Source organism: Papaver somniferum, unplaced genomic scaffold (assembly GCF_003573695.1).
Source record: "Papaver somniferum cultivar HN1 unplaced genomic scaffold, ASM357369v1 unplaced-scaffold_22, whole genome shotgun sequence".
NCBI lineage: Eukaryota > Viridiplantae > Streptophyta > Magnoliopsida > Ranunculales > Papaveraceae > Papaver > Papaver somniferum.
This window is the reverse complement of record NW_020632152.1, coordinates 1290941-1361965: the sequence shown is the minus strand read 5'-3', so window position 1 is coordinate 1361965 and position 71025 is coordinate 1290941. Positions and strand designations below refer to the sequence as shown.

Genomic DNA, 71025 nt, shown 5'->3' with positions numbered 1-71025 from the left:
TCAAACCTTACTTTCCAGTAATGGCAAGACTAATAAAGACTAGATTGTTTCAATACAAGACGAACCCATTCTGCTACTATTTAGATCTAGATCTGATTGTCAACAACTTCTGTTATGTCTAAGTTTCTTCTTTGTTTTGCAATATCAGTTTCTTATTGTGTTTTGTAACTGAACTGCTAATAGCAATAACTCAGAAGTTTTAGATTTTTAATCACTAGTGGAATGATGTCAGTACCAGTGGGATTGAATATGCTTCTTTCCAAATGATAGAAAATGATGTATTGGAATTTGAGGAAGATGAATGAAAATAAGAAAATAACCATTGTTAGATTCAAATACACACGAGTTTTTCTACAGCAAACTTTTGGATCAACAATCACAAAAAACAAGAGGTGAAATTGCCAGAAAAAAACTATGGAAAGCAGTCCCCCCTCCGGCAATGTTAAAACTTATCGGTACCCACTCCATCTCTGATCACCTCATAAGCCTCTCTGCTTCTCGTTCTCTTCAATCCAGCCGTGAAATGAATCTTCGACGCACCTTCCGTGCATATGTTTGAAACTTTCACCCAAATCATCACCTTTGTTTTGATTCCTTCCACATTGCTTAAGCTTCCCTTCTCTAGATGTCCAGTCACCGTAGTGTTGAACCGCAGGACCGATGAGTCTTTATATCCGACTTCACAAACAGATGGTATGTGCACTGTTAACTTATGTGTATCTTCGTCGAATTCATAGTTGGTTGCATCTTTTGGAAAAATACCAATTGCCATGTCGTATTCTTTTAACAATTCTACCAATGGCTTTTGCATTTTACCTGTAAAGACAAAGTTAAAATTACATGGAATTGCATAATGATGCAGGATTTTGGTCCACAAAAATGAAGATACCGGAACTGGCATATACATTACAAGAAAACAAATGTTGGTACCTTTAACTTTATTAACCAACCATTTAGCTCCTCCTTCTATGCTGTTTTGCATTGACTATTGCAAACCAAAAAAATTATGCATTAATTCATGAAAATTTAACAAGATCAACAATGCAAATCATGGTTTGTTGAAACCGTATCGATGTTCATCCTCGAATGCACCATGATTTTTCATTTTCATTGAGTCAACCATACAAAAGAAATCCAAAAATCCTTGGATGACGTTAAACAATAAAATTGTTGAACAATTCTCCTTGAAGATACAAATTTTGTTGATTCATTGGTGGGTAATGGATATCTATTAGCCTAAACGTATGGGAAATAAATGAAATTGCATATAAGAGATGTGAAGAACTTACAGTAATTTCATTACCAACGGAGCCAAGCTCTTTGCTTGCTTTGTTGCTAAACCATAAGCTTCCAACCTTGCCCATTATTTGATCCATCTCTATTTCCTCTTTCTCTTCTTGACTCTTGTCAATATGGAGGATATATGATCAAAATTAAGGGAGAGTCGGAGAGAAAAGAAAAGAAAAAGCTTTGTAAACAATAATAGAATCTCGTCTTAATGAAAAACAAAGTTTAGGCATTGAAAATTTGGATAGATATTTCCACCCAACATTCTTAGTCGGATGTTTCCCAAAGGACTCGAAATGTTATGTACCTAAAAGAAAATGTCATCTAACATCTAGCTTATTTTTTATCAATTGATATTGTAAAATGGTGTAACTGTGTTGTCTGCTTGCTGAATCTAGGTTTTGTTATTGATCGTTTGATGACTTGATCAATCCTGTAACCGAGTTGACTCGCTGTAACACTTATTTGATGAATATATGAGGCTTTGCCTCTTTTCCTAAAAAGAAAAAAAGAAAAGCTCTTCTTTTCCTAGTTCTAATTTATTTGTGATTTTGCAGTTTTTTTTTATCTTACTTTGATTTTTTTTCCTCCTCCCATTACTATTAGGAAATATTGATGCCTATATAAGAAGGCCTAGCATCCCAGAGAAACTGCATTATTATTTGATTTTCCGGTACAGGCCTGATATAAAGTTCTAGCTCCGTCACTGCGTTACTGCCTCAGATTTGGGTGGAAGTATCCAAACACAAACGTGACTAGCACCTTCGGACCCCACGAAATTCTAAATCAGCGTGCAATAATCAAAACTTATTATAGCCGTAAAAATATCAGATTGTGATCAAACATCCGTCAGATTGATTAACCTTTTACCAACGTAGGTCCCACTCTCCTGTTCTAAACTGAATCTAGTTTTAACTACAGTCTGTCGTTTTCTCCGTTTATAGCAATCACTCCATTCAAAAATCTCTCCATCAGATCTTCTTCATCTTCCCTCACGGAGATCATCAGAGAAAGAAATCATCAATGGCTGCCAGAACCAGACTCAGAAAAGGACCTTTACCTCCTCCACAAGAGGTAAAAAAAAAACACAACTTTGATAATTACTTTTATATCCAACTGTGGATTTTTCAATCTAAACCCTAATTGTTTGATTTGGAATTTTTTTAACAGACAATTGAGAAATTAGAGAAAATTGTGAGTGATGATGGGAATCATTATGGTGCTCAGCAGATGTATAAATCTACTAGTGCAAGGTAATTGCAATCCCCAAGTTATTCAATTTTGATTATTTGATTAAGTAATTTGTGGATGAGGTGAAGTTTTGATTTTGATTGTCATGTGTTATATATATATAGGTATATAGCAGCTGAGAGATTTGATGAAGCTCTAGATATACTTCAATCTGGTGCTGTTGTTCAATTGAAGCATGGACAGGTACTATTACCCCCTTTTTAGAATTTTCTTTATTGGGCAATGAAAACTAAGATTATGAGCGCAATCAAAACTGGCAACTTTCGTTCTTGATTTGGAGTTTATTTAGTTTTTGGGTGTTTCCGGAAGTTGCATTAGTGTGTAATGTAATTGCTATTGTACTTATTGGGCTGTGAATTTAGAATCATTGTGATAATTCAATTTTCGGAAGTTGGTTAGTCTGCCCAATGTTCTCATACTTTCTGGGCTGTGTGTTATGTAATTAGATAGGAAGTTAGATTAGTGTGGCGATGTTGCTACAGTTGTACTTTCTAGGCTGTGATTCGAGAGCTGTTATGTAATTCGACAGGAAGTTAGATTAGTGTGGGCGATGTTGTTACAGTTGTATTTGTTGGGCTGTGAAATTAGAGCTATTATGCTTATTCAAGTTATGTTCTTTAATGACGATTCTTGAGTTGTACGGTTATATTGAATTGGGTATTGGGTTGGATGTTGACAGACTACTTGTGGAGGTGAACTTTCATTGATGCTTGTGGAGACACTTGTTAAAGGGAAATTTCCTTACAATGAAGAAACTCTAGGTAAGGTTTTTTGACTTTTTCTCTTTTGTTTTTCTTATTGTCAACATCAATTGGCTTGTAGGACTAGTAGTCGACTGTCATGGTCTGTGAATAGTTTTAAGCTCATGGTGCAACCAGCTTTGAGCTTCTCATATGAGTGACGTTAAGAGTTTTTGGTTGAGCTGGACACTTACCTTTTACTTCGAGAGCATTTATGCAAGACTAGGAGCAGGAAACATAAATTTTTAACGGATATGTCGTTCTTAAGGTGGAATCTCTCATATAAGTTCATGCTTTGGCATAACATTAACTGTTGCTTAATATATTCTCTTACCTTATGATGCATGTGAATCTTTATTAGGCCGTATTAAGAAGATACATGAGGTGTTTCCCCGGATTCCTTTGCCACAACAATGGGGAGATGATGATGAGGACATGCAAAAGCTTTCTGAGGCCTTAGGGGCAGCAAAAATACGTGTTGATGCTTGTTCATCATTCATGAAAGCTGCAATCAGGTGATGACTATTACTATTTCATCTTTTCCCTTATGTCAGACCTTTTATTACAGTGCTCAGAGATGATACCCGTCTGAAGACCTATTGTGACATGATTTTGATTTTCGATAACATCAGAATTTACTTCTAATTGTTTCTGTGTCTTGTCATAGGTGGTCTGCCGAATTCGGAAGTTTCAAGCATGGATCTCCTGAATTACATTGCATGATAGCTGAATACATAAGTTCCGAGTCTCCTGAACCGGTAAGTTGATAAGGGAAACTTAAGCTCTGCCACAAGTTGTTGTGTCATTGCCACCTCATGATGAATAAAATTTGTAACTTCATTGTAGATAAAGCATCATATGCTCTATTATATTGTTTAGAATTTGAAGAATAAAAGCACATTGAAAGAACTCTTATTCAGGGCACATGTAAAAACAGCATTACTAATATCTTGTTGCTACTGCTACGAAGGACATGACAAGAGTGACGTTTCATTTTGTTCGAGGAAACCAGCCTGAGAAGTTTGCTTTTGCCATTGTTAACTTCATGAGCAAGGTTAGCCCCTTTCAATGTTTTAAAACAGCAAATTTTAGATGCAAATACTTGACTTATCAACGTATTACTTTCCTAAATGTGAATTTACAATTCTGTATCATGTTTCACAGTCTACGTCAACTACACTCTTTCCTTCACAAGCATCTTCCTATTATCTTTAATTTACTTCTGCTTCTTTGATAAATTTAGAAACTTTAAAAAAATATATACTGAGAGTGAATCTTATAATTGATGTATTAATCTTTAATTCTCATCGCTTTGCAGTGCTACCCAGGTGAAGATGATGTGGCTATTGCACGAGCAGTTCTAACGTAAGGGTGCTTAAGGATTCGATCTTACATCTTTTACTATACTATTTTACAGTTCACTTTTCTTTTTTCAAACCTTAAAATCTTAAAATATTTTCTCATAGTCAGTGTCAGAAGGAAAAATCTTAAGATATTTTCTCTTTGTTAGGTATCTGTCTCAGAAGAATCTCAGAGATGCTAACAAGCTCATAGATGAGATAAAAAAGAAAGCGAAGGTGGATGAACTTGAGTTCCCAGACTCAGAATTGGTCAAGTTCATAATTTATCTTTTACAAACGTATGTGTCACTTCTTTCTTGTTTATTGGTTAACTTGCTATTATTAGCCCTTTGTAAACGAAGCATGTTAGTTGCTATATCCTACAGTATATAAATGCATATAGGCATCAGACTGGTTAAACTTGTTATTTGCTTGTCATTAAACTGGCTGTCACAACGTTTGGTTTCTGCTCTGACTTAGTAATACCGTATTGTATGAATCTCGTCTTCTGATAACACACTAAATTCAAGTAGTGTAAATTGGATATGCCACGCAGTATGGGCAGTCATATCATCAAACCAAATTGGTAACCTAGTTGTAATTTGCTCAAAGCATGTGATACTTGGTCAACTATCATATTAAGCTGAACTTCTGAACGGGTAGTGATTCTGATCTGGTAATATTTTTTTTTGTGTGTTTTTGGCAGTTTGGAAAGAGATGCTTTGCCACTATTTAGAATGTTGAGGCAAAATTTTAAGTCGAGTATCGACAGGGAGCCTACGTTTGAGGAGGTGAGTTTTCTTCTTGGTCTCGTATCTCAAGAATCTGTTTGTAATGTTATTCTGCAGTGTTTTCTTCATTGCTTCGTGGTGTGAAATTCTAACTGAAAGCTTTATGTGGTTTAGTTGCTAGATGAGATAGCGGAAAAGTTCTTTGGGGTGCGCCGTAGAAATCCTCTGCAAGGGGGGTTATTTGGCGACATATTTAAGGTGAGCAACCTGTTTGAGTATGAAAATTCATCCAGATTGAAACCATTCTGACTTTTTTTCTTCTTGTTTTATCGTAGATGATGGAAGGTGTTCCAGGTATGTGAAGATCATATTTAATCTCTCTCTTCTTGATCTGATCAAGAAGCATTCGTTGCTAATCCTCTTCAGCTGGAGGAATAACTCTCGATGCTGGTTTCAGTTTTCAACTCCCCAACTCTGAAGGGCCTTTGACCCTGAGTTGAGGTGACGAACTGTAAATCATCCGAAAGTAAGGGTCTGTATAATTGGACTGCTCATTTGCTCATTTTCTTTCTCGAACGAGTTCTATTTAATTTGTAGCCTTTTTCAGCAGAGGGGCTTTTCGTCTCTGAAAACGAACAATCATCCCTTTCTCCATGACCCCCACCATCTTCACTTGTACCACCACCATTACTTATTCCTCTTGGTTGACCCGTATTTAAACTGTATAATCTGTTGTACTATTAGTATTCACTCACATTCTTCATAATAAATCAGGCTCTAAATTTAGCTATGAATTATGTGTAATCAATGATGGTTGTTTAATAATTGCTTTAAGTTATAGCTGCACCATCTTTGTAGATTAAAATGCAAAATAAAAAGCTACTTTTTGGAACCAATTGAAAATGAAATGTAACCTAATGTCTCATCTTTTTCACCCAACCTAACTCAATCAGAAGACTGATGGTTTTAGCTTTCTTTGCCTTTACTTTTCATTACTATGTTTGTACCTCTGTTACTTAGCTTCTAATCTAAGTCGGTCATATTAAGTAGTTTTCCAGTGTCATACCCCACCATCATTGACCCCTTTTACATTAAATTCTTTAATCAGTTGGACGGTGAATATCAATGTCCAACGACCGCGTTTAATCTATCCGGCGTGTTCTGCATTGCCGGCAGTACCCATCTTACCTAATCAACTCCACTCAACCAATTTTTACCTGCAGGCTATGAGCTTGTTTTACTCTAAAAAGTGTGTTCTGTTTTCTTCCATTATAAAAAGCATTTCAAACCTACTTAATAGTAATTCATTGAACCAACTTAAAAAATGCATTTCAAAGTCCAAACCTACTTAATAATTCATTGGAATCTTAAATTCTTAATGTTCGCATCATAAACCTAACGATGTCAAAATATTTGCATATTAAATATTCTAAATCTACCTTCTAAACATTAAAATTTAAACATACACTTTCAACAACAAAAAGCAAAACCTACAAACTGATCACCAATACACGTACTGAACACTGTTCCTCAGTCATATTCGCATGACTTACCGGCCGGTCAGGACAAACTTTGCAATTAGCTGTTAGGTGGTGACAAATAGAGACACAACACCTTGAGGTTCTGCAACTTTTTTCACGTATATTAACGCCAGGACCATCAAACTGGCAAAAAAAAAACCTCCTCTTGTTAGATGCACACAAAATGATGGAGCTGTCCATATTCCTCAACTAAAAAAATAATAATACTGCACTTCTACGCATGACAAAAGTCCACACCTTCTCATATAACGAGGAATATCAGATACAGAGAGAGTGAGGGGAGACAAAATGAAACCGCCCATCTACTCTTCTTCTTCTTTGTTAATTAGAAAAAGTGTTAATGGGAATGGAAGCTTTAGTAAAACTAGAGGTCTTTCACCATATCTATCTTTTGGGTTATTAGGATTTATATTCTTTGCTGTTGTCTTCATTTACGGTCAAGATTTTCGCTCCATCTTTACACTACAACACGATGCAACTGTTACATCCAATTTTCGACATATTCATGATCATCAGCCTCAGCCTGAATATCATCAACAACAATCAGAAAATTCACCACCACCATCTGTAATTCAAACAGGTGAGTTTTAACTTTTTCCTTGCAGATATAATTGGATTCTTCTTGTTGTTGGAATAGTATCTTGCATCGCCTGAATAGTATGAATAAGTCTTGTCAGGGACTAATTCAGAGAGTCTGAAATAGTCTGATTAATGTAGTTCTTTTTTCCTTTTCTTGTTATGGTTTGACTGAATGGGTGTTTGTTTTTTGGGTAGAAAAGGAAGAAGACGACACTAACAGACTCGAAAGCGGAGTGCCGGCGATCGAAACCAAGGTGCTGTTGACTAGTACGGAGATTAAGGATGGTGATGACAATGATGATCATATAGCAGTAGATGTAGGAGAGTGCGATATATTTAGTGGGAAATGGTTATGGGATGAATCGAATCGACCTCTTTATGAAGAATCGGAATGTCCATACATACAACCACAACTAACTTGTCAAGAACATGGCAGGCCTGAAAAAGATTACCAGTTTTGGAGATGGCAACCCCATGGTTGTTCCCTTCCAAGGTTAGCTATAATCCCAATCTCTATAGGCATTCCAAGCAATTTCTTGATTAATGAATTTCATTATAGGAATTAGCTAGTTGTTTTTTGTAAAGTAATTAGATTTATGGTTGTATATTCAGTTTCAATGCAAGTCTAATGTTGGAGAAGCTTAGAGGAAAGAAGATGATGTTTGTCGGAGACTCTCTGAATCGGGGTCAGTACGTTTCTTTCGTATGTCTCATTCACAGATTGATCCCTGACCATGCCAAATCCATGACAACCGTCGACTCCCTCACCGTCTTTAGAGCCGAGGTAACCAAAATCTCAATTTATTAAGACACTGACTTCAAATGTAGTAGTAATACTTGCAATTGTTGAAATTGATGCTAAGGTTCATTAATTGTGTAGGAATACAATGCAACAATTGAATTCTACTGGGCACCATTTCTTCTTGAATCGAACTCGGATAATGCAGTCATCCATAGGGTGACAGATAGAATCGTGCGCAAAGGATCGATTAATAAACATGGTAAATATTGGAAAGGGTCGGATATTTTGGTGTTCAATACATATCTATGGTGGATAGCAGGCTCAAAGTTTAAAATACTGTAAGCAATTGTACCCGAAAACCTTTTGATGAACGCTCTAAATTGTTTTCTGATGCTATGCTATGTACGTATAAATTTTGTTGACAATGGCATGGTCCTTTTTCTCAGTACGCGTGGGTCTTTCAATGATGAGAAGAAAGAAGTAGTTGAGATGGAAACGGAAGATGTGTATCGAATGGCAATGAAGAGTATGTTGAAATGGGCTGAGAAGAATACGGATCTTAAGAAAACAAAGATATTCTTTACAAGCATGTCACCTACTCATGGCAGGTATAGTCAAGTAGAATTGTCATTGCAGGTTAACTTTGTTTCTGAAATGGATGAAATTTAGACGATAAGATAATCTGTAGAATCCACATATTGAATGTTTAGTACTTGACACCTACCATAAAACAAACTTACATGCCTTATATTGCAGGAGTATTGATTGGGGAGGTGACAAAGATGGAAGCTGTTTCAACCAGACGACTCCAATTGAAGATCCATCGTACTGGGGAAATGGATCGCGTAAGAGCATAATGAGAGTAATCGGAGATGTATTTAGTAAAACTAAGGTACCCATTACACTTCTAAACATCACCCAATTGTCAGAGTATAGAAAAGATGCACATACATCAATTTACAAGAAGCAATGGAGTCCATTAACACCGGAGCAATTAGCAAACCCTGTAAGTTACGCCGACTGTACACATTGGTGTTTGCCTGGATTACAAGATACCTGGAATGAGCTTTTATATGCCAAGCTCCTCCATCCTTAGTTAGACCAGTCATGGCTATATGTACCTACATCACGAGTTCCACACGTTTTTTTTTGCACCTTTGATAGGAGGAATTTGCAGAGTTAGCTACCATTTCAGGCTAATAATTCAAGCATTTGTATCAAAAAAAGAGAATTCATACAGTTGTCATTTATAAGAACTGGTTAAGATTTTTTTGGACCTTCTGGTATTTCCTTGAACCATAAATATAAACAAGGTCCAACGATCGAATTCAGGAGCAAAAAAGACGCACACACACACTTTAATACTGATTATAGCTAAGAAGGTTGGTGCATGAAAATCATAAATATTGGATGATTTTACTCGAAAATCATGAACACACACTTTAACACGGATTACTACTTAAACCCAAAAATAAAATAAAAAGACATATTAAACATTAGCAAGTGATCCAATATAAGCAGCTGCTGCTGCATATTTATCAAACTGACTCATCTGATAATCGCAAATTTCTTCGAAACTTTTTATCTTGAGAGCATACGATACAATCTTGCCAGGTAAAAGTATCAACGCCTCAACTCATCTTCATCACCATCTCCTTGCATATGAGCTACCTTTAGTATGCGGTAACCATTTCCATACTGTTTTGCTAATCCGCCTAGGTCCACACGACATATTGGTGTCCACCCACTGTAATCAATTTCCATCTCAAAGACGGCTATGCAATACCTCCACCCTTGTCCTCTAAAATGAGATACATATGACCCACGCACTCTTTAAAATAGTACGGCCTATCGAAGTACTTTTGCATTAATTCACCGCTAAACTGTGACGTTTTTAGTACTTGTTGATCAACATTGAAGTAATATAAAGTAGGGCCGTCAATCCAATTCAAACAGCCATTCCAGGAAACACAGTGGCGGCCAAGGAATTTAAAATCAAGCTTAACACATCCACAGAGTCTCCATGAACCTGTTTTCGAAGAATAGACTGCCTATCTGTTGATGATCATAATCATAATAAAATCTCCAAAGAAATACAATTTCATAGTAGAGTGATTTGTGTGGACTGAAAGCTAAGTAGAATTTCCAAGAAGTCGACTTAATGTTTTCATTATTGAATGGAGGTGGTGGAGGAATCGTTCTGTAACGTCTTGTGGAAGGATTGTAAACATAACGAATTCCGGTTTGACAACCAGAAGGAAGTCCGCACAAAAAAAGACCATTACAAGATTGTTGGATATTTAACCCTCGTCCTATCGGAGGTTGTTCATTCTCTTGGACTAAAAAACTTACGACATTAGTACTGATTTTGGCTGCTTTATCAAATAAAAGCATATCATAAGTTGGGATATGTTTAGATTTTGATCTTGGGATACTGGTAGTTTTCACCATTACCTGCTGCTGAAATCCTCCTCATCTTCGTGTGCATGCTGAAGAAGAGAATGTTGATAATAGAACTCGTACGGGTATAAGGTTTAGGTTTTGATCTTGGACTTCGAGGATAGTGGTAGTTTTCAAAGGTCCGTTCTAGGGTTTGGTTGGAATTAATTTTGTAGAAACTCTTTGTATACTTGCTCCTCCGTCCAAGTTATATAGGCGGAGAACTTCTTAGGTACACATTTCATCTTCCGCCACGTGTCCACAAAGACACACGTGGAGGACATGCGGCTGAGAGCATCAAGATATGATATCACACGTGGACAGCCAAGAGGCGCGCCTCGTCAAGATAGCGTCGCCATCCATCAGATCCAACGGTAGAGGATCGAGGAGATAGAAACACTAGGACACTACGAAGCACTGGAGGATAACCCAAGAGTCACTTTATCCTATCCCCAGAAAGATCTAAGATCTACGGCTGGGGATAGTCAGACTGAAACAGACAAGACAGGGGCAGAGGACAGCTGTCTACCGCGGACAGACATCTCAACTACCCGCATTAAATACCCTCAAACAGCATACGTGTCAGTCAGCCTGTGGAGGAAGCGCAGATAGCACTGCATATTCAAACGGAACACGCAGAGAGAACCGAGAACACGAAGACCTCTGCGTAAGCGGCACAAGACACAAGAGGATAAGGTTATAACGGGCTTCAGAAGTGGACCCCACATAACCACCCTATAAATACCCCTCTCTCCCAAGTGAAGAGGGGGCGAAAAACATTGAGAAGAGAATAGGAGAGAGACAGAGAGATAGAGAAAGTGTAAGTGAAGTTCCTCCTGCTACGCAGGATTATGTTGATCTCAAAGTCATTCGACTATTTCTGTAACCTTCATACATATAATGAAAAACCCAAACCCGCAGACAGAGAATCATATAAGTTAATCGTTTCGTCTATGTTCATGCATTTATACTTTATATGTTCAATTCGATACTTATGGTATATCATGTTCGTACATTTTATACTTCATCCACTATTTATCTTATTGTATGAGCTAAGAACAATGATTGTAGTTGATGAGACGAGGAAGAGTATTAGAACTCTGAGTCAAGGATTCGACATAACCAATCCATTCCCCTCAGGCGCAGCTTATTTACTGTATTGTCATGAGTCTGCGCGCATTATTTGTGAACACTCAGATGACATTGATCTCTCTGGCGCTAGAAACAGGGATTTTCATCCCGGTAAAAGATTTATCTTCTCATGTGACTGGTTTCAGGCTTCGTTTTCTGAAAATAACGATGTATGGAACACTACGGTTTTTTCCGTTCATGATTTCAAAAACCAAAATTATGAACAGATCCGCGTTTATCTAAGTAGATCTGATTTTTCATGTATTTTCTAAATTTTCACATCTTTAGAAACCAAAATTATGAACAGATCCGCGTTTATCTAAGTAGATCTGATTTTTCATGCATTTTCTAAGTTTTCACGTCTTTGAAAATCAAAACTTCGAACAGATCTGCGGTCATCTACATAGATGGGCGCCTTTCGTATCTTCAAGATTTTACACCTTTGAGAACTCAAAACGTTAATAGATATCACGTGGGGCCCATTGTCTTCGTGATTTTTTCTCTCTCTTTCAGGAAAATATTAAAATATGGAGAAAAGCAAAGATGTCGGGAAGGAAAAAGCTTCGTCAAAAGAGATGCCAAGGACAACCCCCGTGGTAACTAGGAGTAAGCAGAGAGGTGAAAAGCTTAAGGAAGCGGATAGGGCGAAGGATAATGCAGAAAGTACGACCCCCATCAATGCCAACATCATCGCAGCAAACGCAGTAAATGCCACGGCAGCCAAAGCAGGAGCTTCAAGAGCTGGCGGATCCAAAGTTGGAGCTCCCAGAGTAACCAATGCTCAACTACAGGAACATCAGGAAGTCGTATCAGAGTCAGGAATACAACAACCCCTCTATGGGATGCCCTTAACCAACGAACAGAACATACCTTTTCCGGCCAAGCAACCGCTTCTAATAGCAGGTAAACCCTCACAACAACCGTCGGGGTCCCAAGGTGCACGCTTAGATCCACCAGAACCAGTAATACAGATCGTGGATGAGGAACAAACCATAGCCGCCGATGAGCAATTGCGGGCAGGAACACCAAATCAAGGGTTAAATCATTCCGCTCAGATGATGGCCGAGCTGACAGAATTAAGGAAGAACCAGAAGACATACGCAAATGCTGTGACGATATTAGCACAAGAGAACCAAACACTCAAGGAAAGAATCATTCATAGCGCAGAGGTAGAAAACCAACGCGACGAAGCTAACTCCAAGGCTGTAGCACCTAATCAAGATAGAAGAATGGTGATCGCAAACAACCCGCTTCCATTGAACCGAAGAGGAGCAAGGAGCAGCCAAAGATCAGATCCTGATTACAATCCCGAGAACTCGGACTACTACGACGGTACCACCCTCCTAAGAGCAAAATCTACCATTCATGAAGAGCACCAGATCGCAATGGAAAATCTGCGTGCTGAGATGATGGCAGAAATCAAGGAGCTAAAGACTAGGCAGGGAGGCGGAAGACTAGAGCAAGTGATGAAGGAAGAAAACACTACCCCGCTGACGCCACACTTGGCCAGGGCTTACATACCGCAGAAGTGTTCGGTTCCTTCTTTCGATTGCTATGACGGATCAACTGATCCTGCGGCTCATCTTCGATACCATAATCGAATGATGGCCCGTTGGGATAACGAAGACTCCATACTGTGCAGATACTTCCCATCAAGTTTAAAAGGGTCCGCGTTGTCATGGTTTGATAACTTGCCATCAAACTCCATCGACTCCTACGACCAACTCACAGAAAAATTTCTAACAACATACATGTACAACAAGGTTGTCAATACCGGCATGGACAAACTATTCTCGCTGGAGATGAAATACATAGAGACCATCAGAGAATATACTAATAGATGGCACAAGATTTTCCAAGCTATTGGAAACGTAGATCCCGTGGTTAGTATCAACTGTTACAAATGGGGGATGGACAGGATGAGTCCTTTGTTTGTTGAGATCCACGGGACCATCCCTACCACCGAATGAGATCTCCGGATAATCATAGAAAAGCATGCAAGGTTAGAAGAAATTCAGCGTGAAAATCCCAGAGCTCATACTCAACGTCCCACACGCACAAATTCCGTGGATCAAGCCAGCGGGTCCAACAGAGGAATCACAGAAGAGCGTCCCAACGCAGAAAGGAAAGAACGAAGGGATGATAGACGAAGAGATGATCGAAAATTTGAAGATCAGGTCTATACCAAGCTGAATACCAGTTATTCGCGCATCCTGAGGGAGATCAAAGGGAAGGAGAACTTCGATTGGCCATGGTCCAAGGGAAAGCATCCTCCTAGATCAGAAAAATCCAAGGAATACTGTGAATACCACTGTTTCAACGGTCATCAAACAGAAAAGTGTAAAAATCTCAAGACAATGATTCAAAAACTAATCGACACAGGAGACCTGAAGAAATATATACAGAAGATTGATAATGAAGATAGAACCAAGAGAGGCAAGCAGGTTCAATTACCAGAATGCAACCACATCCTCAACACGATTTCATGTTCAGAGATTCAAGGACCATACCTAACCGCCCAGATTGGGAAGATATTGAGAAAACAATTCGAAGATTATTGTGAGCTTCATAAGATCGATGGGAAAGAGGTAAACGAGCACGAACAATGGATGGACGCGCCCATGACTTTTGATGCAGACGATGTGGAAGAATCCATGGAAGACCATAATGATCCTCTAGTCCTCACACTCCCAATAGCAGGGTGCAATGTCAAGAAAATTCTCATCGATGGAGGAAGCTCAGTCAACGTCCTGTTCTATGACACATTCAAATGTATGGAACTCAACGACGAGCAACTGTTGTCATCTTACTACACCATCTACGGATTCAACGGCGCAGCTACAAAACCCCTAAGGGACATTGTATTACAAGTAGACGCAGGGCCCATGAAAGTGGACACTCGATTCAGCATCGTAGATGCACCTTCACCTTACAACGCCATCATCGGAAGAAGATGAGTTCACAAGCTCAAGGGAGTAGCGGCGACCTACCATCAATATCTCATATTCCCAACACCCCAGGGAGTCATGGAAATTAAAGGAGACCAAGTAACTGCGCGGGAATGTCAGAACTTACAGAATCAGATCAATAATGAGCGGGAAGAAAAGCACCAGTTCCGAAGACCAAAAATAAGGAGATAACCATAGATACATATCTGGAAGAAATCTCCGGAAAAATCCTTCTGAACGTAAGCACCACTGGCAGCGCAGAAGCAAGCACCTCCGCGACAACAGAAGACGGAGAGCCCACCAAATAGCAATCAAAGAATGTTCCTCTCTTGGGGGAACCAAAACCCACGTTTACACCTGTCGAAACAGCTAAAGGAGTCAACATAGGTACTGAGGGAAGCCCGTAGATTATCAAAATAGGCACGTTGATGGATGAATAAAGACAATCTGCGTTAATCAAACTTCTAAAGGAATACGCGTACATCCTTGCTTGGAAATTGGGGGACATGCCAGGAATTGACCCAAAGTTAGTTCATCAAGAACTTCGAATAAAACCAGGTACCCACCCCCCACCCCCCCTTTTAGGCAGAAGGTGCGCAAAGTAGCTCCAGAATACTATCGAGCAGTTGAAGTGGAACTCCGCAAACTACTGGACGCAGGATTTATCAAAGAAGTTAAGTACCCAACATGGATCTCTAACATGGTCATCGTACCGAAGAAAAATGGCGGAGTAAGGATATGCATCGACTTCACCAACCTCAATAAGGCTTGCCCTAAAGATAGCTATCCACTGCCAAGCATTGACCAACTTGTCGAGGAAGTTGAAGGATACGAAGAAATGTCATCCATGGATGAATACTCTGGATACAATCAATTATTCTTAGCAGAAGAAGATCAGCAACATACAACATTCTATACACCATACGGCCTCTATTGCTATGTAAGAATGCCCTTTGGACTGCGAAACGCAGGGGAAACCTACCAAAGAATGGTGGATGCAATTTTCAAACCATGGATTGGAAGTACGCTGGAAGTATATGTGGATGATATGCTCGTTAAAAGCAAGCTGCGCAAAGATCATCACCAAGACCTAAAAGATATTTTCCAAGCAATGAGAGTGCACAACATGAAGGTAAACCCAGAGAAGTGCACTTTTGGTGTCACTTCCGGAAAGTTCCTCGGATATTTGGTGACGAAGAGGGGCATTGAAGTCGATCCCGCTAAAATTGAAGCCATCGTAAGAATGTCATCCCCAAAGAATTTAAAAGAGGTTCAGAAACTCAATGTTTCGCTGGCTGCGCTGGGGAGGTTCATATCTAGGACCTCGGACAGATGTAAGCACTTTTTTAACATTCTCAAAAAAGGAAGAAAATTCGAATGGACGGCAGAGTGCGAGGAAGCTTTTCGAAATATCAAAGAATACCTGGATGAGATCCCTATATTACAAAAACCAGACCCTGATGAAGTGTTGACGCTATACATATCAGCAACAGAAGATGCAGTCAGCGCAGTATTGGTTAAAACCAATACGAAGATAGAGCAGCCCATCTATTACATCAGCAAGACTCTGAACGCAGCAGAAAGGAACTACACGAAGATCGAGCAGCTCATCTTGGCATTATTATGGGCAACCCTGAAACTCAGAACTTACTTTTTGACTCACTACGTCCGCGTCCCATGCAAAGATCCGCTAGAAGCAGTCCTTAAAAACGCAGGGAAAGTAGGCAGAATTGCAAAATGGAATACTCACCTAGATCAATTCAATATCATCCATGAGCTACAGCACTCTCAGAAGTCACAAGTATTATCAGATTTCCTAGCAGACTTACCATTGGATAACTGCGGAGAAGTCATCATCGAAGTACGAAAGGCAGCAGGACTACCAGAAATGGACGAAGGTAAAGACCCTATAGACATCTTGGAACCAAAAAATCCTAGGCAATGGGAAGTCTTCGTAGATGGGTAGGGATAGGCATCGTAATCACCACCCAACAGGAGATAGGATCATACATGCTTTCAGGTTAGAATTCAAGGGGAATACCAACAACATAGTTGAATATGAAGCAGTGGTGCATACCCTTCAGTTGATAATATAAATGGGCATAACTGACGTGCGTCTGACAAGCGAGTCACAGCTGGTCATTCGACAAATAGGGTTGCAATATAATGTTTATGACAGAACATTGTCAGCATACATGGAATTGGTGCAAACACTGGCATCACAAATCCCAAACATCAAATTCCGACACATGTCAAGGAAGGAACTCAGGAACGCGGATGCCCTGGCCTACATATCATCGATGCTCAGAAACGAGGACGTCAAAGCAATCAAAGTAACCAGGATTTACGAGCCTTCAATTGATATTCAAGAACTCTGCGCTGCACAGCAGAGGAACCACGCAGAAGAAGATATTGCAGATGATGACGTGGGAGAATTCATCGCGGATTATTTCCAAGAAGACGACATCATGGCTAAGGCAGATCAAGATGAAGACTTCATCAAAGAGGAAGATTGGAGATCTGAGATTCATCTTTTCCTAAAAGAAAGAATTCTACCCTCGGATCTAAAGAAATCCAGAAAAATACAGTCAAAGGCAGGAAGATATGATCTGAGAAAAGAAATATTGTACAAAAAATCTTTTCTCGGACCAGTATTACGTTGCCTATCCAGATCCGAAGGACATTTGATTTTGAAATACATACACCGCGGCGACGCAGGAAATCAAAGCGGAATGAGATCCCTAGCAGATAACGCGAAAATTCAAGGATATTACTGGCCAACAATGATACGAGACGCTGCAAGAATGTCACGAAGATGCGAAGAATGCCAGCGTTTCGCCAAAAAAATCCACGCACCCGTAACAATGTTGAACCCATTAGACAGCCCTTGGCCATTCTCAAAATGGGGCATAGACATCATGGGTCCCCTAATCGAAGGATCAGGGAAGAGAAGATTCTTGATAGTGTCCACGGACTATTTCAGCAAATGGGTAGAGGCTAAAGCCCTGGCAAGGATTCGAGACGCAGATGTATTCACATTCATTTTTCAAAACATCATTTGCAGATTTGGCATACCAGCTGAGATTGTATCTGACAATGGCAAGCAATTCCAGGGAAAAAACATCGACTTACTCTTCGATACTTTCAAAATTCGAAAGAACAAGTCAACACCAATTTACCCTCAAAGCAATGGTCAGGCAGAAGCCACAAACAAAACCCTCGCACTCATCCTCAAAAAGCAGTTGGACGAATACAAGAAGCATTGGTGTGAGCAACTACACAACGTTTTGTGGGCTTATAGGACAACTCGAAGATCAGCCACGGGAGAATCCCCATTCTTACTCACCTATGGAGACGAATCTATTATCCCAACAGAAATAATCATGCCAATTACGAAGACTGAAGCATGGGAGAAGAACCTCACAGCGGACATGATGTTGGAAAGGTTGGATGATCTAGAAGAGAGGAAGGAGGCAGCACTACAAAAAATGGAAAACTATCAAAGGAAACTAGCAAGGGAGTATAATAAGAGGGTTAAGCTTATAAATTTCGTAGAAGGGAAGTATGTGATGAGGACCATTCCCCAATACCAACGAGAAAAGAAGTGGGGCACATTAGCACCAACATGGGGGGGACCCTTCGTCATACATGATGTTGCAAGAAATGGGTCTTATTATCTACGTAACCTAAAAGGGGAGATCCTCAAACACCCATGGAATGCAAAATATCTCAAGCCATACTACCCGTAGAGGGCAACGCAGACCTGCATCTGCATTAAGAGCGCCAGAAGAAGAAAATGACGCGTGCGATCGACATGTTTCTATCTCTGAGAGAGGAATAGCAACCTCAACCTATCAATCAATCAAACTTTTGGAAAAAAAAATAGTCACAATACATGGAGAAACATAGTAACAAGACGACTGCGTGTAAATATAACACCTCACGAGAACCCTACACCTGTAAATACAGCCTCCGCGCCAATACTTCATCCTCCTGTTTTTTACTATTTGCTACCTCAGAGGTTCCATCAATGGAATTATTTTAAATGTAACTCAACAAACTGAATAGACACTTTAACCCTCTTTCACCCGTGGACGTAGACACTCTGATGTCGAACCACGTAAACACTGGTGTTAATTGTTCTATTTTACTTGGGGAAAGTAGTCACCTACAATCTCTCGGGACTCCCCTATCAGCGTCTATAAGTGTAGGACCATGGGGAAGGCATCCAGCAGAAAGAGATACCCAACCAATCTTATGGCAGCGGGTCGACGGAATTAACGTACATTCCAAACAACTCATATCCTAGAACGCTTCCCCGACCCCCACCGTCTGGGAATCCTCTGGCCCAGGATTAGCCAGCGGGGTGACAGGTCTCAAGACGTTCACGAAGATACACATATCTTCGGGTTCACACTCAAACACTTCACTTACACTTTACTTGGGGAAAGTAGTCACCTACAATCTCTCGGGACTCCCCTATCAGCGTCTATAAGTATAGGACCACGGGGAAGGCATCCAGCAGAAAGATATACCCAACCAATCTTATGGCAGCGGGTTGACGGAATGTAGAACGCTTCCCCGACCCCCACCGTCTGGGAATCCTCTGCCCAGGATTAGCCAGCGGGGTGACAAGTCTCAAGACGTTCACGAAGATACACATACCTTCGGGTTCGCACTCAAACACTTCACTATCCCTGATTACATTCAGTTATATTCCAAATTAACCATAACAATGATCAATTCATTAAAAAGTTGATTACAGGCTTCGCAATGATACGCGGAAACAAGAAAATACAAAAGGAATCTCACGAAGCCTCATAATCAACAAAGATCAACTCTCTACAAAAATCTACTTGGATGGTTCAACCCCACCAGCAGGTTTAGCAAGCTTCCCCTTCTGCGTTGAAGGTACGCTCCCACTCGAGGAAGGCCCTGAAGAACCAGATATAGGGGGAGGGGGTTTCTCACGACGCGGATAGCTCTTGATAAGGCCATCCTCGGTCTTAAGATCATACTCGATGCTATCCAGAATTTTTTTAGTCTCTTCCACTAGTTGACACCGAGCCTTGTACGCAATAACAGTATTCATCATCTCAGCCTTTGACAACAACGAGGAAAGGCGACTCACTTCCTTTGAAGCGGCTTGGGAAGCCTCGTACCTTGCTGTAGCTAAACCTTTAAGATAATTAATCTGACTTTCCTGATGCACTAATTGAGATTGAGCCTCCACAAGCTCTTCATTTGCAGTGCGAAGCTGTCCCTGGATCTCTGCAAGGAAAAGAAAAATGCAGATGGTTAGGTCCAGGAAACTACAGAATCACACTCGATAATATAATCATATACCTTCGACTCTCGCCGAAGCTATTTCATATTCGTTTACAGCAGCATCACGGGCTTCATCAAGAAAATCATACTCATCTGACAACTTCTTATAATCCGCTTGAAGGGTTGAAAGGGCGTACTGACTCGCATCTAATTCTACCTGTTTCATTGAATCCAAGTGACGAAGATGGTTGACTTTATTGTTTAAACCCTCCAGACCCTTATTGAGCCGATACATATTTACTTCAACATTTCTCTCAGACTCATCTTGGCGTACCATATTATCCCTAGACGCAGCTAAAGCTTTGGTAAGAGCACCAGCCTCAGCCCTAGCGTCATTTCTCTCCCTAGCAAGACGCTAAATGTAATATTTAATATCAGAAGACTGAGAAGAACGAGCTTGACGCAATTCTTCTTCCTAAAGATTGATTTTAACTTCCAATGATGAGACCTGTTCTCGGGATTCACGAAGATTATCACGCGTCCACAACAACGTTCCATCAAACAAACGACGATCATTGTTATATCGGTTCTGCATATCAATCATTTGGACTCGTATGACCCGCCACTCCTCTGCCATATCATTATGTTCATCGGCACGAGCATTCCACTTGTCAGCCTCGCTCTTTATCTTCTCTACCAACTCTGCGATGCGAGATTTCTGACGCTGCCGCTCTTTCCGAAGCCATACTAACTCAGGAACTCCACCCACTGAAGATAGGGTGGGGGAGGGAGACTCAGACAGAACACTAATTACAGTAAAGGACAACAACAAGGAAGAGAACAGATAATCAAACCTGTAACAGCCGAAGAATTCTTCTTGGACTCCTCCAACTCACTACGAGCCATAGAAAGATCCATGCAAAGCTTCTCCTCCTCCTTACCCTGTTGATCCTTAGCCTTGAGGAGACTCTTCAACTCACATATCTCCCTATCCCTATCAGCAATGACAGTCTCAGCCGCAGTAAGCTCCTCTTCCCGAAGACGAAGCTTAGCCTCCAACTTAAGGGATTTGGCCTTAAAAAACTGGTACAACATGTGATTGCAATTCTCACTCCTCATCATCTGCGAATCAGAAGATTAGAACACCCTGACTCTAAAAATTGCTAAAAATCGATACCAGGCAAAATGATAAGATAACTCACCTCTAACATCCGCTGTTGGGGAAATCCATACTGATACCCATCAGCCAACACCATCATATCAGCAACAGTCGAGGGAGCGTCGACTACTAGAGCAGCCTCCAAGGCCCGAAGATTCTTATCCCACGCTTCTGCAACCTGGTCCTCGGGAGACAATTGCATCATCTTACGGGTATAGGCATCAGATTTCTTCTCACCCTCCACCGCATGAGCTGGATTGGGTACGAACATCAAGTTCTTCTTTTTAAACCAAGCTAAGATGGAATCATCACCCTCAAGGATCAGTGACTGAGGAAAATCATCTCCAGAAGACCCAACCGAGGCCTTACCCATGTCCTTAAATTTAGCACCCAGAGAGTTCAAGGCTACTCTCGCATCCAAATCTGGAAGGTCTCTAGCACCGCTCCCCTCTGGAAAATCACTAGCATCCACGACTCCCTTTCCCTTTCCATCCGCCTTGTTAGAGTTACCAAACACATCCCAATCATCGTTTGGGGAAAGCAGGTTGAACTCAGAAGCCAGGCCCAGGAAAGTGTTTATGTCAAAACTATCCTCCGCAGAATAAATCCGACCAAAGGAAAACTCCTGAGACATAGAAGGAATTTCACCACCAACATCCTCATCACCAAGGCCAGTGTTATCATCACCATCATCACTGCAACCCGCAGGATTAGCTTCGGCACCAGCATCATGACAACCTGCGGGATTAATTTCACCACCAATACCGCTACCACCAGCGGTAGTATTCCCTTCAACAAATTATTCATCATCATGACCTGGAGGGGATGTATCAGTATGCTCTTCCATATCAGACATATCTTCATCCTCTCCAAGCTCAGTCACAGGACTGTTAACTTCTTCATAAACCTCCGCCTCCTTGATTGTTGCGGTGGTGGACTGCTAGGGATTTATCCTCCTTTTCTTCGTCGCCTAAAAATACAAGGCACAAGAATAAAAATCCCTGACTTTGAAAAGAATTAAAACTGCCTCAACTAAAGGAAAAGGCATATGGAAATCTTACATTGACAACCGCAGCATTCTTCGCCTGAAGATCAGCATCGGAACTCTCTTCGTCATCTCCATCAACAACATCGAGGGCATATTGGAAATTCATGCCCTCAAAATTCAAATGCCAAGGACGGAAATTCCCATAACGAGCAGGAGGAGCCGCACGTATCTGGCTATCTGCGGTAGGACGCCATCCTTGCGGACCTGGAACCCACTCCCAAGCCCAGGGACCAACAACCTCAATAACAGTTGCGTGTCATTCATAGTCATGATCACGCTTGATCCGCTCACGAGTAGGAAACACCAGTTTGTTAGTAGAATTCTCTGTAACCGGGACGTACTTTACCTTAGCACCACTAACTTCACTCAGAAGGCGGATCTCACCACGAGGAGCGACAATTTTCTGGAGACTCACACTCCACGGTTTACGATTCTTACTGTTAACATAGTCACCGAAAGACTTGTTAAAATTCTCAGGCGTATACCACTCTTTTTCCTCAGGATTGGGAACATAAAGAGTCATCATTGTCTCTCCTTTTCTCCGAAGATAACACTCCCTCAGTGCACGAAGATAATTCCCATGAAGTTGGGAAATAGAGCGACAGTGTGTGTTCTTCGAAGAACCCTCTCGACCAGCCAGCACATCATAATAAAAAGAATCCCCAGACTTGTACAAAGGCAACATAAGACCCGCTTCAAAGGCCCTCACCGTGGTCAGCAGATGAAACTCATCAAACTTATATGTCGATATCATCTCATAAGTAATATCATCATCAGCAGCATAAAAACGAACATCGAATAGCTGAAGACCATGCTTTTCCTTGAAAACCTCCATATCAATATGTTTGAAGGTCACTTTCTTCTCCCCAACAGCGACGCTACGTATTTCCTGAGAAATATCTTCCTCCTCCACGGGATCAGGCACAGAACCCTTCGAAGGGTTTCTCTCGGAAGCTTTCCTCTTAGGATGAACCTTAGATACATCAGTCTTCGAAACCACTTCTTTCGAAGACCTCCCCTTGGGTTAAGACACCGGAGGGGGAGGTAGAGGATGTTGATGAGACGCGGAAGGAGGAGCCACTGACCGAAAAGTTAGGACATCCCGCATTCTCTTAGGATCATCACGCGGATTAACTAAGGGATGAGAAACAGCATACCGGGAGCCAGGAGCCTTTTTTGGCTGGTCCCCCTTCTGCGTATTCCCTCTATGCGACTCACCCCTCTTAGAAGTTAAGTGCCTCAGACCAGAAGAAGAGGAAACCCTATGAACGCGGGCATCACCTTGGGAAGATTTAGACGAACCTCCACCAGGCGGAGAAACATCAGGATCCCTACGCGGAGGAGATCTGCGCGGACTAGGCGGTGGAGTTTGATAAGAAACTCGCGGACAGTCAGCCATGTCTACGTAGTACACAAACAAGTTTCAGATTTCTGCGGAGACAAAACTAAAATCAAAAAACCCAATTTCATCCAGTTCTTCATAATCATGAATCAGATGGAAAATAAGAACAAAACCTAAATAAAAAGGGGAAATAACAAATAGGGGCAAGCATGCACGGAGGAAGATATCATTACTGTTTGTAATGACGAACAGGGGAAATCATACACACATCTATATATATGTTCTTCATCACAAACACATATAGCAATAACAGAAAACGAATATATTTTTCAAAAGATAATCAAACACAGTAGAACCACTTACCTATAAAGGAAAAAACAGGGTCGTGAAAAAAGCCTCGACGAACAACAAACAGAGAATCAAAGTCATTCGACTATTTCTGTAACCTTCATACATATAATGAAAAACCCAAACCCGCAGACAGAGAATCATATAAGTTAAATTCGTCTATGTTCATGCACTTATACTTTATATCTTCAATTCGATACTTATGGTATATCATTTTTGTACATTTTATACTTCATCCACTATTTATCTTATTGTATGAGCTAAGAACAATGATTGTAGTTGATGAGAAGAGGAAGAGTATTAGAACTCTGAGTCAAGGATTCGACATAACCAATCCATTCCCCTCAGGCGCAGCTTATTTACTGTATTGTCATGAGTGTGCGTGTATTATTTGTGAACACTCAGATGACATTAATCTCTGTGTTCACAATCTGGCACTAGAAACAGGGATTTTCATCCAGGTAAAAGATTTATCTTCTTCTGTGACTGGTTTCAGGCTTCGTTTTCTGAAAATAACGATGTATGGAACACTACGGTTTTTTCCGTTCATGATTTCAAAAACCAAAATTATGAACAGATCCGCGTTTATCTAAGTAGATCTGATTTTTCATGCATTTTATAAGTTTTCACATCTTTGAAAACCAAAATTATGCACAGATCCGCGTTTATCTAAGTAGATCTGATTTTTCATGCATTTTCTAAGTTTTCACGTCTTTGAAAATCAAAACTTCGAACAGATCTGCGGTCATCTACATAGATGTGAATACTCAGATGACATTGATCTCTGTGTTCACAACTTCAATCTAACATGGGGTTAATCTCAACATAAGCAAGGCAAGTTGTGAGTCATAGAGGGAAAACCTTGGGTAGATTTCGGTTTTAAGACAGATTTTAGGTTATACGTGCGAGTTTTTCTGTCATGGGGCAAAAATTTGTATCTTTTACCTGTAACTGTTGTTGGTATTTGCGGATTTTATGTCCTTGTTTCACTGCATCATTGAGATTTTTTATTTGAGTGAGCAATCATGCAAATACCAACATCATTTACATGTAAAAGATATACAAATAAACTTCATTTAATTAAACTAGTGCGATGACTAGGGTTTCCCTTAACAATGTCATGTTTTATAACGGTTATTACCTAGTATGTCTACATATTCTTGATATCTAGGAGCAGTTCCTATGGTTGTCCACTATGGTAAAGCAGGGCAAAACGAACTGATTTGGTTTTTTAGGGCCCACTAGTATTTCTTTTTAATATAAAATATTTTCTAGGATAAAGATGAAAAATAAAATATAATATTTAGGTGAGATAAAATACGATGAAGTGAGATAAAATAAGATTAAAAATTAGTAAAATAATCAGGGATTGTACTTGGCGTCAATCCAAGAGTCGCGGGCGTTAATGTGAAAGTTGCCGGCGGTTTTGGCATGGTCGCGCGTTTTTGGCAAGAACGTGCGTCCTTCTCTCAGACGCGCGCTGGATATTCCGACTCAATGTTCAAAACAACAGATTTGATTGAACATCCATTTTTCATGTTTGTTCATGCCATAATGGGAGTAAAATGAACAAACTCAGAGTTTGTTTATCCCATAGGAACTGCTCTAAGACATCGTGAGAAAATATAGGTAAATAAAGAACTTTTGAGGTAAGCAAACATAATATAGAGTTTCCCGATAGGAGAATTATGTGGGACAAATATGAACCCTGATTTTGGGCATACCAAAATCTTTCTAGGCATACAAAACAATAGTCCCATTTTGGGTGACCTTATAAGAGGTACCCTATGGGTAGTTCAATTACCTATATACCCTTAATACAAAAATCTAAAATCAGTTTTCTAAAAAATCAAAATCAGTTTTCCTTACCATCTCTTCTTCCTCCTCCTCCTCTAGCCGAACTCTTCCCCCTCCTGCGAAAAAAAAAATCATCATCGTGATTAATTGTCGATTCGTAAAAATTTGATCGTCGATTAAACTCAACCACATAATGACTCGTACAAAGAAAAGCAGGGACTAGGCAAACCAAATCTTCTTCTAATCCATCAATTGAAGAACAAGAACCAATTGAAGATGAAGGTGTAGAAACTGAAAATCAACCACCAATTGAACCAGAAATTGAACCAACTGCATCTCCAACTCCGGAAATGAGGATAAGAAAGCAAGTTTTACAAACCCAATCTCCTATTTGCTGTTTTTCATCGATTAAATGACGGTTACAGTGTTGGGTTCGGCTCAAAATTGAGTTGCGTTTTTAGCCGAACTGTTCTTCACAAAAGCTTCCTGTAAGTGTATATGAACAGTTCGGCATGAAATTTCATGAAATTTCAAGCCGAACCTAGTCACAGATAGAGATGCATAGGGGTTCGGCGTATTCGATAATCATAATATGTGTCGAACCTAGCACATTAACGAGGTTCGGCTATTACGATATTCTCAATATGTGCCGAACCAATAACAATATTTTAACCCAAAAAATAACAAATTGATGTTCGGCTCATAATTGCTGGTTCGAAATATAAGCCAAACCAGCAATTATTATTTTTCTGGGCTATTCAGGATGTTGTTCGGCTCATAGATGTGAGCCGAACCGTTCATCAATTGGTAGATTCGGCTCATAGATGTGAGCCGAACCTCAACATGTTTCGCCGAACCATGATCAAAAAAATCATCTAAACAACCTTTTATAATTCTGAAAATTATCTTAATCACTAAACAAAATATTTAATCACTAATCAATATTACTAACACTAATCATAAAGGGCAGATTTTCCATTAAAAAAAATGGGTTAAGGGGTAATCTGATTTTGCTATTTCACAACCTTTTTTGTCTTCATGTGGTATGTCTTGAAAGATTTTGGTATGCCCAAAATAAGGGTTCACAAATATTGTTTGCCAACACAACGTACGGTCCCAGGTAAATTCGCCAAATGGGCTTGATACCGATATCTTTTGAGTGATTTTTTCTTTTGGTGAATGTATTAACTTAGACACTTATTTTTTTTCTTGGATACAAGAAAATGAGGTTTTTATGAGATCCTCAATCTAGAGTGGAGACTCGAAACACTTACGTTCACCACAAATATAAGAGTCAAGCTTCTAACAATCCGGACTAGTCCCAGTTGGTTGTATTCATTGAGATTCAAATCCTACAATCAACAATGTAGAATACAGAAAGTTAAATTTCCATTGTACAGTAATTTGTAGAGTAATATGGAGTGCTAATAGAATACATTTCTCTAGATTCATATCTATGCTTGTATTTTTTATTAATTTTGGGTTCTAGGCAGCGGCCTATGCCTTAAGACGCTCCTTGTCTATAATTCTTACAAAAATGAAATCTGAATCGCCATAAGAATTTGGGTTTCAGCAGGACCTGTTGAAGGCGACAGGCATATACCGACCTAGTAATAGAAAAGAAAAGTGAAAATAGCTATTGGCTAAATAAGGTGCACAAGAAGAGGTTTCATCTTATTTGGTATTAGCTATTGTACCCAAATCTTGTCCCGAGACCATGAAAATATATTGTCAAAGTCTTGTTTCTTCATAAGGAAATGTAATTCTCCTCCCTTGTCTCCTCCCTATTCTGCTCCCTATCCGATGTGTCAAGCTGATTAAGACAGAAAACATACTCTTCTTTTCTGACATGGCATTTCGTTGTTTCCATTGTCACCTTAAGAAACATGATTTTGAAGTTCTTCCAAGAACTTAACCCGTAGCAGAGAAACAGATGAGAGAGGAAAAGAAAAACTGAAGAGTGATTCGTGGGTCAAAGTTTTTGTAGTTCAATAGGTGACGTGTTTCAGTGGGGTTGGGTAATTTAAGTGCCACATGGGCAAACACCTCATCAGGGAGGAGAATAGCACTGCCTTCATGAAGTGACGGAAAAGAAATACAATCCTCTCTCCTAAATTAGATGTGACTTAAAATGCGTGCGGAGTAACTTCTTTGCGTGACTCATCCAAGCTCCCCGAGCTAGCAGTAATGGAAGTATAAGGTATAGGTTTTAAAATGTCCGTTCTAGGGTATGGTTGAAATTAGTTTTGTAGAAACTCTCTGTAAGCAAGGCAAGTTGTGAGTCATAGAGGGCAAACCTTGGGTAGATTTCGGTTTCAAGACAGATTTTAGGTTATACGTGCGAGTTTTTCTGTAATGGGGCAAAATTTGGGCTGCGGGCAAAATTTTCTGTCATGGGGCAAAAATTTGTATCTTTTACGTGCAACTGTTGTTGGTATTTGCGGATTTTAAGTCCTTGTTTCATTGCATCATTGAGATTTTTTATTTGAGTGAGCAATCATGCAAATACCAACATCATTTACATGTAAAAGATATACAAATAAACTTCATTTAATTAAACTAGTGTGATGACGAGGGTTTCACTTAACAATGTCATGTTTTATAAGGGTTATTACCTAGTATGTCTACATATTCTTGATATTTAAAGCATCATGAGAACATAAAACAAACTTTTGAGGTAAGCGAACATAATATTTATCGAATGCTGCTCAAAATGACCCCAACGATGGTTTTTCAAGGAAACTACCAACATTCGGATCTTTCTTTTGGTTTTTTAAATGGGCCTGGCTCATAACTTGCCAAGGAACGACTTTCCTTTGTCTTTAGTTGGCTCGTTAAAGCATAGTGAAAACTACAGGGAGATCCATTCTCCCAGACTTTTCTACTATGAAACCCACGCTCAGAAAAACACAGGCGCGCACCCATTTTCTGGAAGAAAATTATTCTCAAACTCATAATTTCTGAAATTATGTTTCGGTCTTTTTTTTTTCTTCTTCTTCTTCTCAGATTCGTATCTCCCTACAACTTTCTTTCCTATCTATCGACGGAGTCCAAAATATCGATTGAGATTAGAAATTGCAGCAACCAAGTTGGGTCCGTTTGTCAACTGGATTGGGTGTATTCAAGGGTTCGTTTGTGATTCGAATCATCTACAGTTGAGGTAATGTTTGAGAGGAAGAAGTTAGGGTCTGATCTGTTGATGTAATTGATTATGAATGAAGTTTTAGAAGATCATATAAGGAATTTGGTGAAGTTGCAAAACTGAAATCAACAAAGAAAAGGGGATCTGGGACTGATTGATTAAATGGGTTTTGGTGGTTGTGTTCGAAGAATCGGGAGCTCGAGATGATGTAGAAGTTTGGGTTGTATTTTAACTCAAGAGAGCCAGGAAAGAAGAATTTCTTACATCCCCTCTTTTCTTTGTCCAAGAGATGTTGTTGCTGTGTTTGATTGTGACAGTAAATGATGATGAATGAGTCTAGTTTATAATTCCTGGAAGAAGTGGAGTTATTGGGATGTGTTGAATGTGAAATTGCAGGAATTGGAGAGCTGAAGGAGATGGTTTCTCAACATACAACAACACCATCAGGTAGCTATATCAACTGTTCGACAGAAAAGATGAACCACCATCTTATTACCACCTAGTTCGCAGCTGTTACAGTGGTTGCTGCTATGAGCATTGTTGATTATCTGGGTCGTGTAAGAAGAGGAGAAGAAACAAATGCTGCTGCAGATGTTTGTGTGGGTGTTGTGTGTTGTTGCCGTGGGTTTGAAACCAGCAAGATATCGAAGGATATATGTTGTCTATGGTGAGGGTTTGGTACAGTTCTGGCAGCGAGAAAAGAAGGAAGAAAAGGGTGCAGAGTGATTCACAAATTTGGTTAGTGTTGTGGAAGATTTGGTCAAGGCTAAACAACAAGAACACAACCAGCTGCTTGACCGCACCGTTTCCTTGCTAGTTTGTTGTGCGTTTGTGGGATGAGTACAAGGGTTGTTTGCAGCGGATGTGGCGTTAATTAGAAGCCAGTAGGGTGAGCTAACTTGGGTACCAATTTGTTTCAACATCGGATAGAGTTTGGGTCCTTGAAAATAGCTAAGAAAGAGTGTAGCTGCCGTCAGTTTTATGAGATGAATGGCTGCAGATTGGTGGGTTTAGTGTTTGTATCGAACAAGGATTGTTGGAGGCGGTTTATGGTGCGACATTACAGGGTTTAGCACATCAGGTTTTGACAGAAGAAGCATTATCAACGACAGCTTGGTTTGCTGCCAGGATTTGACTTGAATCTATGATGTTTTATTCTACGTCTGCAACAATGTATATGAGGGTGTGCTTGTTTTCCGAGATTGAAGAGTTTGATTTTTGTCGAGATATAGATGGGGAGCTGTGAAGTTGGTGGCTAGTTATGCATGACACGTTGTTATGACTTCATAACATGTCAAGATCAGATTTGGTTTTTAGTCTGTTGGGTGTTGTTTTAAGTTGTTATGCAACTATGAAAATGGATGCATAACCTGTTATGCATCTACAAAAATTTGTTGCATAACTTGTTATGCAGTCCAGAAAACGGTTGCATAGCACGTTACACATCAACTTTTTCGTCACTATTGAAACCAACAAAAACAAAGACTGCACAACTTGTCATGCACCTACAATAATATCTGCATAACATGTTATGCAGTCGTGAAAATTGATGCATAACCTGTTATGCATCCGAAATATGGCTGCATAATGCAGTATGCATCGAGAAATTTGTTGCACAATCTTTTATGCATCGAGAAAATAGATGCATAACCTGTTATGCATCCGAAAATATGTTTGCATAATGCATTATGCATCAATTTTTTATGTACGCACTAAAATCAACCAAAACAATGACTACATAACTTTGTTATGCAGATGCATAATTTGTTATGCAGTCGAGAAAATGGTTGCATAATTCGTTATGTGTCTGCAGAATGTGTTATGCATCTTTTTTGGTGGCTGCATAATGGTTATATAGTCAGTTTTCGAAATTTTGCCTAAAATGATGATCACCTCCGATTTTTTCGTGAAAAACAAAAATTTAATATGATTGTTTGTACTCGTTGCTTAGCTCTCTTAAAAAGATTTCCAACGATATAAAATTTGTAAAATTCCAAGGCGCGGATTTTTAGATATGTTATATCCAAGTTGCGTTGCCAATTATACCTCTAATGCATAACCCGTCATGCATACATTTTTAATATTTTAATATGCATCCGCCATGCATACATTTTTAATATTCCGCCATGCATACATTTTTAATATTTTCATATAATTATGGGTGTCATGTTACCTAATTGTGGATTGTGGACCTTAGAATATTTTTTTTTTGGGTCTCCCCCTAATTTCCATAAAAGTAAAATTTAGAGATTAAGATTTGTAGGGTGGGAGGCCAGCACAAGTGAGTTCTGCAAAAGTAAGCAGCGTCAACACTTGGCCAGCCTATAACCCCTTCAAAAATTATTGCGCAAGAATTTTTGCTTAGCGCTGCGAACGGCCTTCACCATTCGCTTTGTTTTCCTTACTCATTAGTTTAAGGCAATTTGTTATCGAATTCGATCTTCGTTTATATAAAGTAGCGCAACACTCTCTTCTATCCATCTCCTCCAATGTGGGACAAATATCGTTTGCCAACATAACGTACAGTCCGTCCCTAGCAGGGCCATCACTGGAGCCCAGGTAAATTCGCCAAATGGGCTTGATACCAATATCTTTTTATTTTCATTTTGCGAATGTATTAACGTACACACTTTGTTTTTTTTTCTTATATACAACAAATGGAGGTTTTCATGTGATCCTCAAACTCTAGAGTGGAGGCTTCAAACACTCATGTTCACCTCAAGTATGAGAATCAGGCTCCAAACAATCTGGACTATTCACAGTTGGTTGTATTCATTGAGACTTGCACAAGAAAAAAAAAATCATTGTACAATAATTTGTAGAGTAATTTGGAGTGCTACATTTCTCTAAATTCATATAGATGCTTGTATTTTATTAATTTTGGGTTCTAGGCAGCCGCCTATGCCTTAAGAAGGTCCTTGTCTCTGGTTCTTGCAAAAATGAAATCTGAATCGCCATAAGAATTTGGGTTCCGGCGGGACCTGTTGATGGCTAGATCATGTGAGTGGGAGGCATAAGAAGGCGACAGGCGTATACCGACCTAGTAATAGAAAAGAAAAATGAAAATAGTTATTGGCTAAATAAGGTGCACAAGAAGAGGTTTCATCTTATTTGGTATTAGCTATTGTACCCAAATCCTGTCCCAAGAAAGCTCATCACTCATTCAAAACTAACTTTTGAGATACCTAAAACCCACCAAAGAAAGGGCAAAATTATTAGTTAAGTAAAAAAATGGGAAGTATCAATCAAATAAACAAACACACAAAAAGATATCATATTATATGAACTACACTTGATTCATTGTATTTGTATATAATGTTCTAAGGGCACACACATATAATTCTAAAAAGACAAAAACTTAATCCAAGAGAAAAGAAAAATCTTGTGCAAGATGTATACCATTACCATTAATATACATATTTAGTAATGCTAAGCTGACATTAGTATTCTAAATCTAAATCCACATCCATATTCATGCATGTATTAGTATATATACACACACAAAATCAAATCACAATCTTTGGTGAGACTTTTAGACAAACTAGTGTAGTTTAAATAGTGTCAACTTGTGCAAGATACTGAATGTCAAAAACAGTAGTTGCCATGTTGTTCTCAAAGTTAAACCCCTTCCCTTTGAGGTACTCCAAATGAGAATATGTCATTGTTGACATGAAAATAGTTGCTACAACTACTTACATACACTTGCTTCTTCTTTAGTTGGCCAAAGAATATGTACTCTGCACTTACAAGTGCATGTTGCATGTGTTCTTAATTTTTACACTTTCTAGATTCCATAAAATTGATTGTGATCTCTTTGTTTCTTCTATGTTTTTGCATTGCTTTTTATTGTCAGTATTTCTCTTATTTAGATTCTTGATTTACACTTTCGCAAGCGATTTGCCACATATGTATCTTTCTATTTTTTTTACAAAAATGCAAATCCACAAGTGGGGTTGTCATGGTTGAAGAAAAAGCAGTGCAGAATCAATCCTTAGTCCACTAAATGTATGTTTGATAATTTCCCGGTTACCGTTCCATACCTTAATCCATAACAATCCACAATTCTTTAAAAAGAAAACATATAAAATTTTCCACTTGATTCAGCTAGAACCGATAAAATCTATTTATATCCATATAAATCCAGTGCAATGCACCCCCTACTCCTAGCCCCCCTAATGTATTATTGTTCGGAAGATTCATAATAAGAGAAAATAAATTAATTAGTTCCATACAAGAGAATCAAACAGTACCTCATCATGCACATAAATCTTTTTTTTCCAAGTTGATTATATGAATATATATGTAATGATGATGAAATGCACATTAAAGAAAGTGTTTGTGGTTGGTTTTCTTTGAAATCATGCGACAAGTTGTTGTTTTTCTTAACATAAATGAAACCCTAATATGGAAAATTCAATATAATTTTAAGATAATCAAAACTTTTTCGTACAATCAAATCAAATCGACATAAAAAATTTCTTATAGTGGAGGGTTGGAACAGTAATCTGACTACAAGTTGTAGAGAGAAGAACTGATCAAGTAAGGTTTGAAGTTTGAACAGGTCATACATATTGATCAAACCAGGCAAATATTCAATTAGAACCTCCACTTGCTAAGTTTCTTCTACATACTTCTTCCAACTTGCAAAGTTGATTCTAAAGCGGGTGAAGAGGATTATCATAGGTAACTAGTTGCATAATGTATATACTTTTAAACAAAATGGAAATTTCCTTGTTCTCTCCTCATTCCATATGGCATTATGTGTTCGAGGATACCACATTGAAAACTGAAAATGCAGGATGTAAGAGTGTTACGAATTCGGATCACTGGTATCATCACTTAACAATTTTGTTAATACAAGATGTAGGAGAGGTATAAATTCAGATAAGTGGTATTATCACCTAATAGTTTTACTAGCTTTGGCCGTTTATAGACATTTTGGATGCAGCCTTGGGAAGAAAAAAATAATGATGAAGCAGGTAGCTTGACGGGTCGCGTCAACATTCAACACCCCCACGAGCGTCTTTGCACTTGAACTCTTGCAAGTGGGAGTGTCCATTTGCGAAAACATTAAATGAATACCCTTGTTTGCTTCCTAAAATTACAATATAACCACCATTTTTGTGTTTATATAAATTACTAACTGAATTTCCCAAAGTGACCTCGTCAAGTTGTGCTAAGTGACAGACAGTGCCAACTCCCCTGGGATATATCCCTATTAATGAAAAAGAAGAATATCTTTATTAGCCATAAGTTGTTTTTAGTTGTCAATTATAGTACATAAACTTTTTCCACAAGTGGATTCTAAACTAGGATTAGTGGATTACTGTGGGTTTGTTTTGAAATTACCTCTTGTTTTGCTTCCGGATTATCCTCAAACTGCAAATGTAAACAATTTCTAGGCAGAATAAAACTATGTCTAGTGGCATGTATCTACAAGATTCACAAGTAATGTCGTATGGGCTTTGGGAAACAATAGTTCTGGTGACTCTGAATGATAAAACTATCCGTTGGAAAGAAAAGAAAAAAAAATAACGTTTAAAAAAAACAAACAGTCTGAAAATATCAATTTGCAACGCAAAATCATAATTCCCTTTTTTTTAATCCCATATTCATTCTTTTTTCCTTTATATATATATAGTGATCCATCTCTGGAAGATAATATATTTTCTTTTCACATATTTTGGTATTCTAGATAACATATTCTAAAAGTAGTTTTTCGATTTTTAGAAATCAAAAACAAGAAACTTAATTTTTTTTGTGAAGCAAAATATATTTACTTTCTGATATCCATTCTAAACATTCATTAGACCTAATCTAAGAAACTATAACTTCGGGTCCGAAAATTCAACCATCATCTCAACCATAATACTATATCAAAAATAACAACTGCAACCAATTATATTTATGATTCCTTTTAATAAACCAGTTATATTTTTGAATCAATCAGCCTTACAGGAAAGAAAAAAATGAATTTCTTCGATTTTTATAGCGAGCACTTGCATTAGGTATGATTAAGCCGTACCAATTGGGTGTGGCTAATGAAGCTGCCAAAAGGACATCTTCATGTTATTTATTTCTAGATACACGTGATCAACTTGTAGACAGAGAAATAGGTACGAGGTGATGGGTATAGTTTATAATTTATTTTTCTCTAATAAGATCAATTTTGTAAATTGGGAACAAGTCCAAAATTTAGAGTTGGTAATTGTACTTTGATTTATTTTTTGCAAGACCCAACTTGTAGTATTTTCCCCTGATTCTATACTGCACTTACTTTCTTTCCAACGCGTTTGAATCTAGTGTTAGGTTTTGAGGAAATTTCATTCTAATATCGAGACTGGTTGATATTTCAATTTAAATTCATATCAAGTCTGATTTTGTGCACCCTTCTTCATATAAGTTTTAATTAATTTCATTTGTTATAATTACCTAGCCTATGAGAAGGAACAAAAAAATGCAATACTCCATTACACAAAATTAAATGGAGAGGTAATATAGAACATCCATATTACAAGATTAAAAGAAAAATCCAAGAAATTATAAATCGGAAAAATTAAAAAAAAAAAAAAATCTAACCCGCCGACGCAAGCTTAAGGAAAAAGTTATAGCCGTACGAGGTGGTGGGAATAATTTATAATTCTTTTTGTAAAAAAAAAATAATTATTAATTTCACTTTAATTTTATATCCATTTGATAATTCCAAAATAAGGGGCACTTTCGTAACTTGAGATTTTGCAAGTAGGCTTTAATTTCATTACCCAAACATGAAGTACTTTATAGTCTAAAAACTCCAACCTCTCCATTAGAAAGAAGCCAACCAACACCCTCTTTCTCACCCACAAGAAGATAATTTAAAACCACCACTTCTCAAGAAACTTCAAAGCTGACAAACTCATTGAATCTTTCTTCTTGTTAGCATCATCATCTTCTCATACAAATCCATCTCATTTCTCTCCGAAACACCATATAAATCCACACACTTTTTCTCTTCATCATATCATCAAATCAAAAGAAAAAAGAATGCCATCAACACCTCTCAAATCATCTCTACAACCTCACAGAATCAACACAATGATCTGCAGCCAGAAACAGCAACAACAATCTAGCCGGACTTCATACCTCGACAGAGTGCATGATCATTTAACAGCTGCAAGAGCTACACCAATACCAGAAACCGTTGCAAGATATCATGCACATGAAGTTGGACCTAACCAGTGTTGCTCAGCGGTTATCCAAGTCATCGACGCTCCGGTATCAACCGTTTGGTCTGTGGTACGTAGATTCGATAACCCACAAGCTTATAAAAGTTTTATCAAGAGTTGTAATGTTATTAGAGGAGATGGTTGTCAAGTTGGTTGTGTTAGAGAAGTGCAAGTTGTTTCTGGTTTACCGGCGGCAACTAGTACCGAGAGACTTGAGATACTCGACGATGAAAGACATATCCTTAGTTTCAGTATGGTTGGTGGTGATCATCGTTTATCAAATTATCGATCTGTTACAACACTTCATCCTTCTTGGCCATCATCTTCAGGGACGGGTAACAGCAACGCTTCAACCGGAACCGTGGTTGTTGAGTCATACGTCGTAGATGTACCAATCGGTAATACTAAAGATGATACTTGTGTTTTTGTGGATACAATTGTGAGGTGCAACCTTCAATCATTGGGTCAGTTCACTGAGAACTTGGTGGGGAGAAATCGTTCACCGGCTTCTGTTCATCATAAGTAAGGAAAATCAAATCACATCAACAAAGTCCTTTTTTTTTTTTTTTGTTCTGTTCGTTTTTCGGGGCCGGGCCGGTAATTTTCAGATGTGGATCAGATTGATCGGCACTATATCAGTTCCTCCACCCTTGTTCGGGAAGATCATCAGGTACCAGGATCGATTGATCGATGATCCGTTCCGTTATTATGATGTTTATACCGGTAAAGAAATGTAACGTTTGTGTGAAATTGTTCGAACTATAGAAAACCGTTACAATTTCTTTTTGTTGGGTTGTTTTCCCTCATTCTGTAGTAAGTTATGACTTTATTTATTATTACACCATTGTAAAAACCATTTATGAATCTAGTTTAACTTCTCAATACCATAATGCTTTTCTTTCTTTTATATAGTCCATTTGGTACATTTTGCATCACCAATGTGGCCTTTTACAGTCCGTGGCTAATGGACATGCCAAAGAATGCACAACAAATATAGTTAAATCGAAACCAAATCTTAAACAAGATCTTTGCCGACCCGATGTGCTGATCACCTTCTTGGACGGCTTCAGTTTTCAATTAGCTATAATTTTTAAAGAACATCTCATTTTTGTTTTTGATTGGTAAAAAGTTTGGTAGCGAGTGACTTTATCAAGAAGAACAGTAAAAAGGAAAAGACTGTTCCCCTAAATCCATGCATGGGTATATTACTAGGAAGGCATGTTGCAACTAAAATATGGAAATATTGAATAAGTTTTGAGAATGATGGATATGGGAATCAAATTACAGCTACTCCTTGGTGTGCAACTTGACTCGAAAAAATATATAAACCTCCCCCAACTTGGTAGTGTTATTATTTAATAAAGAAATAGTACAACCAAGTTGTATGTTTTCTTTAAAGACTCTTCTCTCTTTTTCAAATTTCTTTATATGGGGTGTTTGTGTTTGAACAAGAGAGTTGTGATTACAAATACTGCAACTTGATTTGCAAGTTGGGGGGCTTTTCATTGTATATTAATGCTTCCCCACACGTACAACAACTTGCAATTTTGTTTATTTGCCAGTTAAGTTTGAATTTGAATCCTTCATTTGGTAGCTTATTTTATTCTTTTTATCAATGAATGTTTATACGAGTTTGGAACACAAGTTATCGACATCAATCTGGTAGTTTCTTTAATGGTCATTTTCTTTTACTGTTAGACGGTATCGAGTGCATATATTTCCTAATTAAACAAGAATTCCGAAGAAATAACTCTAGAAAAAAAGTATATGATTACTAATAGGAGTAGCACAGTTAGTTTATTGGAATGGGCGTCAAATGTAAGTAAGACTAAGCTAGCATATTTGGGTTTGTCTAACACGAACTTTGGTTTCCTCCCAATAAACTGACACGCATTAGCTGTGTTGGAAATTTATTCATCATATTAATGAGTTTGAGATTACTTACTACACATATTGTCATTTTTTCTCTTTGTGTCTCAATCATCTCATTGCCATTATTAGCTCATTAAGAGTTAAAATTTTGAATTTCAAGTTAGGGAATTCATGGATGCTTAACAAATGCAAGGGGTAGTAGGTTACATTGATTTTACACTACTCTTTACTTTTTCACCGAAATTTGTTGACAAGTGCGAAACCGAAAATAGCGGCGACAGTTAAAAGATTCTAACTTATCTATACTCGTCGGCAATGACGTCAAAATTACAATCTGTCATTTAGCGTTGTTTCGATTTCTTTTCATCGGTGATATCGCATGCATAAAATTTGGCGGTTTGCGAGTTTCGAAACGGTCGTTGGTCTCGGAAAAAAAATGGTGTCACTTATTCCCTAAAATGGGTTAATGAAGCCATTTTTTCTTTAAGAAGTTGTCTTGTTTGTAACAATTCTATTAACAAGTGCATGAGAAGTTTGTACTCTAGGTACAACGGAACCATGCATGCTAATGGCTCAAATCTTGCATTTGCATGTGATGGCGCGCAACCAGCCAAGATTGATGCGTTACTTTGGTTGTACTTGCATATGCTGAAAGGAACACTATTAGAAGAATTTTTGGGTCTTGCCATGAATCTTTCAAAAGGCTGACATTGCTTAGTTAAACTAAGTTCCCGTATCTCAACGATGTTGATGGAAATTTTCAATTTTCTTTAAGTAGATCTTTAAGGTTGTGCGCCACTACTCTCATTTACTTTCCATAGAAGTAAACACAAGAACAAACATAGAATCTTTGGTTGACACTTAAATCGAATAATTTTTTCTATTTTATGCTAATAAATGAATTTTTTTTAGACATGAACCTTAAATCCTCAACTCTGAATATTTTAACAGTCATAAAACCCTGGAACACTTAAAATGAATAACTTTTTCAATCTACACGAACAAATAAATTTCTACAAACCTGAACCTTGAACTCTGAACATATAAATTTACCGCCCATCATAAACTTAGGGCACGTTGAGGCACGTTTTGCATGTTTATGAAAGATTTTGATGTTTACGTTAATGGCAACTGCAAGATGAAACTTAGCTTATATAAAGACAACTCTCTTTATCGATGTTTAGAAAATTTCTCAAAACTAAACACAAGCTCTAATCTTGCTCATATGATCGACCACAACTTTGGTAATCATATATATATAGAATTATGAATTCCTTTTCCTATTCCTATTACCTTATTACATGTCTTTCCTTTTCTTAGAACTAGATGACTTCTAATTCCCTTAGGATTACATCAATTTCCTAATCTTGTCCTAACCAGCTTGTTAGTGACTTCTATGTTGAAGTTAATCCAACATTCTCCCCCTTAAGCTTCAACTGTGCTTGTGAGAAATCTTGTACTCCTATTAATTTCCTCATTTCTTCAAACTTGATCCGAGCTAATGCCTTTGTCAATATATCTGCCTTCTGCTCAGTTCCAGGTATGTGTTCTACGTTAATGACCTCCTTCTCGATGCATTCTCGTATGAAATGATACCTTTTGTGAATGTGTTTCGTCTTCCCATGAAACATTGGATTTTTGGTGAGTGCAATTGCAGACTTATTATCAATCTTGATGAGAACTTTTTCAGGTTCTCTTCCTTTGATTTCACCCAACAGTTCTTGAAGCCATATTGATTGTTTAGCTGCTTCTGTTGCGTCCATGAACTCAGCTTCACAGGATGAGAGGGCTACAGTGTCTTGCTTCTGTGAACACCATGTAATAGGTGTTTCTCCTAGAAAAAATATATGACCAGTTGTACCTTTTCCATCATCTTGGTCAATATTATGACTGATGTCGCTATACCCAACAATTCCTTTTGATCCTCCTCGACCATACTTCAATCCACAACTGATTGTTCCTCTTAGATATCTCAATATCTGCTTTATTACTTCATCATGAGACTTGCGTGGACTCTGCATATAACGACTAGCTACTCCCACAGAGAAAGCCAAATATGGTCTTGTGTGTAATAAGTATCTTAGGAATCCAACATTTCTTCTATAACTCGTTGGATCAATCTCAGCTTCTTCTTGTGCCTTTGAAACTTTAAGTCCAAACTCCATTGGTATCTTAGTTGGATTACAAGTTTCAAGTCCTGCTTCTTTCAGAATTCTCCTTGCATAAGCTTCTTGTTTAATCTGAATCCCATCTACTCCTTGATGGACTTTTATGCCAAGGTAATAAGTGAGTTTTCCGAGGTCTGACATCTCAAACTTTGATGACATTTCTCTCTTGAACTCATTGATCACCTTAAGAGAGTTGCCAGTCAAAAATAGATCATCTACATAGACTGCAATCACAATAAGCGTTCCCTTTTCTTCTCTTCTGTATACTGATGTTTCTTTAGAGCACTTGACAAATCTGATTTCTCTTAATATTTGATCTAACTTTGTATTCCAGGCTCGAGGAGCTTGTCTTAGAACATATAGAGCTTTTGATAACTTATAAACCTTATGCTCTTGTCCTTTTACTTCAAAACCTTCTGGTTGTTCAACATACACATCTTCTCACAATTCACTATGTAAGAATGTTGTCTTAACGTCTAAGTGGTGAATTTCCCATGAGTTTGATGCTGCTTCTGCTATTAAGAGACGAATTGTCTCTAGTCTAGCTACTGGTACGAAAACTTCATCAAAGTCTATGCCTGATTCTTGAACGTATCCCTTAACTACAAGTCTTGCCTTATATTTGTTGACAGTACCATCAGCATTCCGTTTTATTTTTAAAATCCACTTAAGACCAATCACTTTTACCCCACCTGGATTATCAACTAGAAACCAAGTCTTGTTTCTGTTGATTGAGATAATTTCTTCTCTACATGCTTGTGTCCATTTAGTCGAGACCTTTGCTTCCTGAAAATTCCTTGGTTCATCATTAACAGAAAGTAGCATAATCTCACATTCTTCTGCAGCTTGAAGAACATAATCCTCCAGATACTGTGGCTTTTGTATCTGTCTTGTTGATTTTCGCAGTGGAATGGGTTGAGTTATTTCATCGATCTCCTCTTCTTCTTCTTCTTCTTCTTCTTCTTCTTGATTAACATCATTGTTTCCATTGGTATTGATGATTATGGGTCCTTCGCCTTCATCAATTACTTGACCCCATCTCATGTGAAACATTCCTGGATCCCTACTTGGTCCATCATTAGTTTCTTTCCAGTTCCAATGTGTTGTCTCATCAAACACCACGTTGCGACTTACTACCACTCTGAATGTTGTTGCTTTTGGAAAACCTTGACGCGTTTGTTTCTCAACTAAACATGATTCAAAGATCCTTGATTCATCGTTTATCTGTGGTAGCTCTCGAACCATCTTGTTCTGAGACATTGCCTTTAAAGTTCTAAAGCTTATGTGTCCTAACCTTGCGTGCCACTTCCATGTCTGATCTTCCAGTCTCATATTCAGACACAATGGCCTTCCAATCATGAGACTTATCTTGTAGAGTCTATTCTGTGAGCGTGAGACTCTAACTAAAAGTCTTCCACTTGGGTCATGAACTGTTAGATAATCTTGTCGCATTCTAACATCATATCCAACTTCTGTAGCTTGTCCGAAACTTAGAATGTTGCTTTGTAAGTTTGGGATGAAGTAGATGTTTGTGACAAGCTTCTGTTTTCCGGTCTTTCTCTGAAATAGAATTGATCCTTTCCCTTCAATTTCTACAGAGGATCCATCACCAAACTTCACTTGTCCTTTGATTTTCTCATTGAGTTCAGAAAAGTAGTGTCTCTTACCAGTCATGTGATTGCTTGCTCCATTATCTAAATACCAGATTCCTTCTTCTCCATCCTTTGATATTAGGTTCCCTTCGTTTAAGAATACAACTTCGTGCATGAAAAGAGCTGTATCTGCTTCCCTTGTTTCATTCTTGTTTGTTTCTTCCATCTTTTGTATTCTTTCAGGGCATACAGAGGAGAAGTATCCTGGTTTATCACATCTGTAACAAATAATGTTTGATCTATCCTTCTTTTCTTTCCCTTGGTTTTGATCATTCTGACTTGTTGTTCTATCTTGTGAGTTAAACCTTCCTCCCCTTCCTCGGCCTATGTTTCCTTTACCACCTCTTTCACGACCTCTTCCTCTTGTCGCAGAGTTTTGTTGGTAAGAGTTTGTGTACAAGAGTTTTCCTTGAGTTTCTCCATTGTTTTCTTCATCAAGGATTCTTTCTTCATATGCTTTCAATCTTCCAATTATATCTTCATAGCTAGTCTTCTTTAAATCTAAGACTTGTTCGAGAGAAGCTATGATATGAATATACTTGGATCTTGGTAAACTATTGAGAAACTTCTTTACCAGTTTATCTTCATCAATGGATTGTCCAAGTGACGCAGCTTTTGAGGCTATCTCGGATAGCCTTCCTGCAAAGCTATCAATAGTATCAGTGTCTTTCATCTTCACTCTTTCAAATTCAGACATTAAGGTTTGCATACGGGCTTCTTTAACTCGATCAGCTCCGAGATTACGTGCCTTTATTGCATCCCAAATTTTCTTTGAAGTTTCCTGTTCACCAACTTGTAGAACAAGACATTCTGGTATTGCTTGAAAGAGTAATCTAATGGCAACATTGTTTTTGTCTGGGTCCAATGTACCAGGATCAATTGTTTCCAAAACTTTGTAGATATTCATCAGTACCTTCATTCTCGTGGCCCATACTGTGTAGTTTGTGGCGTTGAGGATTGGAACTTGTATTGATGGTGGCGTGAACTGTTTTACACCCACAATGGTGGTTTCGTTTTCCATGGCTCAGAAACAAGCTCTGATACCAATTAATGGCAACTGCAAGATGAAACTTAGCTTATATAAAGATAACTCTCTTTATTGATATTTAGAAAATCTCTCAAAACTAAACACAAGCTCTAATCTTGCTCATATGATCAACCACAACTTTGGTGATCATATATATATAGAATTATGAATTCCTTTTCCTAGTCCTATTACCTTACTACATGTCTTTCCTTTTCTTGGAACTAGATTTACATCAATTTCCTAATCTTGTCCTAACCAGCTTGTTAGTGACTTCTATGTTGAAGTTAATCCAACATACGTGATCAGTGACGCTAAATTTTGAAACCATATAATTGTAACAAAGGGGACCCTAGCTTCTTTCATCTTATTACTTATTATTATTGTATGTGAAAAATACTAGAACCCCCTACTATATGGGTTCAATATATAGAAGCCCCATTAAATGGATCATTCACTGTCAACTCCATACTTTAGGAAAATGATATTGCTAGGCCCAAAATATCAATTTTTCTTCAGATCTGACCCATAATTAATTATTACAGATTTTGATAATGACAATATTACCCTTTAGTATATATACAAGAGAAATATCATAAGATATTTTCATTTCTTTATTCCATTTCTCTCTCTTCTTCGTTCGCTCTCTCTCAAGCTCTTCATTTCTGATTTTTTTTCTCTCTCTCCAGTTCTTTCAGAAACACATTTTAGGGTTCTAAATTGATTTTGAGCAGAGACAATCGATTGATGTAATCGATTAATTTCGTGATTTCCAGTTTGATTAAATTTAGGTTTGAATCGATTAATTTCGATAAAAACGCCGTTGTTGTTGTAACCTCTTTGTTCTTGGTTTGTTCTCTGAAATTGGAAAGATCCAAGAGTTTGAACAAGTGTTGTAATCGATGAAGACGATAGAGATCATAAATCCACCACCAAAAGAAGGAGGAGCATCAATTGCAGTTGAAAACATAAATCCAAGAAACAGTTTCAATAACTGATCTGCAGCTTCAACACGAATTCATCAACAAGCTAAGTATACAGGTAAGTATCCTTCTCTTTGTGATGATGCTTCAATTGAGAATTTTTAGTTGATTTAAGTCAGAATTTTTTTCTTCAGAAAAGTATATTAGGGTTTTAGAAACCTAAATCTTTAGATGCTTCTCAATTTACTTATATGAATCGAAATCAGAGCTTAGATTTACAATTATCCGCTTACTTTGGTTGTTTTAATGTAAACTTTTTGAAAAAATTTGAACAAATTCTCGGATCTGTTCTTCGTTAAATTCGTTGTATGTATTTATATCTAGTTTCAATCTATCTGTTGATGTTGATGAGAATGGTTTTGATTATTCATCTGCGGGTGAAGCTTGGATAGGTCGTAATTCAATTTGAATCTGTTTGGAGTTGATGTGTACATGCAAGTTAGGGTTCGATTTGGTCTTTATTGATTTTGAAATCAAGAAAAGAAGATGGTGTCGTTACTGATGTTACTAGAGTTGTAATGGAATTTGGAGATACATTGAAGAACAAATAAAATATGGATGGAATGACACTAAGGTTTTGATCTTGGATTTGGTGTTGAGTAGAAGCCTTGAAGAATTGTTACAGTTGGTGGATGCAAAGAAGAGAAGATTGATTTCCTGAGGTTTGTGCTTGTACTTGATGTGTTTCGCTTCCATTTATAACTTGTTCAAGTTTGTATTGTTGGAACTGAATGTAATTGTTGCCAAATGTAGGTGGCGAAGATTGTTGCAGACTGTATGCATAATTATCTGCTCTTTGAGCACTTGTTGCAAGTTCATATTATTCCAACAGAGAAACTTCATCCTAAACTGTAAGCAATTCTTCCGATTTATTTGGTATTGGCTGTAAAACAAGATGTTGTGCTGGGTATGAAGCTTTTACCTTGTGCATTAAGAGTCATGACCTATGAGGTCTGGATCCTTATTTTGTTTTGAGATATTCGTTCTTGATACTATTATTTGCGCGCATAACGGATATTATAGGAATCTGTCCATCTTCGTTTTCAGCATACCCAGTTTCGAATGCTGGCTGTTTGTAAGACACTTGGATTAGACCTTTAATATGCTAACATATGAGAACTACTTTTGTTTGTCATTTACTTGGAATTTTTTCCTCTGTATTGAGATTGAGAAATAAGGACAACTGGTTATACTTAGATGAAGTGTTTACAACATTGAGAGCTCAACCCATGACCTGGGTCCTGTGTCGTTAGACATCTTAATACTACCAATGCATGTGAAACTATCTTATTGGTGAAAATGAGAGAAAAAGCTTGGAATTCGGTTGTTGTTGTTGTTGTCTTGCAATGTTGAAATGTGTTATTGTATTGTCACACACAACTTTGTTTGCCTGTCTTTATGACCACGCCCATGCCATATCTGGTTACCCCATAAGTGTTATTCCCAAGCAAGAGTCTTAGTATGACTTTCAGCATTATCATGATCTGTCGATTCTTATATTAGCAAGGCCCTTCTTTGGGTTGAACCAATAATGTTCTTGAGTTACTGGAAAGCCTGCTAATCTTGTGGTATTCTTTTATAGATGGTATGGTGTAATCCAGAATACAAGCCGTTGAACTGGACTCAAATTGAACGCAACCACCATAACAAGGTATTGTAATTTTGAACTACACATTGTTGACAGCAAGTACTAGTATCCAACGAAGCTTAACACCACCAAAGCAGACTTCACACTGTATTTTCATGTCACTCTTAACGCTTTATCATAATTTGTGTACAGGAAAGAACATTGGAAGAACATAGAAAATTGGTGGAGGGAATCATGAAGCGAGACAAGAAACGACGACTGAAGATAGAGGCTGCTGGTATTGGTTACGAATGCCCAAAAATTGTAAGAATCACTTTATTCGCTTTGCTAGTTTTTTTCTTTCTCATTTTGCTTTTCATTGGGATTAATAGATCAATAGGTTACTTCACTGATCTAGTACTCTATTTTCCTATTGCATTTTAAAATGCTCCATAGAAAACTTAACCAACTGGCCACAGCTCTTATCTGCTGATTCTTTTGCCAGTTTTTCCAACTGGTACAGGCGATCTTCAAATAAACCCGCATGTCTCCACCTATTCTGCATATCTAAAGAAATTTATATAGAACGAAACAGCGAAGGCTCTTTGGAAACTTCTGGCCATGCTGAACAGACTGACTGCGCATTAAATAAGATATCAATAGCCCCTAATTTCAGAAATATATGAGACAGAATATCAGGAGGCAATTCATCCCAATTTCTAACTTCTTCGGCTGATGAAAGCAGAGTTTGATTGTCCATGATTTCTCTCGAGGTTGGGAGTAAATTAAAGGATAACTGATGCTGCTGCTTTGGTTCAGGAAATTGTGGTTGCACGGATATTCCCAGGCAGAGACTATTTATGTTTTTGGGAAACGTATTTATCGCTTGGGGAGTTTATTAAAATAATAGAGGGTTCGAGAATGGCAACCGTGGTTTTAACCACGAGTGATACCGAGCCACATGACTAAGTTCCCTTGAGTAGTAGATGCGTGTGGATTATTAGGAAAATAATTTAAAATGCAAGACGTTTAGGCTTGTGGTGTCGGTTTTACCTTATGTCCACTGAACATGCATCCTAAAATTAAATTACTACCTGTGGCTGTTAGTATCAAAGAATCTTTTTACTGGTAGCAAGCTTAAAATGTTGTGCTAGCATTAGGAAAATAATTAGCTATTTTTGTATATGTCTTATAAGAAAAAAGGGTCATCACTCGAACATTCAAATTCAAAGTACTGGATTTTGTAGGTGGGCTATAACCATCTTGATAGCACTTGTTTTTTTCCTTTACTGTTAACAAAAAGGTCATGTTATTAAGATTGGACTCTAGCTGTGGTTGCTTGGTTCACATTTTTTTTTTATATTTGGGATGTGCACCTTACAGTTACAGATACGCATTGCACATGGATTCTTGACAATAGTATTAGCAACCATTAGATCCTAAACTCATTTTTAACCATCTAGAGTTGCGTGATATTCTTTTAGTATTTCCTATTGTGGATTATTATGAAGAGAAACATTTTGTTCTCAGTAACTAATAATGTAAATGATTGCATTTTGGACTGCGGGTGACAAATTATGATAAGATTTGAGGCCCTTTTTCATTTTGGGGTTTGCTAGTGTTATTCATTTAGAGATGGATTTGCTGATTTTATGTTGACATATCTAAGTCAGGTGCATGTGTAACTCCTAGTTACATAATTCAGATGCATGTGTATCTGCAAGTTACACATGTTAATTAGATGTGTAACTTTTACTTACACATGTTAATTAGATGTGTAACTTTTACTTACACATACTGATTTTGGGTACACATATCAATATGTATGTGTAACTCCTAGTTACACTAGTCATATGCATGTGTAACTGCTAGCTACACTAGCCAGATGAATGTGTATCTCCTAGTTACACATGTTATATGCATGTGTAACTCTCAGTTACACAATTCAGATGCATGTGTAACCGCTAGCTACACTAGTCAGATGCTTGTGAAACTGAAATATACATTGTTTTATGTACTGTTCATTTTAATCGTATAATGCTTGTTATATTTCAGGTTTTAGATAACTTCATAAAAGCTAATTGCTTAAACATGGTAATGGTCTCGCTGGAACTGGGGTTGACGCTGAATACACAAGTCAGATGCATGTGTAACTCTCAGTTACACTAGATAGACACATATGTAACTCTCAATTACACTAAACAGATGCGTGTGTAACTTCTAGTTACACATGCTAAGAAATTATTGTAAATGAATATTAAAGTAATAACTTTTTTTTTTTTTTGATGTCTATTTATTTGCATATATATACAAGTGTAACTTTGCATTACACATATCATAAGGATGTGTAACTTCTGGTTACACATGCCATATGCATGTGTAACTTCTGTTTACACCTTCGCACTGTATTTTAATAATTTCGGGCCTAGATTTAATAATTTTGGGCCTAGATTTAAATTTTATTTAAATATGGGCTTGACAATATGCATAAGGGTATCAATGTCTTTTAAAAACTCGGGACCTAGATTTAAATTTTTTTTAATTAAGGACCTCATATTATGGGTTATCCATGGGTTGGGCCTGAGCCTAATTTCCCCGTATTGTATAGATAGACAGGTTGAAGCCGTCAAAATGTGAACAATTGCACATAGGCCAATAGAAACAAAATGAAGAAGAGAAAAGACGCTCAGATTTGACCCTAAAGTTATCATTTTATCCATCTACCGATCTCATCTATATTTGGCAAGTTGAAGTACAGTAAGGAAGGACCGTCCCATTGGCTGTATTTATTTACATTGTCAGAGTATTCAGAGTCACTTGGGCATGTGATGAAGAGATTTGGTGGTTGTTGTGATAAAAGAAAGTGCCTGCATGCTGCTTTCTCATGAAGTTGCTCAGAAGAAACTAGCTTGCTAGCTAGTAGGGCAAGGGCCCCCAAACAAGGTTTAAAGTTTGGTGAGTAAAAACTACTGACACAGAGAAAGAACTGACTTGACATATAGATGTGTGATCAGTTTCACACTCTGGGAAACTTTGGAGAAGCTCCTATCCTCTCCTGTAAAGATAAGAAGGTAATAACTTGTATGAGGTGTAATGGATAAAATCAAATTTTCAAGTAAATTAGGAAATGGTGGCAATGAGTTAATGGATCTACTTGTCTTTACCTGACTAGACCTTTGGTCCAAGTCTGCATTCAAAAGTTAAGAAAGTTAAAAAAATCTGGTCAAAGTATTATGCAAAAACAAAATATATACTGTGGCTGCTGGGATTCGAGCCCAGGTCTCCACGGCCACAACGTGGAATTCTTACCACTAAACTACAGCCACATTGTCGATGCAGAACAATTTTTTGATTATTCAACGTCACTAAACTGACGGATGGCAAGTCGGAATCCTGTGGCAAACAGCTTAAGCCGTTCCCTAAAGAATCCGGAACAGTTACGCATCACCAAATGGTGTTCTTTGATTGTGATGGAGTTTAGAACTGTTATTAAACCATTCAACAAGTTTATCAACTCCTAATTGACAGTTTGGTGTGACAGAACAGTAACAGTGTTAGGAGAGCGAACACTCAACAGTTACAAGACCTTTTGGCCCGACTGTCTTTTGGTGGTTCCAGTATCACTTTCGATTCAATTTTATTAAACTAAATAACAATCACTTTCGGCTGGCTAACCCGGTCCCTGAATACAACTTCACTGAATTATCACTACTACAGTAACAAGAAAACGATTTGTTTGTGGTTATACTATGAATTTTGATATACAATATATGATTTACGGCACTTCTGTGTTTAGTTGAATGAGTGACCTGTATAAAGAGTAGTTACATGTATACAAGTATTGGACGGCAATATAACATATGTAATTATGCACTTCGACAGACTACACTGCCAATTCATCACACCCATCTTCTTAGAGTTGCATGTCGTTGGTGTCTCCAGTAAGATGAAAGTAACAGATAAGTGCAAATCATACTTATAGTGTTCTTTTTCTACTACCTCGTTTTCTTTCTGAAGAGACGAATTTGCCTGATCTAACTTCCGTAAAAGGGGTACACCAGTTGAGTGTATCAACCACTTTGTATGCACAGGAAAATAAATAGTTCTTTGTTCGAGTCGAAACCCCAGTTCCTGACAAATTTATCAGATTTAGCTATTAAGCTCAATGGTATAGAAAGTCATGCACTTCAATTCATCTGCTAAGGTGAGGATGAGGTCTAGAATCTGGAAGCATTAAACAGAAAATTAGGAGTTTTTCTTCAGGCACATATGTGTTACCTTGTAAATCATTTGCAATCTTCATGTGTAGTCAACAATCTGCAATTCACTTAACATGTCCGTTCTGCTCCTTATTACCCTTGCTTCATTGTCTATTATTTCTAGAACCTGATCAACAAAAGTTCGAAGTTTAGAACTTCCTATCTTACAACTACTTTAGCTGACAGGCATAGGAAAGTATAGCAGGGTTTGGAGATATATAACAGAAACAGAGAAAATCTGGGGATATTTGATGCAATTGAGGTCAAACACCGTGACTATTGTAGGCATGTACTAAATTAGGTGCCATATCTATGCCAGAATCAAAGAAAAGCAGCCATGTGAAACCTTTATGTTATATAAGCAGGATGCCGAAACAAATAGTTTACCTCTGGTCTTGAATTAAGGACTCCGCTGGACATTCCAACATCCACACGCCATATACTACAACCATATTTACTGCAGTTCAAGAGACAGAACACAGTTTTGCCAATCAACATACAGAATGTGATAATTGAACTCTATCAGTATCTTGTCCGGGCAAAAGCTCCATAAACAAGAATTAGGAAGTACCAATTTATGCCTTCAGTTTGAGGAGTGTGTCCCACCACCATTGCTTTACCACCTAATGCTCGCAGTGTCTCTTGCAGAATCGAATATATCTGATTTAAGATAATACATTTGGTTTAGGAAGCTAAGATTTATAAAATAGTACAAGTATAGAAACATCAAAAACTTGGTAAATTTGGACATCAACTCATACACTAGTTCAAACCCATACGAACAGGTTTTGATATGTCGACACAGTCCGAATTCATCAAATTTAATACTTCATAGTGAAGTCACCATATAGTCGTGGTAACTGACAACCATATGCCATGAAGGGATATATGTAACAGCGAAAATCCAAAGTAACTTGCCTGGCGCGCTTGATAATCCTCCATGTCACCGGTGTGTCCGGAGTACAACCGGTTCCAAACAACACTATCATAGCCTCGTGTGGCTATGAAAGGGAGTTCAGGATCATCATCACCATTCTCATCGGGACCTCGCATCCAGCGAGATACTTTATTATTCATCTTCTCCACGCCATATGCAACTGGGAAAGACCAATAAAGCTTAATTATCGAGTGTTTGGAGAAAGATAGTTTGGTAAAATTATTGCGCAGGCAAAGGGAAAAATGAACTAACATGTCCATACCGTGATGAGGAAGAAGGCCACCATGACAAAAGACCCAATCATCGACTTTAAGGGCAACAGGATGACGTGACAACTCACGTGATAATAGACCTCCTGGTCTTAGAAGCGTAGATCTTGCAATGACCCCCTTTTGCTTCTGTCCTAAGACAATAGTTAATGAGACAAATTATTCGAAAGAACTATGGCATCCCTAAGAATTTCTTCTTACTCCTTGTCGATCTAAACATGCCTAAACCTATTTCCAGACACAAACAATATTTCCAAGCAAAAATTGATTTAGTGGGACTCTAAAATGCACCTTAACGGTTCCACATCCACAAGGCATACAATGAAGAAGTCATGAATCCAACAAAAGGAAGTACACGAATACCTGCAATATATTCCATGGTCCCCAATAACTCTCATTCATCTTACGATCTTGTTTCCATTGTTCAGAGACACTAACCCAATCAACAAAAGCCTCATCCCAATTATCCCCGTAATTCTCCAAGTGGTGTAAGAAATCAACACATTCTTCAAAACCTCCTTGATCAACATATCTGAAATCGCCTTCTACATTCATGGTTTCATGATTTCCATTCACCTACATAAACAACAAAAACCAAACCAAACCAAATGAAAGAAAAGGTACACTAAAACGCAATGAATTCTACAAATGAATTAGTTTCAATTGAAACCTGAAAGACAGCTCCACCATTAGCTTTTGCTTGAATATGAAGTGATCGCAACAACGCTAAAATCGCAATTTCATCCTCTCCTCTATCAAGTATATCTCCTAGTTGAACCAATACCTATACACATTACACAGAACACATATCTTAATTGTCATCATTCATAAAAATCAAGCACAAGAATCACATTTCTTATCTCTGAGTAAATTAGCCAAACAACAAACAGACATGATACAAGGACCATTAGTTACCGTCTCTCCTCCGGTCCATGTATTCCGACCGTCTGAACTCAAAACACCAGCCATCTCAAGTGCACTTCTAGTTTGTGACATATCACCATGCAAGTCTCCAACTACATTAAATCACACCAAAGCAATCAGAAAATAAAACCCAATTCTAATTCTACACTATAAAACCCAATGAGCTATCACTAATTTCACAATATAAACACAAAGCAATCATAAAACTAGATAAGCTTAAATGGGTTTTTGTTGAGAGATGTTACCAGCAATGATTCTACGGCCGGGAGCTGATACAAAGGTAGGTGGATTTCCAGTAACAACAATGGGTTTCAATCCTCCTCCTCCTCTTATTCCTTTATTCTGTAAAGAAGTTTCAGCTGTGAGTTGTTGATTTCTTTGAAGCTGAGAATATGTTTGTTGTGGGCGATACAAAGATGATGAACTCAACGACAGAATACCCATTTCTCCCTCCCTCTCTCTGTTTCTGGAACAGAGGAGTTTTAGAGAAAGGAGGAGGAGGAAGGTTTTTCTTATCTTCTTCTTCTCTTCTTTTGCTTTCAGTTCACAACATGTCAGCCAAGTGTTTAATTTATTTTTCTTTCTTTTCTCGATTTTCGTGCTGGGGGTCCATATCGTTGTTCTAATTGGTGCTGATAGTATATTCTAGTGGGTCCTCTGAGTGTGGCTGGCTATTCTGATGATTGTAGAGCCACCAAATTACAATACATGGACTTGGTTTGGTTCGCTAAGCTTGGTAATTAGGGTGGGGAGTACCCCCTCTCACTAGTGAATGACAAAGGCAGGGCAGGCGCCACTGTAGTACAATACTACAATTGGGTGATGATCCGCCAGTAATTTGAATTCGAAACTAGCTATCACCAAATTATTTACTGATCAAAAAGAAAGAAAAATGTACTATAATTGGGTGATGATACCATTAATTTGAATTCGAAACTAGTTATCACCGAATTCTTTTGATTTTTCTTCGAAAGCATAATTTTCTTTGTTGGTCAAAAAAATAATTTGATGCTAATAAATTCCAAACTGTCAGCAATCACTCAAAAACTTTACCTATATATTTGTTTCATATCACAGCTACTGCCGTGAAATCGGCAACTGGATGCATTCATTAACCTGCGGTAGTGATATTTTAGAAGAAAAACATTCATCATCCTCTCGGACCAGTCAATATTCATTACCTGTTGTTTTGGGTTTTCCTCACTCACGTTGAATTGTGGGCATCAATTTTAGTTTCATCAAGGGGTGGTGGTGCACGATGTTGGCCCTTTAGTTCAACCAACGGTCATCATTGAAGTGATCAAACAGTAGTAGGTAATTAGGTGCACAGTACAGTACCACATCAAAAATATTCTTCACCCTTAATGGGTTTTTCGAAAACGTATCATAAGATCTCATCAATCGGCCCGTTAAGAAACGGATGTAGGAACCACCGTTGTAGAGATCAGCTGTACATCAGCAATGAACGATTTTCTGGCGACCATGGTTTTTTATTGAGGGGACCATGATTTTATTAGGTCACCTTCCCTATAGTTATAAGGGGTGTCATAAAGCATTGAAATGACTAACCTATCCTTAACCTAATTTAATTTAAAACCAACCCAATAACCACCTATATATATAACCACCACCTCCTCCCATCACCACCTCCCACCATCGCTGATTACCACCACCACCACCTCCGATTATTACCACCACCAACCACTGATTACCACCACCACCACCGTCCACCACCGCCGATTACCACCACCACTTCCTCCAATTATCACCACCACCAACCACCGCCCACAACCGCCGATTACCACCACCACCATCTCCGATTATCACCACCACCAACCACCGATTACCACCACCACTATATATATATAGCTTAATTTAAAACATTAACAAAGATATTCCCACAAACCCATTACTTGTCATTCGTTTTTGGTTGAATAAATGAGAAGTAATCATTAAAATGAGTTGAAAATGGAAGTTGCAGAGAGGTTTAATGGAGGGTTTTTTCAGAGAAAAGTACGGTTATCATGAATTAATTTTTTCTTAACCGAACTCAGAGTTCGGTTGATTCACAAAAAAATACTTTTAACCGAACTCCTTTTATTAGAACAACACAAGTCCATAAGTTCGGTTCCTTCGCAAAATAAGGATATCACCGAACTTTAGTTTACGAAAATAATGAGAAGTCCACAAGTTCGGTTCGTTCGCAAAAATGTTAAGTTTTCTTTGTAACCGAACTCTACCTTTGAAAATTCGTAACCGAACTCTACCTAATTCGCCAAGAAATAAATTTCGTAGTAACCGAACGTTTTCCTAATTGCATATATGCATATATAAGCCCAGTTCGGTTGATTTGCAAAATATGTTGAAGTTTGCGAACCAACCGAACTTCTAACACTAGGTTACTTTTAACCTGCAATTCGATTGGGAACTTGGTGGCGTTGAAGTTTGCGAACTAACCGAACACACAAGATGTACCCAAATAAATTGTTATGTTCAAAGTTCTGGTTACCTACCATTTTATTCTAGGTAACCGAACATTACACTGTACGACCAAAACCTCCATTAACGAGCGAGTTCGGTAACCTGCGTGTTTGGAAAACGTAACCGAACTACACTTTCAGGTGTGTTCGGTTACATGTTCTTGACATATGATAACCGAACTGGCCCAAATCTACATAAAAAAATTTATTTTTTTTTGAAAGTTTGGAACAATTCAACCAACATTATCTAAGTTTGAAGCATACCTGGGTACCCAAATACCCTTCCTCCAGATGTGGTTGGTAAAATCCATCGTTTTTCATGTTTTCCTTCTTCATCTTCTCTAACTTTACTCTCTCGATAATTCTACTTCTTTAAAAAAAAACCATCTGATTTTTTAATCTCACTAATTATCTTTAACTTAATCATCTCACTGATCATTTCACTAACTACTATTAACACTAACTAATCATCACCCAAAATTAATCAGGAAGGTAATTTAGATATTAATATAAATATCTAGATAAGGGTGACCTAAATTTACTTCTAATGTCTGTATCCAAAATAAAACCATGGTCCCCAAAAAAAACCATGGCCCCCAAAAAATCGTTTTTAGCAATGGGTTAGCTTAAACCAACTTACCAGCCCAACCAAAGCCAATCTGATGGAAGGTTTTTAGCTTACAAATTATACTGCACGCCATATATCAGGTGGTGGTAGTAGCAGAGCATTTTGAAAATACGTCACAGAAATTGCTTAAACATCCCATGGCTCAGTTGAAGATGCAATCCGCTAAAACTGGTTACATACATTATGGATCTTATTCAGACACTATCAGATGAGTCAGGCAGACGAAAAACACCACTATCTTACAGGTTTACAAGCTAAGCCGTTTTTACATTAGTGATTTCTTCAACACGTGATGCACATTCTTTCGAAACAAGTCAGATACAGGCGAATATCTTAACAGTTTCTAAGCATCAGCCATAAGAAGAACCAAAATGTGTAGAGTGAATCTAGTTCTTCTCTATAGCAACACCAACACAACAGGCAGCAAGGAACAACACAAAGGCTCGGAGATTACCATCAACAACGCAGCTTCATGCTAAATATGAACCAACTTTTGAACTGACTCGCAGAGAAGTCTTCCTCTTTCAGCACCTAAATCCAAAAGAAGATTATACCTCATTACAAGCTGCTATATTATTTAATATTATCTTTCTACTTTTGAGCATAGCATACTGTTAGTTTGGGGCCAATTTATGTTCGAAAGCAAGACCAAATTTTGTTTAAAAGAACAAAGATACAAGAAAATATCTTTTTCCTTGGAATAGTGGATTACCTGACAAAACCATCTGTCATCAGAAAGTTCCTTTCATATGAAACACTGCTGTAGTTTCATTTTTCTTTCGGTCCATCAGCTTTTCATCTTTCATGATCAGATGGAATAAGTCGGATTCATCTTCTTCAACTATCTCTCGCAAAACTTCGTCATCAATATTTTCTGCTTTAGCATGAGAAGAATTTTTCGCATTATTCCCAACAAATATCATCCTTGACACCCAATCTTTCCATGCTGTCTTGCTATGTTTCTTTTCTTCCACAGTCCCTGATGTCAAAAGCTGGTAAACATAAACTATCTTCTCCTGACCTTGTCTAAACGCCCGACCTACTGCCTGTTTTATTTTGGACGGGTTCCACTCTGAATCCAGCAAAACAACTCGTGAAGCAGCTGTCAAACTAATGCCTTCACCACAACAACCAATCGAAGCTAGCAACACTTGAGCATTCCCACCGGGGTCTTCAAATTTATCAATCATCCTTGTGCGCTGGAATACTAATTGATCACCATGCAGTATTAACATTTCCTCCCCTTCTGCCCAATTGAACATATTCTTGAATATTTCCATAAGGTATCTCATTGGAGCAATGTTACGGCAAAAGATTAACACTTTCTCTCTCTTGTGCACACACTTCTGCACAAGGTTCACGACAAATCTCACCTTTGAACCTCGTGTAATGTCATGTCGTTGTCCTGCAAGCTCTTTCCTTTCATCATCATTGAAGAACTTGTCCAGACACTCTAAGCTTGTCAACAACCAAGGATGGATAGATACAAGAGTGATTGTTAGCTCATACTCAAGAGAATATCTCGTACCACAATCATACTCCAGGAGCTTCAACATAGCCTTGTCTTGAGCCGGAGTTGGTTTTAACAATAGAGCGTAGGCTTGCAAACCTGGAAGGCAATCAGATCCATCACCTTCATAAACATCTACGAAACCCGTAGTTAGCTGCTTAAGCTTATTTAGACCTTTTTTTCGATCTTCATCGTATTTCGAATGGATTCTCCTACCAATCTTATCCACAAAGAACTTTCTTGCTAGGATCTCCTTGCATCTTTTTGTGTCCTTCCTCCGATATCCTTTCCGATTTTTAACTCCATAGAGAGGGTCCAATTCCCTTAGCACCTCACTAATAAACCTCGGCCTTGCCAAGCTAAGAGTATTGAAGTACTCGTCAAAACTGTTCTGAAATAATGTTCCTGAAAGCAAAATTCTTAATTCTGTTTTCACCTCCATCAGAAATCTCCTTAACATTGAATGTGAGCTTCTAGGGTTGTGCCCTTCGTCCAGGATTAAAAGCCCCGGACTCTCACGTAAAACACCACCCATGTATCTCCAATACTCATGCTTTGACTGTTCTCGCATCAAAGAGAGGAAACAAGGGTAACTCATAAGGAGGACACTTGGATGTTCATGCCATTTGCGCAATTTGTCTAGACAATCCACTGCATGCATTACATCTTGGTTCACTCTGCGCCCCCCCACAGTCAGACTCTGATATTCCAACCTGTAATTTTGATATGAATGGATTTGGTAGACTGGAATCGGAACCTTCCATTTCTTCATTTCTTTCTTCCAAGTGTACACAGTCGTATTTGGAGCAAGGATCACCGGCCGCTGCCCTGGGAACAATCTCAAAGAGCTTTCAAGGAATGCAATCACGAGTAAAGTTTTCCCAGCTCCCGGAGAATGAGAGATTACACAACCACCAGCTGAGTCGCATGCGTCTTCCATTTCTGATGGGATCATCGAACCAGCAATGTTTTTCCACAGGAACTCAAAAGCTTTCTTTTGGTGAGCTCTTAACTTATCTCTAAGATCTGGTATCAATGCCCAAACACTCTCATTTTGTTCTCGTAGTTCTTGTACCGATATGTTTCTTGCGGAATCAGGATTTCTGAAAATATCGAACTTTGTTGTGTTGATATCTGGACCCTTCATGTCGTTCTTTACCTTCCACTGCGCCTCGCATCTCGACCAACCTTTGTCTTGCAGCTACAAATAGAAAACAGGAGAAGATGAGTTGATTTGTTAGGTACCAGTTGGATCAACTTCTAGTTTGTTGCAACAAAAAAAAAAGGAAAAAAGATAAAAGAATTCTAAGAGAGCCAGAACCGCGATAGCATTAAAAAGATTCACATTGATCGGCCATTTAGTGTACAACATGCAATTACCAACTATTCAGGCGGCTTGAGAGTTCACTTACAAAGGGTAGCGACATGTCTCTTATTTCGGTGACCACAGATTTGCATAATAGACATATAAGCCCAATCTCTTCATCTAAATGATACTCATGTTGACACGAGGCTTTATCACAATCACTTTCTTTTCCCTCGCAGGAATCAGCATTATTACCCTGCAAGTTTAAAGTACAACGTTTTTTAGTTATGAAGTCATCCGTAATACACTAATCAGTAATAACAGAATAATTAAAACTGATATAGCTATATACCTGATTTCCTCCAGCAAAGTCAAATGAATTATTAGCAAAATCCATCTCTTTCCATAGAGAATCAAGATCTTCTTGTTCTTCATTTTCATTTTCCTGCTTATCCTCTGATTTTTCCTTACATATATCCTTCCATCGCATGGAAGGAATTGCCTCACTGACATGTTTCCATTGCGGTTCTGAACATGATTGGCTCTTAGCAATCTCTGAGTTAATGTTCTTCATGCACCTGTGTATCTCTGACCTGTAATCACTGGGACTCATATATTTCCTTTGGTAGTAAGCCCCGGGTTCATAAGTATATCTCGTCCTCGATCCAAAAGAAGGCGTTTTACTTTTTGGCGCTTCATGTGATACTACTTTCTCCTTCAGTAAGCACTCTAAAACCCTCTTTTTTCTTGCTAACTTTGCTTTCCTTTGCACTTCTTCAAAACTATCAGTATCACATTTTGAAGCTAAGTGGCTAAACTTGGTCAAAGAAGACGCAAAATATTCCTTGCTTTTCTTTGAAATGCTGCCGCAATGTTGAACCTTTTCACACAAATCTTTCTCTCCTTTTGAACTTTTACTGCTCACTGAAGGACCACCCTCCTCCTTGTTCTCAGCCTTCCTTTGTTCTGCTTGAGAACTATCAATATTAGATGCAGAATTATTTAAGTTGCTATACCTGTTCATACGGGACATAAAATAATCCTTGCTTTGTTTTGAAATGCTGTCGCAGTGTTGAACTTGCTGCTTACACAAGTCTTTCTTTTCTCTTGACGTTTCGTAAACCACAGGAGGATCAGCATATCGAGGCCGCTTTACACTTATAACATCTCCACCTAGCTGTTCTGTGCTTGACTCCATCTCATCTGAACCGTGCATACAATCATCATTTGTTTTCATATCCAGAGCTACTGGCTGGTCGATGCCGCCAATATTGATTTGGGATGGAACGAGTTCTAAGTTTGAAGCCTGCATATTTTCATGATTTCTTTTTATACCCACTGTCGGCTGGTCCATGCTGCCGGTCTTGACTTCGTACGTAACGAGTTGCAAGTTTGAACTGCGAATACTATCATGCTTTCTTTCTGTACGCAAATTGCGAATAGTATCACGCTTTCTTTCTGTACGCAAATTGGGAATAGTATCATGCGTTCTTTCTGTACGCACTATTGGCTCGTCCCACCAGTCATTATCCTCAGAAGACATTTCCCATGGCTCCTCATCGACTTCTCTTACTCTAGCTGTTCTTTTTGCACTCTTCACATTGGAAGACCATGGATTGCCAACATAACGTTCGGGTTGTATAGACTTTCGACCGGACCGCCTCAATTCAAGCTGATCATCAAGGGAGTCATCCATGGAGGTATTCTCTTGATCAGATGATATCAAAGCAGACTCTGGCACAATGGTTAGGATATTAGGTTTAAAGACATCATCATCCATGTAGAAATTGACGAACTTTAAAGCCTTGTCAGAGCCAGTTGAACAGATATCTTGATTGTCTTCAAGAAATTGATAAAAAATCTTCCTTCGCATTGACAATATTTTAAAGTCGAAGCCTTTCAATGTAGACGCAACAAGCATCCACGAAAGGTCACAGGAGAACTGAAGCCGGAGCAACTTAGCATCATTTCTGGAAGGACAATCTTTCAAATAAGACCACCTGTGATACTCGTCTTCAGAAGGCTTTCCATCAAGTTGCTGGAGGACAGCAATATCATCAATTGTTACTTCCATAATTTCTTTGTTAAGTGTCCACCATCTCATATCAGATGGTACACGTTTCCTGAACAAGTTAACGAAAAACCGGCAGGTGCATCCAGATTCATGAGGTGTCCTCGCAATCGAATTAACCTTAGCATCAATCCATACCTGCAAATGGGTCGAAAGAAAACGTGTAAATGGTCACTGGAGTAGAATACAAACCTAAAATCAAAATAGACAAACACAAAGCACCGCAGATACCACAAAGGAAGGACACAGAGATATAGACAGCCAAATTATACCGAAAGTGATCAACTAAGGATTGCAAACTGAATAGCTTGAACAACTGCATTGCAATAGAAAAACAAAAAAAAAACAATAGTAAGATTCGTGGTAATACCTTTTCTTCGCCTGAATCCTTTGACAATATACAGATATCTACACCAGGCCTCAAAAAACACATGCAATCAGATACCGTCGCTCTTCTTGACCTCATTCGCAAATTACCCACCGGTATTTTCTCGGTGACACCCACCTCATCAGGGGATTCTAAATGCACATCCAATTCCCCTTTCCTAATACTCAGGCTCTTCACTGGCCACCATGAGCTACCATAATACGCCTCGAAAGCTGCAAGAATAACACAATCAGCACTAATTCATCAAATAACAACATTAAAGCAATACAAACACACCCAAGAATCACGGAAACACTGGGTTTGCACATTCAATTCATAAAGTTTCCCAATACTCACGCGACACATCAATTGGATGCTGGGGTTTATACAAGGATCGCTTCTTCGTTGTCGTCGAGCTCATCTCTTTATCAAAACTCAAATTCCCAACTGCATTAGTACATAGACATATCCTGCAAGCAGTTCCAACATTAATTTCAAATGTACATTCAACTCCACAACAACATTCACAACAGTCTCCAATCAGTTCTCCAAAAACCTTAAGAAATCCAAACAATCAAGAATGTAATATGTAATTCACCAAAATCAATTCAAAAAATTAACCCAATCATTAACTAAAACATTAGAATCACAATATATTTCTGATTAATCACATTATTTAGCCATGTAAAAAAAAATCAAAAATCAAAAAAGAAAAAATCAACTGTCAAGTAAAAAGTATAGTTGTACCTTAGAAAGGGTTTAGAGAATATTAATCTGTCAGATGATTCTGGGCAAGCCGGAGTTTTTCTACTGAAGCAGAGATTTGCCTGTCAGATGATGATGATTCTGTGGGAAGCCGGAAAAAGCACATATTCTGAAGGGCTTTTCCCGGTTCTGAGAAGAGAAACACACAGAAAAGGAAAGGAGGAAAGAGGGGGCGGAAATATCAATCAAAAATATAAATTTACTCCTAAATTTATTTACTACTAGGAGTAGAATCGAGGAATTGGGGTTGAGATTTTCAACTTTTTTGTTTCCCAACTCCGAGAATCGGGGACGGAAATCGAGGCTGTTTTCTTTATTGTGTACTGTGAATTGTCACACGTGGTGAGTACTTTTTGTGGGGTAAGTTTATTTTTGGGAAGCGGATAGATTTTATTTACTTTTTTAAGTCAGCAGAATATTAAAGTGGGAGATTTTATATAGACCGCGTCACTGACTGACTCGCTTTTTACAGCTTTTTACAGTCAATTTGTGGTACATATATGGTAGTAAAAAGGTTAACAACTTAGGACTCCGTGGTGGTTGAATTGGATTTGGAAGCACTTACCCTAGTTGTTGGGCTGTCGTCATGTGTCGATCGTTAAACCTCTCAACCTGTTAGTTTGTAGTTATACCAGGTGGCCATTGCAAAATGATTTACTTTTTCTTTTTGATAAAAAATAAAAAATGATTTATTTCTCCAGCATTAAGAACCCTGATTTTGGGCATACTGAAATCTTTGTAGGTATACTGAATAAAGACAAAAAAGGTTATGAAATAACAAAATCAGATATCCCGTAAACCCAATTTTTTTTAATGACAAATCTACCCTTTGTGTATTAATGTTAGTAATCTGGATTAGTAATTAAAAATTTTGTTTAGTAATTAAGATAATTTTCAGAATTATAAAGGTTGTTTAGATGAAAAAAATTTGGGGGGAAGAAAAATCAAAGTTTTGGTTAATAAGGAGAGAAAGAGAAGGAGAAAGTGAGAAAATTTTAATTCTTGATTCAATGGAGGATGAGGAGGGTCATAATTCATATAAAAAACCTAGGAAAATACATATCAACTACAACAATGATTCCCAAATGGCTGATTTCTTAGATTTTGAGAATGATTTTACACAAACTCAAACACAAACACAAACTCAAGATGATGATTTTTATGAGCCAAATCCAGATGATGAGTACATATATGAGGAACCCAATGCTTCTAATACACAGGTACACTTCTATCTTATGCTCAATCTCACTTTTATAGCTCGAAATTATCAAAAGTTTGGATTTTTGCTTCATGGTTCGGCGAACCAGGTTGAGGTTCGGCTCACATCTATGAGCCGAATCAACCAAATGATGAACGGTTTGACTCACTGAATCTGTTTACTGCATGTGATAGACGCATTTATGTGTCTAATATATCTCAATTGTATATAGTGTTAGTGCTCGATTCTATACTTATTTGGTTATTTTATTTATTTTAGGTGTTTTTAGAAGAATAAGCTTTTGGAGCGAAATTGGCTCGAAAAGTTGTTAAAGGCACCAGGGAGGACATTTGCTATCCGGACTCTCTCTTTGGATAAGGGGTAACCCATTTCTAGGCATGTGCTAAAGGGACACCGAGACTGGATAGGGGGAGGTCACCTTCTTCACGTTTCAAATTAGAAATTCTGGCGGGAAAAGAAGCTTTCTCGCCTGGCAGTTAGGGTTAGAATTTTTGAAGAGTTTTACAGTGATTCAATCATTGGGAATTGTTGGGATGGGCTTCCTAGAGCTAAACAGGGTCCGTGAATGTGTTTGGATCGAGTAACTTGGGCTGAACAAGCCGTGAAATGGGAAGAGAGCTAAACAGGGAAGGATGTGATATCGGGTCCTGTTTGAAGTCGAACTTGGAGTCCCAGCGTGACTAAAGTGTAGATATACCTTCATATAGATTCTACTATATCCTATAAAGAGTTTGGGAAGAGTACGGAATCAACAGAAGCCGCACACAGAAAATTATCGTGACTTGCTGCCAAAGAAAAAAAGAGATAAACCAAAAGGTTTCGTGAAGATTTGTTGGTCATGTTGTGTATAAAAGAGGTTTCTTCGAGTCTTATAAAGGTTATCAAGAGTTTGGGGAAGGTTTAGGACGCAGAGGAGCGAAGAAGAAGGATTAACAGCAATTCCCACCTGCTGCTGTTGCTGCCATTAGAGGACCTTGAAGAACACGAAGAACAGACTGCACAGAGCAGTCTTATTTTCCAGCGTCAACAGCAGCAGTGGAGTGTCGTTGTTTTACTGCAGTTCCCTGGTATCGTTTCTTTCTGGACGCTTAAAGAGGGTCGTAGTTTCATGTTTTATATTTTTCACTCTTTTAATCATATTTTGAGCATCAAGTATGTATTTTGAGAACATGATTATTATGAGTAGCTAAACCCCAATACTGGGATGATGGAGGAAGCTGTTTTTCAGCCATGTGGTTATCTAAATAATTCTTAATTCACTTTTTGCACCGATTTTAATTGATTTATGATTTCAATTAATTACTTGTGATTTTGTTTGATGGAACATGCTTAGTCATAGGGATTCTTGATGTGCCATGCTTATAATATACAAGTAATATTTTATGGAATCTAATTTGGCAAAGATAGAGTTAATATTTGTTTTATTTTGAGCTATAATCGCCTAGGATTATTTTCTGAGCCACTTGAATATGAAACACATTGGAATCCTGAGTCCTGGTTCCTCTTGATCTTGTGACATATTTTCTGTATATATCTTTATTTTTAAATCTTTACAAGTCCGAGCAATAAATCCTTATTTACCGCAATCGAAATACTACAACAAAATGGCGCCGCCGACGCGGACTTGTATATAGATTTGTTTTTAGGTTTAATTATTTATTTATTTATTATTATTTGTTCCTTTTTACGTTTCTTTTTGTGTCTTTGATTTACAGGTTCGAAGTGGAATACTAAGGACTTGGGAACAAAAAGCTTAAAGCTAAAAGCTAAAAGAGAAGAAAAAAAAAAGACATAATTTTTTTTTTAGGATTTAATTTTTATTATTATTTTTTTTTTGTATATAGCTTTTATTTATTTATTTTAGAATTTGTAATTTTGGACTTTTTATTTGGACTTTATTCTGGACTTTTGGACATTTTTTTATTTTTATTTTTTTAACCCTACGGAAGGGTATTATTATTAAAAAAAAAATTATATAAACTGTGTGCAGGGAAGGACGACAATTACGATATCGTCTCGGCCCCTCGGGTTCGTACATGACATAGGAGTCGTGGCCCGAATCGACTTCAACGGTTCATCCCCTGTCTGGTACGGGAGGTAAGTCCATCGAAACACTCGCGAATCTCCTATAAGCGAGTTACTGTATTCCTTAAGGTGATTCATTGATTGAGGACGAATTTGGACTGTTTTTAATTTCCTAGTAAAGGGCAAGGCCTGGCCAAATCAAGATAAGGACTCGGATTTCATCATCGTTTCCTTCTTGCCCGCCTTAGGAAAACGAAACCTAACGCGAACCCAAGCTTAAAACTTGACTAGAACGAGACCGATAGGGTAACGCGCTTATTAGGAAAAAAATTCGAAGGATATTGGTTACTTTCTTAAGCACACCTCGAAGTTCATAATGGTTTCTGTGAGTTGAATGCGTGACTGCGCCGCCTTGTGATAGCGGTGAGGCCTTGGGTATCAAAGCTCCACTGAGCTTCCCTCGCCTCAATTCAACTTACTTTGACTCGGATTGATTCCAGAGGGGTTTGCTCAAACTGTAACGAATTCCCCTTCGAGAGATAGAAGCTAGTCTAGAAACAATCTAAGGGAGCCATCATGCTTTTTGTTTTCTAGATAAAATAGGCTTGTCGTGGTCGAGTCAGCCTTCTTTGTGCTTGTTTAGAATTCCCTTGCAGTTAAAATGTCAAACTGGTATTATAATAGCCATCAGAATGAATATAATTATCCAACTGAACAATATGGACATTATTATGACCATAGTGTGAATAGTGGTTGGGAACGCCAACCTTTTGAAGGTTATGGGTCATACCATGGTGAGCCCAATTACTATCCACACGTGCATCAGTCATACGAGCAAGAAGATTATAGTACTAGTTCTTCGTCTCTAGAGGATACAATCAAAATATTGAAAAGTAGTCCTTATTATGATCCTTCATTTCCTATTCCTTCTCTAGAAGAGACTCTCAGGAATTTAGCTGAGTCATCACGTCAGTTAGCTGAATCGACGTATAAATTAGATGAGGTGAATAACGTAGTTATGGACGAAAGAACTGCAACAACAACTGAATTTGTAGAAGATATCCTCAATAAATTAACTCAAAACTTAGATCCTACACTAAGGGAACTTTCTTTGGAAGAGACCCTTGAGAGGATAGTTGAGTCGACACGTAGACTTGAGTTAGAGACGAACGAAAGTATTGCTCGAAATAACTTGAATTGCCAATATAGTGTATCCAATAATACCCTTGAGAATGAAGATAGTTTTCACATAATCAAGATAACGAGGTTATAATTGGTAACACTACTTATTTAGATAAGGTTCAATCATCTTCGTACTATTATGATGATGAGGATAGTAGTGATGAAGAATCTGAAATATGTAGGCATATTGATCAGGAATCTAGTAATCCAATTGAGCTTTATAGTGATTATATTATTTCTACTTCAAATCCAAATATTTTTTATGATTATTCACCTATTCAAGAGGACGAGGATTTGATTAGGAATACCACCGTTTTAGACGATGTAGTATTTCCTTTTGATTACGAAGCCGATAGTGGTTTAGAGGAACGGGTTTATTCTGAAAATGCTGTTTTAGAGTCTATCGACTTAGAAACAATAATCTTAAATGAAGAACATAGACCCGTAGAGATGAGTAAAGATGCACTACCTGATAAAAACTTAGAAGAATCAATTCACCACTTCCAAGAATCTGATGATCTAGAAATTAGGGAGATTGTGACTAGTCTATCTAGAGACACTGAAAACTCTAAGTTTGGGGGTGATTATCACTTTCCTAGTGCTTTACCTTTAACTCTCAGAAAGTCCCCTCACATAGGACTTGATATCCATGCCTCAACCATCTTACAAGATTATCTTCATACTAGGTTTCCCGAACCTAATGATGTCCTGAAAAAAGTTCAGTCGTTAGAAACCCATCCTATGGTTGATGTGGTTTGCCCAGGCTATGATACCCAGATTGACTTTGTTTTCCCACCAAATAGTTTTCTTCCAATTGTGGGAACGTATAGATTTCAAATGTGTCACTTATTAAGTTCTGAGACTAAGCCTAAGTACTTTAGGAAATTAGAATCGACACATTTGCTTCAGAATGGCCACTACTCTGACTGTGGTCAACTATGTAAGTCATACCTAATTGACTTAGAGGATCCTAAATTATTTAGGTTATTTTGTGATTCCAGGTTCTTATCTGAGTTTTTCCAGACTCTAGGACCTAATAATTTGGATCCTACCTATGAGGAAATGCATCCGAGGAAAATAGTCTATTTAGACCCCTTCATAGAACCTTAACCTGAACCGCAATTAGCGATAGTTATCCAGAAACTAGGTAAGGGCATGCTATTCTTGTACATTTTCTTGGTTCACTGCATTTTCCTTTTGTCAGCTCTTTTTGGTTTTAAAGACCCACAGTTATTCCGGCTACTGTTATACGGTTCGAGTTGACTAAATCTTTTCTATGTCTGGCTGAAGACTTTAAACTTAGCACTTCTTGGGAGGTAACCCAATCTCATGCAACATGGTAATATCTTTCCTTAACTCTTTTGCTTCAAATGGTAACAGTTTCTCCTTGTTCGTGCTTTTAATTTTGTCTTTAGAACATTGAGAACAATGTTAGATTTAAGTTTGGGGGTATGGGAGAAACTTTTTAGTTGCAGTATGAATAAATAAACTCCAGAACCTAGAAATTTATGCCTATGGAGGATTGCACTAACTAATCTAAGTGGATGGAAGCATTTTGGTTGTAGGAGTTGAGGAACCAATCTGATTAGATGGAAACATCTGGAAGAGTCTATTCATAAAAGCACAGAGCTCAGGTGTTAGAAATAACATGATAGTTTCACCATATCTCGTTGAGTCCTTTTCACTTATGTTTTTATTTTTTTATTTTAAACTATGTTTCTCTAAGTGATTAGGTGGGGCTCACGATTCAAGTTGTTACCACTGCTAGGGTGAGATAGAGTGATTGAGATACCAAAAAAAAAACATGAAATGAAAAAAAAAAATAAAAATTGAGACCAGACCATTAGACCAAAACGGAATAAGATTCAATAAAGTCGACCACTGGAACCCTTGTATATGCCAGTTGTGTTGACCTAGAGTTAGGGTTATCGACCACTGGTTCCCTTGTATATGCCGGTGAGTTGATACTAGTTAGACTATCTCAGTCATTTAGGATAAGTTTATTTTGGCAGTGGCCTTCAGACAGATATGAGAAACACCGTTCACCTAGTTAACATCAAAACCATCTATGTTTTTCTATATCCATCTTCTTGATCCATCCATGTGATTAGTTTTGACTCCGAATATGATGTCCATAGTGTAACTATCTGAGTAGAGCTCTGTCACTTTATATGAATTTTAGTATGCTTGAGTGCAAACTCGTGTACAACAATTGGAATTTCGCATCAGGGTACTTCTTCCTGTAGTCAATAAGTATGCCAACCAAGGAGATTCTTAAGTGCCTTCCAAGGTTCTGCGTAGATAGCTAAGGTCTGGAGTACAGGTTTTGTGGGTACACCTCTGGTAAACCCACCCGAGACTATAACTCGGCCACTAGGGCCACCTAGGGGTTTAAAGGCTTATTGCATACGCTAAATGCAATCGACGATGCCTGCGAAAGTGAGTTAGGATTTTATTTTCTATTTGATTTGCTCGGGACTAGCAAATAATAAGTTTGGGGGTATTTGATAGACGCATTTATGTGTCTAATATATCTCAATTGTATATAGTGTTAGTGCTCGATTCTATACTTATTTGGTTATTTTATTTATTTGTAGGTGTTTTTAGAAGAATAAGCTTTTGGAGCGAAATTGGCTCGAAAAGTTGTTAAAGGCACCAGGGAGGACATTTGCTATCCGGACTCTCGCTTTGGATAAGGGGTAACCCATTTCTAGGCATGTGCTAAAGGGACACCGAGACTGGATAGGGGGAGGTCACCTTCTTCACGTTTCAAATTAGAAATTCTGGCGGGAAAAGAAGCTTTCTCGCCTGGCAGTTAGGGTTAGAATTTTTGAAGAGTTTTACAGTGATTCAATCACTGGGAATTGTTGGGATGGGCTTCCTAGAGCTAAACGGGGTCCGTGAATGTGTTTGGATCGAGTAACGGGCTGAACAAGCCGTGAAAGGGGAAGAGAGCTAAACAGGGAAGGATGTGATATCGGGTCCTGTTTGAAGTAGAACTTGGAGTCCCAGCGTGACTAAAGTGTATATATACCTTCATATAGATTCTACTATATCCTATAAAGAGTTTGGGAAGAGTACGGAATCAACATAAGCTGCACACAGAAAATTATCGTGACTTGCTGCCAAAGAAAAAAAGAGATAAACCAAAAGGTTTCGTGAAGATTTGTTGGTCCTGTTGTGTATAAAAGAGGTTGCTTCGAGTCTTAGAAAGGTTATCAAGAGTTTGGGGAAGGTTTGGGACGCAGAAGAGCGAAGAAGAAGGATTAACAGCAATTCCCACCTGCTGCTGCCATTAGAGGACCTTGAAGAACACGAAGAACAGACTGCACATAGCAGTCTTATTTTCCAGCGTCAACAGCAGCAGCGGAGTGTCGTTGTTTTATTGCAGTTCCCTGGTATCGTTTCTTTCTGGACGCTTAAAGAGGGTCGTAGTTTCACTGTTTTATATTTTTCACTCTTTTAATCATATTTTGAGCATCAAGTATTTATTTTGAGAAAATGATTATTTTGAGTAGCTAAACCCCAATACTGGGATGATGGAGGAAGCTGTTTTTCAGCCATGTGGTTATCTAAATAATTCTTAATTCACTTTTTGCACCGATTTTAATTGATTTATGATTTCAATTAATTACTTGTGATTTTGTTTGATGGAACATGATTAGTCCTAGGGATTCTTGATGTGCCATGCTTATAATATACAAGTAATATTTTATGGAATCTAATTTGGCAAAGATAGAGTTAATATTTGTTTTATTTTGAGCTATAATAGCCTAGGATTATTTTCTGAGCCACTTGAATGTGAAACACATTGGAATCCTGAGTCCTGGTTCCTCTTGATCTTGTGACATATTTTCTGTATATATCTTTATTTTTAAATCTTTACAAGTCCGAGCAACGAATCCTTATTTACCGCAATCGAAATACTACAACAGCATGCGCCGAACCTATAATTTTCAATTCCAACCCTTTTGCTAGACACTAGTTCGGCTTATATGAAAGTTTCATAGTAAGCCGAACAACATCTTGAATAGTCCGGAATAAAAATAATTACTGGTTTGGCTTATATATTCAAAATCGTATGAGCCGAACATGAATTTGTTAATTTTTGGGTTAAAATATTGTTATTGGTTCGGCATATATTGAGAATATCGTATAAGCCGAAACCTCTAAATGTTAAAGGTTCGGCACATAATATGATTATCGTATGAGCCGAACATAAATTTATTAATTTTTGGGTTAAAATATTGTTCGTGGTTCGGCACATATTGAGAATATGTATAAGCCGAAACCTGTAAATGTTCATGGTTCGGCACATAATATGATTATCGAATGAGCCGAACATTGCTAATATATTCCTTTTCTAGTATTTAACCTTGTGATATTCTTTGTAGATCGTGCTTGGCGGACCTGTACCCATGGAAAATCAACCTGATCCAGTAGACATAATTCACGAGGATACCAAGGATCACTTCCAAAATGATTTGGTATGTAAGAACTTTTTGTTTACCTTAATGTTGTCGGAATATTCCAAAGTTTTTCTTACAAATTATTTGTTTTGGAATGAACGTAGAGATGGAAAACTAAACCCGAAGTTCTTGATTGGGTTGAGGAACACGTGATGAAGGTAAATTGTTTACTAGTTAAAGGACAACAAAGCCGAGGGGATCGGTTTGAAATGATTTGTGAGCGTAGTGGAACCGGCGCTAGCAAGGTTAAAAAGGGTACCGTATATGTTGGGAAGACCGGGAGAAAGAATAGGACGAAGACGAAGAAAACAAATTGCCCTTTCAAGATCGTTTTCAACCTCAAGAATAAGTCCTTGAACAAAGATGATCAATATTAGATAATGAATAAAGATATGGATTGTCTTCATAACCACCCACGTCCCAAAGACCTTCATGGACATGCGAAAGTAGCGCGACTCAAACCCGAAGAGATGCTAGAAGTGGATAAAATGACACGAGCACGTTTGCCACCGTCTAGGATTCTTAGCAAATTGAAGGCGGACAACAAGAATAACGAGTCGACTATGCAAACTATCTACAATGCAAGACAAAAGATTATAAGACTCAATTTGCAAGGTAGGATGGTGATGCAACAAGTAATGTGGTTAGGGGTGAAGAATAACTATGCTTGCCAAAAGAAGTTGGATGACTTCGGTCAAGTGACACACCTTTTCCTTGCCCACCCGGAATGCGTCCAATTGGCTCTATGCTTCCCACAAGTTATTATATTAGATTGCACGTACTAGACTAATAAATATGAGATGTTGTTGATGAGCATTGTGGGGCATACTTCGACAAAGTCACCGTTCACCGTGGCTTTTTGTTTCTTGAAAAACGAGAAGAAAGAGAGTTATGTTTGGGGGTTAGAACAATTGAAGTTAATCTTTCGGGAGGGTGCTCTTCCTAAAGTGTTCGTTTCCGATCAAGATTCATCGTTGATGTATGTTATTAAGAAGGTATTTCCGGATGCATTCAATTTTCTTTGTACGTTTCACATATGGTGGAATGTGAGGAAAAATTGCCAATCGAAAATTCAACCACTTAAGTTGAAAGAATTAGAGAATATTGCTAACTACCGTTGGAGACACGATTAAAGAAAAAGAAGGAATTCTTGAAAGCATATGAACATAATGAGATGTAGTGGGATTCTTTCCAAGGCGAATGGGAAGCTTTGGTATGTTCAATCACCGAGGATGTCTATGAAGAAAATTTTAAAATGCTTATTGAGCGTTGGAAGACCGACTACCCCGATGTCATTAATTACTTGGTCA

General features: G+C 38.1%; 7 protein-coding genes and 2 non-coding genes across 9 annotated transcripts in view; 4 read left to right on the top strand and 5 right to left on the bottom strand.

Annotated features, from left to right (window-relative positions):
- The window catches only part of LOC113340671 (serine/threonine-protein kinase rio2-like), a 1776-nt gene extending 1559 nt beyond the window's left edge, over window positions 1-217 (top strand). Inside the window, exon 2 of the mRNA XM_026585792.1 lies at window positions 1-217. This exon is cut by the window's left edge and continues 1378 nt beyond it. The gene's annotated coding sequence lies outside the window, so the exon portion shown is untranslated.
- Window positions 218-308: 91 nt separating this feature from the next.
- LOC113340670 (uncharacterized protein At5g01610-like) lies at window positions 309-1492 on the bottom strand. The gene is made up of 3 exons (XM_026585791.1): window positions 1290-1492; window positions 931-985; window positions 309-816 (listed from the first exon to the last, which is right to left on the bottom strand). Exons 1-3 carry the CDS (start codon window positions 1374-1376, stop codon window positions 443-445), a joined length of 516 nt encoding a protein of 171 aa, XP_026441576.1. The 5' UTR covers window positions 1377-1492; the 3' UTR covers window positions 309-442.
- A 711-nt stretch (window positions 1493-2203) lies between these two features.
- On the top strand, window positions 2204-6143 carry LOC113340516 (Golgi to ER traffic protein 4 homolog). The gene is made up of 12 exons (XM_026585651.1): window positions 2204-2361; window positions 2458-2540; window positions 2643-2721; window positions 3218-3299; window positions 3640-3793; window positions 3946-4036; window positions 4249-4332; window positions 4597-4643; window positions 4789-4917; window positions 5325-5409; window positions 5524-5607; window positions 5685-6143. The coding sequence occupies exons 1-12, from the start codon at window positions 2311-2313 to the stop codon at window positions 5709-5711; spliced, it is 996 nt and encodes a 331-aa protein (XP_026441436.1). The 5' UTR covers window positions 2204-2310; the 3' UTR covers window positions 5712-6143.
- Window positions 6144-6381: 238 nt separating this feature from the next.
- On the top strand, window positions 6382-9497 carry LOC113340515 (protein trichome birefringence-like 33). The gene is made up of 6 exons (XM_026585650.1): window positions 6382-7470; window positions 7665-7962; window positions 8082-8253; window positions 8350-8549; window positions 8658-8819; window positions 8968-9497. Exons 1-6 carry the CDS (start codon window positions 7179-7181, stop codon window positions 9305-9307), a joined length of 1464 nt encoding a protein of 487 aa, XP_026441435.1. The 5' UTR covers window positions 6382-7178; the 3' UTR covers window positions 9308-9497.
- A 21597-nt stretch (window positions 9498-31094) lies between these two features.
- Window positions 31095-31255, bottom strand: LOC113340688. The gene has a single exon (XR_003355607.1). It is a non-coding gene; the product is annotated as a U12 minor spliceosomal RNA (small nuclear RNA).
- Window positions 31256-35632: 4377 nt separating this feature from the next.
- On the top strand, window positions 35633-36922 carry LOC113340497 (abscisic acid receptor PYL4-like). The gene has a single exon (XM_026585637.1). The coding sequence runs from the start codon at window positions 35857-35859 to the stop codon at window positions 36562-36564; it is 708 nt and encodes a 235-aa protein (XP_026441422.1). The 5' UTR covers window positions 35633-35856; the 3' UTR covers window positions 36565-36922.
- An 11636-nt stretch (window positions 36923-48558) lies between these two features.
- TRNAH-GUG lies at window positions 48559-48630 on the bottom strand. Its single transcript has one exon. It is a non-coding gene; the product is annotated as a tRNA-His (tRNA).
- Window positions 48631-48987: 357 nt separating this feature from the next.
- On the bottom strand, window positions 48988-52240 carry LOC113340651 (shewanella-like protein phosphatase 1). Its single transcript, XM_026585772.1, has 10 exons — window positions 51939-52240; window positions 51685-51785; window positions 51440-51553; window positions 51133-51345; window positions 50763-50898; window positions 50482-50660; window positions 50135-50223; window positions 49951-50020; window positions 49583-49690; window positions 48988-49435 (listed from the first exon to the last, which is right to left on the bottom strand). Exons 1-9 carry the CDS (start codon window positions 52135-52137, stop codon window positions 49604-49606), a joined length of 1188 nt encoding a protein of 395 aa, XP_026441557.1. The 5' UTR covers window positions 52138-52240; the 3' UTR covers window positions 48988-49435; window positions 49583-49603.
- A 2703-nt stretch (window positions 52241-54943) lies between these two features.
- LOC113340652 (SNF2 domain-containing protein CLASSY 1-like) lies at window positions 54944-60941 on the bottom strand. The gene is made up of 7 exons (XM_026585773.1): window positions 60803-60941; window positions 60413-60525; window positions 60059-60288; window positions 57970-59826; window positions 57724-57873; window positions 55514-57512; window positions 54944-55332 (listed from the first exon to the last, which is right to left on the bottom strand). The coding sequence occupies exons 2-6, from the start codon at window positions 60474-60476 to the stop codon at window positions 55533-55535; spliced, it is 4281 nt and encodes a 1426-aa protein (XP_026441558.1). The 5' UTR covers window positions 60477-60525; window positions 60803-60941; the 3' UTR covers window positions 54944-55332; window positions 55514-55532.
- Window positions 60942-71025: the final 10084 nt, after the last annotated feature.

Bases quoted from the DNA above. Each gene is read 5' to 3' on its own strand.
- LOC113340652 (XM_026585773.1), bottom strand. From the start codon at position 60,476: ATGAGCTCGACGACAACGAAGAAGCGATCCTTGTATAAACCCCAGCAT. The intron at 59,827-60,058 runs GTATTACCACGA...ACCCATTTGCAG, and splicing joins AGGATTCAGGCGAAGAAAAG to GTATGGATTGATGCTAAGGT. The intron at 57,874-57,969 runs GTATATAGCTAT...TTAAACTTGCAG, and splicing joins ACTTTGCTGGAGGAAATCAG to GGTAATAATGCTGATTCCTG.
- LOC113340497 (XM_026585637.1), top strand. From the start codon at position 35,857: ATGCCATCAACACCTCTCAAATCATCTCTACAACCTCACAGAATCAAC.
- LOC113340670 (XM_026585791.1), bottom strand. From the start codon at position 1,376: ATGGATCAAATAATGGGCAAGGTTGGAAGCTTATGGTTTAGCAACAAA. The intron at 986-1,289 runs GTAAGTTCTTCA...GGTTTGCAATAG, and splicing joins CCGTTGGTAATGAAATTACT to TCAATGCAAAACAGCATAGA. The intron at 817-930 runs GTACCAACATTT...TTGTCTTTACAG, and splicing joins GTTGGTTAATAAAGTTAAAG to GTAAAATGCAAAAGCCATTG.
- LOC113340516 (XM_026585651.1), top strand. From the start codon at position 2,311: ATGGCTGCCAGAACCAGACTCAGAAAAGGACCTTTACCTCCTCCACAA. The intron at 3,300-3,639 runs GTAAGGTTTTTT...AATCTTTATTAG, and splicing joins TTACAATGAAGAAACTCTAG to GCCGTATTAAGAAGATACAT. The intron at 4,037-4,248 runs GTAAGTTGATAA...ACTGCTACGAAG, and splicing joins GTTCCGAGTCTCCTGAACCG to GACATGACAAGAGTGACGTT.
- LOC113340515 (XM_026585650.1), top strand. From the start codon at position 7,179: ATGAAACCGCCCATCTACTCTTCTTCTTCTTTGTTAATTAGAAAAAGT. The intron at 7,471-7,664 runs GTGAGTTTTAAC...TTTTTTGGGTAG, and splicing joins ACCATCTGTAATTCAAACAG to AAAAGGAAGAAGACGACACT. The intron at 8,550-8,657 runs GTAAGCAATTGT...CCTTTTTCTCAG, and splicing joins GGCTCAAAGTTTAAAATACT to TACGCGTGGGTCTTTCAATG.
- LOC113340651 (XM_026585772.1), bottom strand. From the start codon at position 52,137: ATGGGTATTCTGTCGTTGAGTTCATCATCTTTGTATCGCCCACAACAA. The intron at 51,786-51,938 runs GTAACATCTCTC...GATTTAATGTAG, and splicing joins CGGCCGTAGAATCATTGCTG to TTGGAGACTTGCATGGTGAT. The intron at 49,691-49,950 runs GTAAACTATTTG...TTTGTTGATCAG, and splicing joins TCCTTAATTCAAGACCAGAG to GTTCTAGAAATAATAGACAA.